This window comes from Thamnophis elegans, chromosome Z (genome assembly GCF_009769535.1).
Source record: "Thamnophis elegans isolate rThaEle1 chromosome Z, rThaEle1.pri, whole genome shotgun sequence".
Taxonomy (NCBI): Eukaryota; Metazoa; Chordata; class Lepidosauria; order Squamata; family Colubridae; genus Thamnophis; species Thamnophis elegans.
The window spans coordinates 114,926,388-114,998,476 of NC_045558.1; the positions used below are offsets into that span (position 1 = coordinate 114,926,388).

The 72,089-nt window shown below is 37.6% G+C and overlaps 2 protein-coding genes and 1 pseudogene across 2 annotated transcripts; all 3 read left to right on the forward strand.

The window, feature by feature from the left end:
* The first annotated feature begins 4,431 nt into the window (after positions 1-4,431).
* LOC116521579 lies at positions 4,432-28,573 on the forward strand (annotated as a pseudogene).
* An 8,113-nt stretch (positions 28,574-36,686) lies between these two features.
* LOC116521580 (vomeronasal type-2 receptor 26-like) lies at positions 36,687-48,247 on the forward strand. The gene is made up of 6 exons (XM_032236238.1): positions 36,687-36,877; positions 37,617-37,908; positions 40,241-41,101; positions 41,904-42,131; positions 44,035-44,161; positions 47,343-48,247. The coding sequence occupies exons 1-6, from the start codon at positions 36,687-36,689 to the stop codon at positions 48,245-48,247; spliced, it is 2,604 nt and encodes an 867-aa protein (XP_032092129.1).
* A 4,503-nt stretch (positions 48,248-52,750) lies between these two features.
* Positions 52,751-62,005, forward strand: LOC116521581 (vomeronasal type-2 receptor 26-like). The gene is made up of 6 exons (XM_032236239.1): positions 52,751-52,911; positions 53,625-53,916; positions 55,403-56,218; positions 56,598-56,825; positions 57,326-57,452; positions 61,101-62,005. Exons 1-6 carry the CDS (start codon positions 52,751-52,753, stop codon positions 62,003-62,005), a joined length of 2,529 nt encoding a protein of 842 aa, XP_032092130.1.
* Positions 62,006-72,089: the final 10,084 nt, after the last annotated feature.

Consider the following 72,089-nt stretch of genomic DNA (forward strand, 5'->3'; position numbering starts at 1 on the left):
CTATAGCTACCATGCAGTAATGGACTCACTGACCCAACTTATTAAGGGCCTACACATGTGAGAGCACACATACAATATGCAGGTTTTTCTGGGCCTATGTTTCATTGACTTTGGCATAGATATCACTTCTGACTTCTGGGAAATTTTGGGAACTTCTCTTCCTACTGGAAAAGCACCTATCAGCAAAGTTCACCTTCATGGATCCTGAGAATTTTCGGAGCAGCTGATTTTCCCAAGAGTCTGTGGACAGTTCATTCTGGCTGGAATGTTCTTTGAAGGACAATGTCTTGTTGAGAGTAACCACAAGATATTTGGGATATATGTTATGAACAAAAAGTATAGTCTCAAACTATATGTTTGTTTAAACAGAAATGCTTCTTATTTATATTATAATAAATCATTTGGTGATCCCCATTTACATAAAATGTACAAAAATGTACACAAAATGTACCAAAGTGTGCCAAAATGTACACAAACTTACAAAAACTGTACATAAAATTTATAAAAACTGTATATAAAATTTATAAAAAATGTACATAAAAATTATTTAAAAATGTACATAAAATTTATAAAAAATGTACATAAAATTTACAAAAAATATGTGTCCATGCAAAATTGGCAAATTAGAATAGTAAGCAAGAATAACACCTCAAACAACTGGTGAAAATCTAAAGCCCATATCTTAGTTTCATCAATTGCCCATTATCACCATTATCCCTCAAAATATGTATGTTGCTTTCAGTCATTCAGATATTCCCTATTCCTGATCTTGACCAATGTCCTAATAGTCCATATAACAATAGGAAAGAAAACAATAGTCCAATTCTGAAAAAAATAATTTCTTCAGGTCTTCCCTAAGGGATTCACACTTAATAATTACCTTCATTCTACATCTAGATTATTGTTATTAATTCTGTTGTTTCCTCAAATCCTTCTGAATTTCAGTGCCCATTAGGAAGACTAAAACAGTACTGACATAGGATTTGCTTCTCCCTCTTTCTCTTAAAATATCAGCTCCTTTTAGCGTGTAAGAGAAACAGGCTTAGGGCTCAATTAGCATCCCCAAATCTATCCTGGATAGACCAAGATTCAGTTACAACAAGTCAGGAGGTGTTAACTTTGGAACAGCTAATGGCTTTATCTTAGGGATAAAGGGGTTCTTTGTGACTTACCCTTGTAATGGGGAGACCATTTTTACTAATCTTAACGCTAGTGCTGAGTCCCCATGTTGTGTCCATGACTTACAGATGCAGCATCTTTCATCCCTATCCTCCATATCACAAATATCATCATCCAGGAGATCTTATGGTTGGTGGAATTTCATCTCAAGTTGGTCCAGTCTCTGAAAAACTCACCTTTCAAGTTCACCCCCCACCAGTATTGCCTGGAGAGTTTTTGTAAGTATTGGACTTACATTTGCTTATACTTTTCTGCGTGTATGATTGCCAGAATAATTAATTACAGCATTTCCAGCACAAAGCAATAGTTAATTGACTGGGTTGAAATTAGATGCTAAGAACAGTGTTCTCTTCTCAGCTGAGCAAAATATAGTGTAGAATATAATGAGATGTTAAAGGCAAATTTCCAAAACTGAATTATCTCCAAATAGCCGAGCTTCCATGCTTCTAAGTCTCAGTTATTGCTAATCTGCTTGAGTACTACTGTGGGGCAAGTAGCTTGGTCTGATTTGGTGCTTTTTTCCCATTTGTCCACATAGTCCTCCTATATAAAATAAATTAACTTGCTTTGTATCTACTGTCTTACTTTCAATGAAATACAGCAGTTTGTTTGCATGTACCAGATCGTAATCAGGGGCTCTATAACAAAGCAAGAAGAAAAATGTGGTGCTTAGGGGCAGCTTGTATAACTATGTATATATAAATAACATATGTGTATATAAATAACATGTATATAATATATCTTGCCTATATAATATTGGTTGTTTTATGTATTTTTCATTAGACATCATGAGTCTAAATTAATTAGCAGAAATGTAAATTCACCAAGATTCAAGTTGAGATTCAGTTCAATTAAAGATTTGGTATAGACACAGCTATATTTGTTTTATTTTCCAACACAATGGAGGGAAATGACAAGGATAAATAGATCTTTTAAAAAACAATAAGATTGCAATTTTTAATCAAGTATCCTAAATGGTTACATGGCAAAATATTTTGGGAACCATTTCCCCATTTTAAGACAGAAATAGTACAGATTAGGAAAGAAAAGCACAGCAGAAAATCTTCTCAAACTGAGAACCTAGATAAATAAGACTGTGTGGAAAAGTAAATTCTTATTAAACTTTGAACAAACTGCCATCCTCCAATCATTACCTGACATTGAGTATGGAAAGGCGGTTCTGAAATAATTCTTTACCTGCTTCTTGTGAATAGATTTAAAAAACGTTTGGAAGCTGATCCCAATCTGTATCTGTTGAAGGTATAAAGTTGACAAGTAGTGAATGTGGATCAAACATCACCACTCAAGCTCCATCCTCCACATACATATGTGTATGCTATATTTTGATACAATTAACAAATGGCAGGTCTTCTCTGTAATGTCCTGAAACAGTTATTTTTTTATTCTAGTGTTACCATATTTGGGAATTGTATGCTCCATTGTTTATATAATATGTAAAGAAGGACCCTGTGTTATTGGCAATTATAGCAAGCCCATAAGTTCAAAGCTGGTATTCAGAGGTGGTATTTTGCCGGTTCGTACCCTTTCAGGCGAACTTGTAGGGGTGGCAGCACAAGGCTCTGCACATGCCCAGATGTGCTCCCACTACCAAACAGGTAGTAAAGAAAAGAGGTTTTGAGCCACACACAGAATAATGAAGGCTCACTTGGGCCATGAGAAGGCAGGACAAATAACAGAAAGAACACATTTTTCTTTGAGAGGGAATCACAGAAAATGGGGAGCAATGCATCTACAGATTGGAAAGAGTCAACAGGACAAACTAAAGACCAAACAATAGACTGAGAAATAAAGATAAGAAATAAAAGGGTGTACATTTAAAGATGTGCTGACCATCCATGCAAAAGGATCAAATTTATTTATTTATTTAGAAAGGTGCCTGCTTTGAAAGCACATGTACTATTTTTGTCTGGAAAAAATGTTACAGGATAAATCTATATTTATTTCCCTTAAACAAATTCTATCAAACTAAGTGGCACCAAAAAGTATTTCCTGTATATTCTAAATACTGTATGGAAAGACATTGGGAATAATGCTTGAGCCATTAGGAACCTAGAAACCCCTTGAAGTTTCAAATCACATCCATGTCATGGCACTTGATTAACAGAATAACAGAGTTGGAATGGACCATGAAGGTCTCTAGTCCAATTCCCTCCTCAAGCAGGAGAACCAATATGATTTCTGAAAAGTTGCTGTCCAGTCTCTTCTTGAAAGCCTCCAGTGATGAAGCATCCACAACTTCTGAAGCAAGCTGTTCCATTAATTAATTGTTCTCACTGTCAGAAAATATCTCCTTACTTCTAGGCTGAATTTCTCCTTGATCAGTTTCCTTCTGTTGTTCCTTGTCTGGCCTTCGGAAAATCTCTTTCCTCTCTGTGACAGACCCTCATATTTTGGAATACTGCTATCATGTCACCGCTGTTCCTTCTCTTCACTAGCTATGCCCAGTTTTGACTGAATGCCCAGTATTTAATTTTAAGCAATTATTAAATCTAAGGCAATCTCCTTGATTTCACATAGAAATAGTAATATGTAATGTAGAGGATCTGCAAACATTATTTGTATTAGTAGTGTGGAAGATTGCCTTATATGACTGATGTAATTGTTATTATTATCATCTACATTATGTAGCTTGTTAGGACAATCTGAAAAAGGTGTACAGTTTTGACTATTATTTTCTCTTCCATGTCTCATCAGCTCATTTATGGCTCTGCTCCAATAGTCAGTTTTGACTATTATGGCATCGGACCTGGGTACCTGAGAGACCGCCTCCTGCCGGTTACCTCTCTCAGACCAATTAGATCGCACAGGTTAGGTCTCCTCCGGATTCCCTCCGCCAGCCAATGCCGGTTGGCGACCCCCACGGTGGAGAGCCTTCTCTGTTGCAGCTCCGGCCCTCTGGAACGAGCTCCCTGTCGAGATCCGGACCCTTGCTACCCTTCCGGCCTTCCGCAAAGCCACCAAGCTCTGGCTGTTCCAGCAGGCCGGGGTGTCCGATAAACATCTACCTCCACGGAAATTGTGAATGTTGGCTTGTTTTTAATATGTTGTCTTTGTCTTGTTTTCCCCTTTCCCCTGTCTTTTGTGAGCCGCCCGGAGTCCTCCGGGAGTGGGCGGCATACAAGACAAATCAAATCAAATCAAAATCAAATTTTCTCTTCCATGTCTCATCAGCTCATTTATGGCTCTGCTCCACTGATGAATGATAAAACTCCAGGCCTTTCTTTTTACCAGATGGTTCCACCAGAAGCCCTTCAACATGCAGGGATGGCATCACTGCTCCTGCATTTCAACTGGACCTGGATTGGTCTCCTTGCAGTGGATAGTGAGCATGCAGAAGAAATTATACGAAATGTGATTCCACTTTTTTTCAAAAAAGGAATATGTTGTTCTTTTATTGAAAAACTCCCAAAATATAGTGATGTAAGTGGATTGGAAGGTATGATTATTCAGGGAGCAAAAGTATATGAGCTTATGATGGACAATAAAAGGAATGTGATAATTGTCTTTGGAGAATCTACCACCATGGGGACATTGAGATGGTTCACATATCTACCAAATATCACAGATGTGACAAGTAAACCTAAAGGAATTGTATGGATACTGAATGCTCAGATAGAGTTTGCTTCATCAGCATTTCAACGCGATTGGACAACAGATATAATCAATGGTGCTCTTTCTTTCACAATGCAATCTGTTGATCTACCAGAGTTTAAATCATTTGTTAAGAAAAAAAATCCCTTCGTCGCCAAGGAAGATGGATTTATCTATCTGTTCTGGCAAAATGTTTTTGCCTGTGATATGCCTGATGCAGTTCTGGATGATGTGCCTGAGAAAATTTGTAATGGGGAAGAGAATCTTGAGACCATTGCTGGGCCCTTTTTTGAAATGAGAATGACTGGTCACAGCTACAGCATCTATAATGCTATTCATTCTTTAGCTCATGCTTTACATGCCATGTCCTCCTCAAAACATAAAAGAAGAGGTCTGACAGACAGAATAGGAGGGAAGATCCATAAAAAAGACTTCTGGCAGGTAATGGACCCAATGACCTTATTTGGTACAGGAGCAACAGTGTTTGCATGATGGCAAGGCTGATCTCCATTTCCTTAATTCCTGTCCCTCGCAAATCTCACGTGGATCTATATCTGTATGTGTAACTGTTTAACTCTGAACAGCATGCAGATTTTAATTTATTGGATCTAGCTGATTTTATATTAAGTAGCATTCAAATGATAAAAGAATGGTTAGCAAAATTAAGAGGTTACTGAAATCCATTATCTTCCATCTCTCCTATCATACATTTTCTAATTTTCTTCCAACAATCCTTATCAATTATACTCTTAACTCTTCTTTTAATTCTATTAAAAAGAGAAGTAATATACGTACATAGAATGCAACTATATATCCATTTGCCTCTTCTGAAAATTACCACAATGGAGAGGAATAATTTAACCCTTCCAATAATCTTGCATTTTTCTTTTGATTTAGTTCCATAACTTTCTGAGAACTGTATCTTTTAACAACAGTGCTGGAAAACTTGTTTCATTTGATCAGAATGGGGTTGTAAGAGGTGGATTTGATGTTACCAACTGGATTGTTTTCCCAAACCAATCATTTATTCGACTGAAAATTGGAAATATAGATCACTTACCTTCTCCAGATGAAATGTTGAACATCAATAATGAAAACATTACATGGCACAAATGGTTTAATCAGGTAAAACTGAATTTTATTTATTGGTTTAATGATTTTTCTCTATTCAAAAATTTGACTTCATTGTATTTGGCAAATATTAGGAAAGTTAAGCAATCTGGGTAAGTGAACTTTTCTTACAACTTGCGGTTGGCTGCATTTTAATTAATAATTCCATATTAAAATGAATTCTCCTATATTGGATCTTGTTGCAACCAAATCATCAATAGAAAAATTGGACAAGGTTACTTAATTTGGGTTTAATTCTATAGGTTCTATATTTATAGAATATAGCATTCAGATTATTTCATTCATGTAATAGCACAACAAAAAGATGGTTATGGTTATGGTTATGGTTTATTAAACTTGTATGCCGCCCTATTCCCCAAGGGGACTCAGGGCGGCTAACAAACTCATAGGGAAAGGGGATAATACAGAAAACAACAAGACAAAACAGTTACAAAAAACAGAGTAAAACTCCACAACAGCCTCGAGTGGGGCTGGGAACTCATCAGCCCCAGGCCTGCCGGAACAGCCAGGTCTTAACGGCTATATGGAAAGCCTGAAGGGTGGTGAGGGTCCGAATCTCCATGGGGAGATCGTTCCAAAGGGCCGGAGCAGCCACAGAGAAGACCCTCCCCTGGGTGGTCGACAGTCGACATTGGCTAGCTGATGGAACCCGGAGGAGACCTTGCGCATGTGCGAGACCAGAAGATGGCGCCCAGGCGTTTTGCTCCAGCTTGACGAGGCGAGCAAACGCTGAAAACAACCCAAAAAATCGAACAAATTGGTGCCCGAAGACGACCCTGGGGATGTCCGGAATTCAGAGGACCCGAGGAGCCCAGACCTTTGCGTGGGTCGCCGCTTTTGAGCGACCCCGGACGGCACAACTTCGGAGGTCTGTGTGCGAGCTGCCCGCATCATTCGGCAGTGGGGGGGGGCGGCACCGCGTCGGCATTTTTCGGCCTAGACGATTCCATCCTGCTTACTGAGCCACCTGCTTGGGGTCTTGTGAGACTGCTATCACCCCGGAGGGAGAGAGAACCTACTGAACCAGCCCAGACCTCTGCGGGGGCCGCCGTTCCCGGGCACCCCAGGACTGCACAACTTTGGGGGGTTGTGTGCCGCGAGCTGCCTGTACTATCTGGCAGTGGAAGAGGTGGCATCACACTGGCTGCAATGGTGGTGTTCTTTGACGCTTTTACTCGGCTTATTGAACCGCCTTATTGGGGCTCCGTAATATCATCATTACTCCGGAGGGAGAAGGAACGAATCGGAGCAGTGTGGGGACTGAGCAGAGTGGCAGGGCGATTGTTCCCGACGCTGCACCGGCCCCTCCGGATGGCCCCTCCTTCCATCCAGCCTCATTTCCCTCCCAGTATTCCCTCCCTCCCCCATCGTCCCTGCTTAATCAGGTGGCCTCCTGGACGCAGTTTACCTCTTGTCCCCCCCTTGCTGGGGTGAGGCTCTTCCTTGTGTTCTCCACTTACCATCTGACACCCCTTACTCTGGCACTCCAATCTTTGGCCACCTTTGGTTGGGGTTTTTGGACATTCAGGCCCGCTAGCTCAGTTCCATCTGTCTTTAGACCTGCTGGCTCAGTTCCACTTGGCTCCAGACCTGTTAGCTCAGTTACATCTGGCTTGGAATACTATCAACAATATTATTTGCCACTACCCTTGGGGCTTTATTTGGGACAGCACCTGTAGAAGAAAGCCTCCTCCCTCTCTTAATTGTTCCGGACTCTTTGGACTTATTCGAACCTGTAGAAGAGGGGGATACGAACTACGCCCTTGTATACCTTCTTTGGACTATAACTGGACGCTAATTATTGTAATTATTTTAACCATCCTGACCACTGAGAGCCATTTGGCTCTGCCTGGACTCGCACCTTAACAACTGCGCAAGTTATCTTTTTTCCTTCTTTTTCTACTTCTTTTTTTTCGTACTTTGTATGGGATATGCTAGGGGTATGTGTGTAATTGAATGAATGATCCCACTTTTATCACTATTATTGTTGTAATTTTTGTGTTTTTAATTGCCACGTGGGGATTGCCTGAGTGAGTGAATGAGTATGTATGATTTGGAGGACCTGCCAAGGAACGCGGGGGGCACTGAGGTGGTTGAGGGGACCAGGGACACGGGAGAGGGCCGGAGCATTACGGTCGTAACAGGGAGGGGCAGATATGGCGGGGACTTTAGGGCTGGCCATTACCGGGGAAGGAGGGTTCGCTACATTACAGAGATCCCTCCTTCTGGCCCTATGAGTCCCACTCCAAGGCCAGATGGCGCGAGTAATCAGGACCCTGGTCTCAGGCTGTTGTCGCTAAATGCCAGGTCTGTTGTTCACAAGGCTCCCCTCGTCCGGGACTTAATTTTAGACGAGAGGACAGACCTGGCATGTATTACTGAAACCTGGCTGGGCCCGGAGGGAGGAGTCCCCCTCGTAGAGATGTGCCCAGAAGGATTTCAGGTGCTGCATCAGCCGAGAGCCCAGGGAAGGGGTGGGGGTGTGGCTATTGTTATCCGGGAGTCGTTAGCACCTCGTAGGATCCCTGCTCCGGAGCTTGTCGGGTGTGAGTTTCTGCTGGTAAAGTTGGACCTCAAGGGTCAAGTGGGTTTGCTGTTAATGTACCTGCCTCCCAACAGCGTTGCAGCAGCCCTCCCCTCGCTCTTCAAGTCGGTAGCCGAGCTAGCAATTGAGTTCCCCAGACTCATGGTCTTGGGGGACTTCAATTTGCCTTCGCTCGGTGAACACTCTGATGGGGCGCAGGAGTTCATGGCTTCCATGATGGCCATGGGCTTGACCCAGGTAATCTGGGGCCCAACCCACTCAGCGGGTCACATGCTCGACCTCGTATTTCTCTCGGAGCAGTGGACTTGTGATCTTGGTCTGAGGGGTAATGAGATCATACCCCTGTCATGGTCAGACCACTGCCTACTGAGGCTCGACTTTCGGAGACCAAACCCCCACTGTAGGGAGGAGGAACCGACCAAGTGGTTCCGCCCCAGGCGACTTATGGAGCCTCTGAGGTTCCAGACGGAGCTTGGGGTTATTCCTGATACTCTCGCCCACAGTCCGGTGGAGACTCTGGTTGCTGCCTGGCACTCGGCAGCATCGGAGACCCTTGACCGGATTGCGCCACTACGGCCCCTCCGAGGCGGCGGATCCAGGAGGCCTCCTTGGTTCACCGAGGAGCTCCGGGAGATGAAGCGCCGGAGGAGACGCCTAGAGCACCTATGGAGGTCCGATAAATCTGAGTCGAACCGAGCAATCCTAACAACCAGCACCAAGGAGTACATCAGGGCACTTAGGGCAGCAAAAAGATCTCATATTGCCACCTTGGTTGCGTCCGCTGAGTCCCGCCCAGCCGCCCTGTTTAGGATAACCCGCTCCCTCCTAAATAGGAGGGATACGGGGGAACCCTTGCAGGGTAGAGCTGAGGACTATGCCCAATTCTTAGCGGACAAAATTGCTCGGTTTCGGTCGGATTTGGACTCCATTCCTGCAGTTCCAGTCGAGGCACAAGAGGATGAACTGGTAGACCACCTCTGGGTTGAGTTTCAGGATGTTGCCCCTGGGGATGTGGACAAGGCCATGAGAGCTGTGAGTGCCTCCACCTGCGTACTGGACCCGTGTCCCTCATGGCTGGTTGCCAACAGCAGTGAGGTGACACGAGGCTGGATCCAGGCGGTTGTTACCGCCTCTCTTCGGGAGGGGCACTTCCCCACCGCACTTAAAGTGGCGATGGTGAGACCCCTCCTGAAGAAGCCATCTTTGGATCCAGCTGCCCTTAACAATTACCGTCCAGTCTCCAACCTCCCTTTTGTAGGGAAGGTTGTCGAGAAGGTGGTGGCCTTCCAGCTTCAACGGTCCTTGGAGGAAGCAAGCTATCTCGACCCCTTCCAGTCGGGCTTCAGACCCGGTTACAGCACAGAAACCGCTTTGGTCGCATTGACCGATGATCTCTGGAGAGCCAGAGACAGAGGCCATCCCTCCATCCTGGTTCTCCTTGACCTCTCGGCGGCTTTCGATACCATCGACCATGGTATCCTTCTGCGACGACTGCGGGAGGTGGGGGTGGGAGGCACTGTTTTGCAGTGGTTCTCCTCCTACCTCTTGGACAGGTCACAGTCGGTGTTAGTGGGGGGGCAGAGATCGACCCCTAGGCCCCTAACATATGGGGTGCCGCAGGGTTCGGTCTTATCCCCCCTACTATTTAACATCTACATGAAACCACTGGGTGAGATCATTCAGAGGCACAGGATAAGATACCATCAATACGCGGACGATACTCAGTTGTATCTGTCCGCCCCGTGCCAACTCAATGAAGTGGTGGACGTGATGAACCGGGATCTTGAGGCCATTATGGACTGGATGAGGGCTAACAAGCTTGTACTCAACCCGGAGAAGACCGAGTGGCTGTTGTGTTTCCCTCCCAATAATTCGATCAGTGTTCCATCGCTCAGGCTGGGGGGTCAAATTTTATACCCCTCAGAGAGGGTTCGCAACTTGGGAGTCCTCCTGGATCCACAGCTGACTTTCGATCACCACCTTAAGGCTGTGACCAGGGGGGCATTTGCCCAGGTTCGCCTGGTGCGCCAGTTGCGACCCTACCTGAACCGGGAGGCCCTCACAACATTCACTCGGGCCCTTGTGACCTCTAGGCTGGAATACTGCAATGTGCTCTACATGGGGCTGCCCTTGAAGAGCATCTGGTGACTTCAGCTAGTCCAGAATGCGGCCGCGCGAGTGATTGTGGGTGCACCTCGGTTCGCCCACATAACACCTATCCTCCGCTACCTGTTGATCTCCGGGTGCGCTTCAAGGTGCTACTTGTCACTCATAAAGCCCTCCATGGTAGTGGATCTGCGTACTTGAGAGACCGCCTCCTGCCAATCACCTCCCTGCGGCCAATTAGATCGCATAGATTAGGCCTCCTCCGAGTTCCATCTGCCAGTCAGTGCCGACTGGCAACCACATGGAGGAGAGCCTTTTCAGTAGTAGCTCCGACCCTTTGGAACGATCTCCCCATGGAGATTCATACCCTCACCACCGTCCAGACCTTCCACACAGCCCTTAAGACCTGGCTAGCCCGTCAGGCCTGGGGATAAAGATAATCTGTCCCCACCCGAATGATGAATGAATGTTGCTTATTATTTTACTTCTATGTATTGTTTTGCGTCTATTGTCTGTACCCTCCCTTCCTTATTTTATGTAAGCCGCCCTGAGTCCCCTCAGGGAAAAGGGCGGCCTATAAATTCTAATAAAATCCTAAAAAAATCCTAAAATCTGTAGGGTCTAATTGGTCATAGGGAGGTAATTGGCAGGAGGCGGTCTCTCAAATACCCAGGTCCGATACCATGCAGGGCTTTAAAAGTGATGACTACCACCTTGAAATGCATCCGGAGTCCAATAGGCAGCCAGTGCAGCTCGCGGAGGATAGGTGTTACGTGGGTGTACCGAGGTGCACCCACTATCGCTCACGCGGCTGCATTCTGGACTAGCTGAAGTCTCTGAATGCTCTTTTTTTTTTTAATAAATGTTTTTTAATTTTAGTTTAAAACGGGTACAGCATCTTTCTTTACATCTATAGAAAATGTATCAATCAATTACAGATAAGTTTTGGTACATCTCCTCCACAGTCAACCAACATAACTCATATTAACTCAAGCATTATTATATATCCATTTTCATTTAACTGTAATTATTATTTAGAAATATTGGTAAGAGTAATAATCTTGAACAATACCTGCCCACACCGGTGGGAAAGGAAAAAGAATCAAAAAGAAAAAGAAAAAAGGACAAATAAAAAATAAAAATAAAAAAAAAATAGTAAATAATACAAAAAAAGACAAAAACGACAAGAGACAAGGCAGGAAAACAAAACAAAACACAGATGTCTATTATGAAAAAAAAGAAGTATATCAACTGGTTACAACATGTTTTGGTGCTTCTCTTCCGTTAATTCATATTAATTCAAATATCTTAACTCGAATATTTACCATATCAACATCATTATACCTCCAGTTTTAATTACCTATAGTTATTTAAACATCCTTCATCCTTAGCTATGCTAAAGAATTAATCCATAACACATGCTGACAATTCATTTACTTATTTGTAAAATCCTCTATTATCATCAAATCCTCATATCCTATTTTAGCTGAACATCCATAATATTTAATTATATCATATATCATAACATTTTCCCAGTATTGATTAACATTTGATTGTATGTATTTTATTTAGTTTTTTAATAGTGATAATTATTGTAGTTAATACTCTTTATGTATGATCTAAAGATGTTTTCTCATATCCAATTGTTAGTTATCATATCAACTCCACATTATATACATTACTATCAATATCAATTATTATTCAGCTATATCTGTTACAAGAAAAAGCAATTAGGTTTAACTAGTTTTCAATTGTATTCATCAATCTATCAGCCAGTTCCAAATTATATATATTGCTATCCATATCAGTCATTATTCAGCTATATCTATTACAAATTGAAGTAATCAGATTTAGCTAATTTTAAGTTGTATTCTCCCATCTGTTAGCCTGTGTCCCTCCAACAGCGAGATTTCCTCAGTCCAATAGCCATTCGTTGGATAAATTTACCAAATGTTTTCATAAGCAAATCCAGACAAAGATATTTTGGCACCTTTGGACTCTGAATGTCAGTGATGAAATAATAATGTTGTCCTGGGTTTATAAAATTTTCCAAATTAACTTTAATTCTCAAGGGTGGATTTTCCATTCCTCCTGCACTCTGTCTCTTTAAATGAGTCTTCTTTATAGCTCCCCCACTCCTTTCTTCCTCTGAGATAGACCAGACACCATTTCTCACATTTTCCATTTGTGTTTCAGGAACATTTAAACATTCAACGATCTCAGTTTTAACTTCATATTTTAAAATCAGTTGATCCAATTTTCTTTCCAGCCTTTGATAAGAATCAAAAAGTCCTCTACACGCAGAAAAAAGAATCTGAAATGAAATCTTAGAGGTATATAGGGACGCCATGGTGTGTCGCAGTTAAAAATTACAAGCTTTCTTTTTTTTTTTTCCACAGACTTCCAAACACTTTTCTTAGTCTCTTACAGGCTGTCAATCTTATCTAATTGTAAACAGAACCAAGTAATAAAGTAATAAAAATGTCGAATCGTGACGGGCTAATTAGTAGAAGATAAATTTTACGATCCACTTAGGGAGATTCAGAGGGGGGAGGATGTCGAGGAGTTTCTTGAAGCATTTAAGAAGTAAAGTAACCACCAGTCATAAATCCATTAGAAAAAGCCAATTCGCCGCTAAATATTCCTGTTCTTTGGTTTCAGTTAGCTTAATTTTTTAATGCGAACAGTCTCTCTTGGATAATAAAATCAGCTTACCAGATAACATCACTTCTACCATTCTTAGGGGCAACCTGCAGTTTCAGTTAGCACGCAGCTAATCCAAAAAGGAATTGGCACGAGGAGTTAATACCCCCCCCAGAGACTTGCGGGTGTCTCTGAGGTCCTGGGTCTCTCCCCACCTTCACTGTCGTCTCCGGGACAGCTAGGGTTCAAAGAACCCGTCCAAAAATCCTTCGGTATAGAGGAATTTCAGGAGTAGCCTGAAACTCCATCTTCTCACTGCTAAGCCCCGCCTTCTTCCCCAAGTCTCTGAATGCTCTTCAAGGGCTGCCCCATGTAGAGCGCATTACAGTAGTCCAGTCTTGAGGTCACAAGGGCGTGAGTGACTGTTCTGAGTGCCTCCCATTAATAAACAAAATAAACAAAACAATTAATAAACAAAAGAAAGAAGTACTGCATGCTACTAACTCTGCTCTCTTTGCTTGGAATTCAATTCCTTTGATCCTGACTTGCTCAAGGTTGAGTCAGCCTTCCATCCTTCCAAGGTCGGTAAAATGAGGGTCCAGATTGTTGGGACTCTGTAAAATGCTTAGAGAGTGCTATAAAGCACTGTGAAGCTGTATATGAGTCTAAGTTCTTTTTCTAGTGCTATCTAAATATGTATAGATTTTACAAATTTTATGAAGTAAACTAATAGATGTAATTCACCATATATCTTAAATTGAGAGATGCAGTGGCTCAGTGGCTAAGATGCTGCGCTTGTTGATCAGAAAGGTCGGCAGTTTGAATCCCTACAATGGAACATAATGGAGTGAGCTCCCATTACTTGTCCCAGCTTCTGCGAATCTAGCAGTTCTAAAGCATGTAAAAATGCAAGTAGAAAAATATGAACCACCTTTAGTGGGAAAGTAACAGTGTTCTGTGAGCCTTTGGCATTTACTCATGTCAGCCACATGACTACAGAGATGTTTTTGGACAGTGCTGGCTCTTCAGCTTTGAAACGGAGATTAGTACTGCCCCCTACATTTGGGATTGACTAGCACATATGTGCGAGGGGAATCTTTACCTTTACCTTTATATCTTAAACGAACCCATATAAACAAACTGGCTTGTAGCAAAAGAGGTTTGCTGTCTGATACTGTGTTTGGAAGAGAACACACCTCCCTAGAAAATAAACAACACTAAGCAAAGGTGATGGAGGTTATTTTGTCCCAAATGTGCAGGCAGGCAAGATCAAGGAACTAAGACTCACACATATTACTTTGCCTATATCTACACCAGCAGCACCATTACAGACTTCAACAAGTACATATAAAAGATTAGATTGTTTCTCCTAATGTGATTATTGTTGTTAGTTGTGAAGTCGTGTCCCACCCATCACGACCCCATGGACAGCATGGTTCCACCACAAAACCGTGGTAGACTAAAGCGTGCTCGACGAAAGCGCGTACCTGACGTCATCACAGCGTGACGAAAACATCACGCTGTGAGCGGTAAAGTTAAAATTAACGTGAAAACGTTACCCTAACCCCCCCAAACCTAACCCTAAACCTAACCCTAAACCTAACCCTTAACCTAACTCTAAACCTAACCCTAAACCTAACCCTTAACCTAACCCTAAACCTAACCCTAACGCTTAACGTAACCCTAAACCTAACTCTAACTCTTAACCTAACCCTAACCCTAACCCTAAACCTAACCCTTACCTTTACGTGAATCGGCTTGCTTTAAAAGCGCTTTTTAAAGCGCCCTTTTTTCTCCGCGGTCGTATTTGTCGCGCTGCTGATGATGTCAGGTACGCGCTTTAATCGGGCGCGCTTTAGTGGACCGCGGTTTTGTCATGCCATGGGACAGCATTCCTCCAGGCCTTTTTGCCTTTTGGTTTTCATGGCAAAGATACTGAAGTGGGTTGCCATTTCCTTCCTCCCTCCCTTTTTTCTTTCCTTCATTCTTTCTTCACTTTCTTTCACACTCATTTCTTTAAAACTTATTTACTTCCTTCCCCCCTTTTTTCCCAGCAGAAAGATAAGTGGTTGTTGTTGGGTGGAGGAAGGAGTGAAGGATTGCAAGACTGGCTGAGAAACTGTCATGGAGCATTTAAAATAAAAATCTCATAACTGTAGCAACAACTCAGCAGCAGTCAGTAGCAATGTATTAACCACAGCATCCCCAAATTTCATTCCCTTGGGAGTAATGGGCACAGAATTTGGACACATTCTATACTTTAGCCCATTTGAGTGATGATGTCAGGTACGGGCTTTCGTCGAGCGCGCTTTAGTCTACCGCGGTTTTGTGGTGGAACCACCACAGCATCCCCAAATTTCATTCCCTTGGGAGTAATGGGCACAGAATTTGGACACATTCTATATTTTAGCCCATTTGAGGTATCTTGGTTTCAAAAATTGTTGCACTATGATAGCCCATTTCACCCAGTTAATGTCATGTCTGTGAGATTTTTAGCTTTTATTCATGCTATGTTCATATCTGACCACACTATATGTTTCGAGAATGGCTACTGCATGATAATCTCAACCATCATTTGCAGGATCAGTTCCCTCATTGTCACCGTAAAGCTGATCCCAAATTATGGGATTTCATTCACCGAAAGTTTCATTATTACAAATATAAGCCCAAATGTCATTTTCTATTTGAGAAAAAAAAAAGTTCAACTCAGGAAAACATTGCTCCTCCAGCAGTTCCCAAAGGAATCAAATTTTAGTTTGGCATTATTCATCTTAATGACTGTTTTTAATTCTGCTTATTTTCCAAATCCCTGTGGATTTCAGTGAACCTTATAATGAAGACTGATGAAGAGTCTTATTTTCCCATGCCATTTCCAAAGTCCAAGATTCAGACTTTAGCACCCACCATTCAAGACCAGATACTATTAATCACAGAAATGCTGTAGAAGTGAGAGAGATATTTGATATCGGAGCATGGATTTCATTTTACTCATATTGCTGCTAGTGCTGCTTCCTCAGATAGTCTGCAAATCTCGTAGGTGCAGCATCACCCATCCATATTCTTCATATCATAAATACCAATAACCAGGAGATATCATTGTTGGTGGCATAGCTTCTCAAACTGGCATCCTACCAAAAGAAGTCCTTTTCACTGAAACCCCTTCACCAGTATTGCCAGGAGAGTTTGTGTAAGAAACTGGATAATTGCTTCATTTTTAATCATTTTGGCACACTTGTCTAAGAAAAATGAGTGATATCATCTCAATACAATACTTTGCTTGGGTGATAGTAAGATGCTGAGGAAGGATCATCTGAGGTAGATATTCAGAATTTTAAAGCAGCATTCCTCAAATTCAGGAAATTCCCCACACCCACTCCAACATATAGCCTTTGACTGTCATAATTTTTTGAAATATCTAACCAGCTGAGAAACCCTGGGAATTGGACCCATTCCTGCAGGGAACCCAGAATGGAGAAACTGGTTTGAAGACTAGCTTCTTTCTATTTTGCTTTCACGATCTTCCTTTCAGTGTTGTTGTTGTTGTTTTTTGCCTGCCAAATCTCTTCATTAAACCAGTTTCATCCTTGACAACCTTCCTTACTCTTTATGCATGGTCTTGATCATGCTTGGTCTGTTATGCTTTTATTTTGCAGATTTTGTGATAATTCCTTTATTACAATGTAACATTGAAACATTGTAACTTCCCTGTTTCAAACAATAATCAATAAATTTATCTGTTTCATTGCTCAAATGTTAGAAATCTCCACTATTTTATCTAAGTCACACTTTTTAAAATTGCTTTCAATTCTACAGAAATGCAAAGCTACCGTATTATTTTACAAAATAAATGAACTCACCATATAAAATCTCATTTCTATCATTTTGTAAACCAAGAATAATCCAGACATTTGTATTAGGGATATCTGTATTTGTCTAACACTAAGATAAACATGAATGAGAATGTACATATTATTTTCAAAATTATGTACGTTGGGAAAATTTGCAAATATTTGTAAGTAAAAATTATTTAGACAAATGTATATAAAAACACTACAAAAAATTCTAAGGTTATTTTCAATGTAAAACCTCAATATAGTTTGGAATTGGATATCATAACTTAGAAGAAAAGCCTCTTGAAGTACCTAACATTTATATATTTCTTTCCTAATATGCATGGTGGAAAATTTGACATAAGCATATTTTAATTCTTTAAAAAATCCAAATATAGTATGCAAGTTTTTTGCAATAATATAAATCATCTCCATCCATGTTAACAGTATATGCAGGTGGCTATGAGTTTACAATGTCAGAGAAATGATTCAGTCAGCCTGCTGAATTCTTGATTAAAACAAAAAAGCTGTTCAATGCAGAATGGCCTTCTGATATGGAATGCAACTCTCATTGTAGCTTAATTCCTAAGAATTACCAGCACATTCTGGCTATGGCGTTTGCAGTGAAGGAGGTCAATGAAAGCCCACAGATCTTACCCAATCTCACCTTAGGTGTCTGCATCTATGATAGTTATGATAATGCCCAGAAAACCTACCAGGCCACCTTACGACTTCTATCATCAATGGAGAAATTGGTCCCCAACTATGTATATAACATCCAGAATGACGTAGTAGCTGTTATTGGAGGACTGGATGCGCAAATTTCTCTTCATGTGGCAACTATTTTAGATACTTATAAGAAACCACAGGTAAGATTTATTTATCTATCTGGTATGCTAAGTTAATACAATTTTTATTTTTTTTAAATTATTTTAATTATTGTATTACATTCCAGTCCTACACTGCACTACAAAGTCCTGGGATGGAGAAAGGGATTTATCCCTGCAATTCCAGGAGTCACATTCTTGTAAATATCACAGTTTAATTTCAATCCTCCATCCATTTACAATGTATTATGTAAGTGGAATTTATAACTTTGAAGACATCCAAAGAATGGTGATATGTATTTTCAGGTACTGCATAACTTTTGTTTTTGTTTATATATCGTATGTGTTATAGTAAAACTATTTCATTTTACTTCTAATTAATTAAAGAAGAAATTGTTGCATCAAAGATAATGTATTGCATTTGACAATTGTATTCTATGTTTAAGTCTATCATAATTACCATCTTCTCAGAGCAAATCTATTGATTGGGAGTCTGATAAATAAATAATATATAGCCCTGTTGAATTCAGATTCAGCCCCATATTTCGTGAGTCTGCTTTAATTAAGGTGTCAGGTTTCTGACTAACTATAAAATAAAGAGCTAATATTACTTAGTACGACATTGTAAATCTGTCAGCTTCAATTCAAAGTTCAAGAATTACTGATTGCTAGTATAAATTTAAATTTGCAACATGAATAAGAGATATGTTGCATCTCTTATACTATTGGAAAATATGTATAGCTATAAACTGAGTTTGGGGAAGAATTGGGCTTTTGAATATTATTTGGAGTCCTTCCTACCTACCCACCACCATCACACACACACCAACAAAAAGTCTGGGAAAGGAATTAGAGGAATGGACATCTTGGGTTTGTTCAGCATAATTTCAACTTTTTATTCAAACCTGAGATTTATTCATGAAGTTGAAAAACTGTCCTATAAGAATATTTTTAAAACCATTCCAATATCTTTTCATGGAACAGACATTTGTAAGGGTGTTGGGTTTTTTTTTTTTTGTCTAATTCCTTTGCAGCTTCACTGTTCCATGATCTGAACTGTACTGTATTTTTAATGTTATATGTGTTCATATTATAATTAAGAAGAGAGTTAAGATTTTAGCTTTTTTTATGAAGAATTATTTTATTCCACTTGTGACATTTATTATCTTCCAAAAAGGGGCTGAAATCTCTTCATGAGGTTTCTCTACAGGGTATGGACAGGAGATTACACCACTGGAATTACTTTTAACTTTTTTTTTTTAATAGCAATAGCAGTAGACTTATATACCGCTTCATAGGCCTTTCAGGCCTCTCTAAGCGGTTTACAGAGAGTCAGCATATTGCCCCCAACAATCTGGGTCCTCATTTTACCCACCTCGGAAGGATGGAAGGCTGAGTCAACCCTGAGCCGGTGAGATTTGAACCGCTGACCTGCTGATCTAGCAGTAGCCTGCAGTGCTGCATTTAACCACTGCACCACCTTGGCTCCTAACTTTTGTGTTTTGAATTTTTAATTGTCAGAAAAGAAGCACAATAATAATGTAATAGGTAATCCGCGTCAAATAGCAGGGTTAGGGGATGGTCAACAGATAATGTTTTCCCTGGAAGATAGATACTTTTACAAAAAAGTAAATTATATATAGTGGACAATTACTTATGCATGTGTTCTAATCTATAAAATATCTAAAATGCAACAAAATCAGGAAATTTAAGGAATACACCCCACCCCTCCTAATCCCCCCAAACACACAGAAAACCCACATTTGGAATCTCTTCAAATCACTCCAACTGGATTTTATACATTAAAGCACTTCAGTGATTCAACACTCAGTTTAAAGGAATGGTTGAAATAACCCGTAGGATTTATGTAGAAATGGAGTATATAACAAATTTAGTAAAACCACAAACATAATTTCAAGTAATAATGTTGAAAGCTATTTTATATGAATGAAGCCCAACATAACCCCAACTGGAAAGTGATTATATATTCAATAAACAAATAGTATGTTTATTGAATATTTGTTTACAAATAGTAAAAAAATAGGTTTTTTAATTTAATCTATGCAGATTGTGAAAATAATTGAAAATATTATATACTTGTGTCCATTATTTTTTACCCACTTCTCTGTAGCTGATTTATGGATTCTCTCCCCTCATGAATGATAAAACTCCTGGCCTTTCTTTCTACCAGATGGTTCCCCCAGAATCTCTTCAATATGCAGGAATTGTCTCACTGCTGCTGCATTTCAAATGGACCTGGATAGGGTTTCTCATCATGGACAATGATCATGGAGAAAAAATGGCACAAACTATGATTCCATTTCTTTCAAAAAAGGGGATTTGTTTTTCTTTTATTGAAAGAATCCCAAAATTTAGTGATATTACTAAACTTGAAGGTATGATTCAGCAGGGGGTAAAAGTATATGATAGTATCATGGGTAGTAAAGCTAATGCATTAGTAATTTATGGAGAATCTTTCTCTATGATGTTCTTGAGATGGTTTCAGTATATTCCAAATCTGGAATCAGTGAGAAGTAAACCCAAAGGTATTGTGTGGATAATGACAGCCCAGATGGAATTCACTTCATCAGCTTTTCAACTCCATTGGGATACAGATATAATCCATGGTGCCCTCTCCTTGTCAATGAAATCTGCTGATATACCAGAATTCAAATCATTTATTCAGGAAAAAAAGCCCTTCAGTGCAAAAGAAGATGGGTTTATCAGTCTATTCTGGCAAGAAGCTTTCAACTGTGTCTTTCCTAATATGGCAATGAGTGATGTGCCTGACAATATTTGCAGTGGAACAGAGGATCTGAAGAGCCTTCCTGGATCTCTTTTCGAAATGAAAATGACTGGTCACAGTTACAGCAGTTATAATGCTCTTTATGCTATAGCTAATGCTTTACACGCTCTGTCCTCTTTTAAACATAAACACAAAGTTATGGCAGAGAGAGAAGGAGAGATGATACCTAATCAAGGCCTCTGGCAGGTAATGGCACCAACATTCTCATCTGATGGAGCATCATGTACATAGGTGTGATGGCAAACTAGGTCTGAATTTCAGCAGTTTTCCTATCTCTTAGCAATGTAACAAAAGCTCAGATTTTATCAGAATTCCTTTTAATTATTATTGAGCATACTATATAAATGCAGTATTGTACACTTATTTGTGCTGGACACTTTTCCATATTTAGGACAACTATGAATACGATTATAATAAACATATATTTGACTCTAGAATTTAGTTTTTGGATATTTTTAGTTTCTAATCTTTGATTCTGTTAATTAACCATTGGTAAAACAAGTCCCATATCAAAAAGTATTCTGTTTCTTCCTTTTATTTTATTTTAAGTGTTAATCTGTTCATCTCAGCATGTTCTAATATTTTTATAACACTTTCATCTTTTCATTTTTCCTTTATTTTCAATTTTCCATTATTGTACAATTCTTGCTGTCATTAATACACATAAAATTCAAAGGCAAAACATATTTAATTGTACATGTATTAATGGTAATATCAATACATGTAAAATGAATATTACCACTTTTTATTATTACATATAATATTAATATTACCAGAACAGGATGACAAAGGTAAAATATATTTATTTTCCCTTTGTCATACTTTTCTGGTAATATTCCAAACAAGAATATCTCTGGTTTCAAATCTATATGTTGTCTTATCATTTTTTCTAGCCAAATATGTATTTTAGTCCAATATTTCTTCACCTTTGAGCATGTCCACCACATATGATAGTATGTTGTTGTTGTTGTTGTTGTTGTTGTTGTTGTTTAGTTTTTTATGCCACCCACTCCCAAAAGACTCCGGGCGGCTCACAATAAATAGGGAAAGGGAAATAAATAAGACAATACAAAGAATTTAAAAATGCACAACATTCACAATTGAGGCGGGGCTGGATATTTCAACAGCCCCCAGCCTGTCGGAACAGCCAGGACTTGGTAACTTTACAGAAGGCCGGGAGGGTTGTAAGTACCTTGATCTGATTGCACTTCCAACATTTAGCTGATAGATTTTCATACATGTTTGCTAATCTCGCTGTTGGTAGTGTAATTCTTTTTCTTCTTCCCTAATGCACACCAATCTGACTTCTCCCACTAAGCCTTATAAATGAGAGAGAGAGAAAGAGACAGACAGACAGACCACTGCTACCATCATGATTAGGAAAATGTTCTCAAAATTGGTCTTTAATTTTTTTTGCTGTAGCTCCATTATTTTCTGAGGGGTGTTTCTTTTAACAACAGTGCTGGAGATCTGGTTTCTTTTGATCAGAATGGAATAGTAGCAGCTGGATTTGATATCATCAACTGGATTGCTTTTCCAAACAAATCATTTCTTCGGGTGAAAGTTGGGAAAATTAATCACTTAGCTTCTCCAGATGAACTTTTAACTATTAATGAAGAGATCATTACATGGCATAATTGGTTTAACCAGGTAGGATCTAATAATAATTATAAGCCTAGTAATCAAATCTAATTATTTTATTTTAAATTATGTGTGTCTATTATGACATGGAAATTCCTCATGTTTAATAATCTTTTGAAAAAATAGGTGAATTAATTTCAGTATATGAATTTATATAATAAGTGCACTTCTGAGTTACAAATGTCTACCCTAATTGCCATGATAGACATTTTGCAATTGATATTATCACCCATTGGGGGTGATATAGTGATATAGAGATATAACCTTGATATTTTTCTTATAAATCAGATATTCCTGTAAACTATTTCTCTTTAAATCTACTAAAAATGTAATTAATGCTTATGCTAAAATTTTAACTAAGAAGTTGATGAATGGGACATTTTTAGAAGACATATTTAGGCTAATGTTTAAAGTGAATCCATACTTCAAATATTATTAATGCAACATCACTGGTTAAAAAATTATGTTACAAACTTAGAAAGCAATGTGTTCAATGGTGGGTTCCTACTGGTTCAGACCGGTTCAGTAGAATCGGTAGCTCTGACTGCAAGCCGAGAGTGAACCGGTTCTATGTTTCTGTGAAGGTGGGCTTGTCCGCCCATCCCTGGTTTATACTGACCTTTATTTCTTTCTCTGAAGCCCAGCTAATAGGTGGCAGCAGACTGAATTGCCTCCCTATAGCTGTATTCCTTGCTTCTTTCTTGTTTGCAATGTGGAAGTTAAATTTTTTCTAAACTGTGAAGTTTGTGTGGAGTGAACCTGTTGTTCAGCTGGTAGGAACCCACCCCTGAATGTGTTGTATTTCTTAATATAAAAAGCACATTTGATTTAATTTCTAGTGAGAAGTTTGGGCATAAATTTATTTGCTCCATCCAGTGGTTTCTGTCTTTTTTATTAATACACATAATGAAATAAAATCCCAATTTAAATTGAAATGTAGAATATCAAATTATACAAAATACATTTAGAAGTTAAAATTTGGGAGAAAATAATTCACAATTTACAATTTCAAGGCATCTTTTCACCTTAGAGTGCCGAGTGAAGATATGCAAAAGTGATACAGCTACTGAAATAGAGCAATTTATCCATCTGTAGCAACAATTTCTAGCATAACCATTTTGAACTGGTCTTTTGAATTTAAATACGCATCAAATTGCAGACTTTCTTTTATCTTTCTATATTGCAACACATTCCTCTTTAATTTCCAGGTGATACCCATCTCTGTTTGCAGTGATAGTTGCTATCCTGGTTTCAGCAAAAAAGTGAAGGAAGGAGAGCCATTTTGCTGCTATGATTGCATCCCCTGCCCAGAAGGGAGAATTTCAACTGAGAATGGTAATCATGTCCTTCCTTATTCAAAATAAATTCAGGCAATAAAAAGAATAATGTAATGTTAACAAGTAGATTTTTAAAAAAAACATTTTTAGATGTGAAGATTAAAAACTTATATTCACCAGAATGTTGAACTGTCTCAATGCATTAACAACAAAGATTATCTAATTTTGTATGTACTGTATGTATTGTATGTATATACTGTAGATCAATATGTAGAAGTTGTCAGGTTTTCTTATAGATCTAACAGCTGCCATCAAAGCATCTATGAAATATTATTGCTAACTTATCTCTAAACACTTTTTTGATCTGTTTTCTCCAACTTTTCTCATCTGTAGTCTTCAACAACACTGAAGTAAATTTGAAGGGTATAGAAGATCCCTTAGATCAAAGGGCATCTAGGAATCAGATTACAAAATGACAAGATCAGAACATAATTATTGATTGTATTTGACTGGAAAAGTTAGTTCATAGTTTATTTAATAAAAGAGCTTCCTGATAAATAGTCAAATAAAATCATCATTTATATATGAAGCTATCCATTGGGAACTGTAATAATATTTTGTCCTATAGGTTGACTTTACATTATGATTCACTTTTTCTGTATTAAATTTGAATCTCAAAATTATAAAGTTTGCTAAACATAAATAGTTTTTAGAAATGTAAGATAATATGATGAGACATCTTTTAACATGATAAATGTTTTATTAATTGATTTATTAAACAGATTTATATGGTACAAGATGAACTTCCTTAATAGATGGAACCTGTAACATAAGTTGCCTTCCAATCTTGGTGTGCAGATAGATAGATATTGTATAAAAATGTACTCCTCGAGTTATGACCGAAATTGAGATAGCCATTAAGTGAACTGTCTCAATTAACAACCCCATCCCTGCTGTCAATACAATTGTTAAAAACACATGTATGGATTATTAAGTGGAACATGGAGGGGAGGTTCAAGAATGGGAGAAACCATAGGGAGCCTAATAGAGGCACAAGTTAACACAGAAATGCTAATGTTAGTGTTAACAAGGGAAAGCAAACACAGTATGATTTGCTTTTCCTTTCTAATGCTGACAAAGTTAATAGCCATAGCAATAGCACTTAGATTTATATACCACTTCATAGTGCTTTTACAGCCCTCTCTAAGCAGTTTACAGAGTCAGCCTATTGCCCACATAAGATCCTCATTTCACCCACCTTGGAAGGATGAAAGGCTGAGTCAACCTTGAGCCAGTAAGATTTGAACTGTCAGCCTAAGTAACCCGCTGTACTGCACTCTAACCACTGCACCACCTCAGCTCTCTAATATTAGTGTTACTAAGGAAAACAAACTGTTCCATTGCTTGCATCCCATAAGCAGCTGTCATTTTCCAAGCTTGTGCTTCTGCAATCATGCTGCACATGGCTTCATTGCCATGTTGAATGGGTTGCTGGGTTTAAGCAATTTGTGGCTGTATTCAGAAAAAAAAAAGATGGTCACGTGTGAGATTGTGCTGTGTGGCCCAACAACAAACCAACCTGTTCTCTTTCCATATTCTTGCCTCCTGAACATGTGAAATCTTCAAAAGGTAATTGAGTGATTGACGAAGTGTGTGAAACCCAGTGGGGTGACAAAATAAGACCAGCATCTGCGAGGATCTAGCAGGGAGGATGGAGAGCTAGACAATCAGGGAGACATACTGCAGCATGTCTGCAGTTTGTCATAAGGATGAATAACTGCAGGGACACTGTATCAGATTCAACTTTGAAACTGGGTCATATGTACTCTCTTTTTTGGGGAGGGGGGGCTGTTGTAACTTCAAAAATCCAAATACTGTTAATTGTTTTAAAGTGACAAAATGATTAAAGCAGTTATCTTTATCACACCTTTTGTCTCTCATATACCAAGGTTCTAATCTTAATATTAAATACAATCTGCAAAAGTTAGAAGGTTATATTGCATATCAGACAAAGCATGACTACTTGACATCTGCAGGCCTTCCTATATATCCATTAATAAAAGTAGCTGCCTAATAGTATAGGCAATAATATGATCACATACTAGTCAGATTTATGATATGCATGAAGTACTAATGTTACACAACTTCTTCTATTTCAGACAAAAATGAATGTTTGAGGTGCCAAGACAAATACTATCCAAACAAGAAAAAGGATTTCTGTATTCCCAAGGTTATAAGTTTCTTGTCTTATGAAGAACCTTTAGGGATCAGTTTAGCATCTCTTGCACTTACCTTTTCTTTAACTACAATCCTTATATTAGGAACATTTATGAGGAACCATAACACTCCCATTGTCAAAGCTAACAACCAGAGCCTGACCTACACACTCCTTATCTCCCTCCTGCTCTGCTTCATTTCAGCATTGCTATTCATTGGTAAACCAGGGAAAGTGGCCTGTCTTCTCCGACAAACAACTTTTGGCATCATCTTTTCAGTGGCCGTTTCTTCTGTCTTGGCAAAAACTATCACAGTTGTTCTTGCTTTTATGGTCACCAAACCAGGATCCAGAATGAGGAAGTGGGTGTGAAAAAAGTTAACCAATTCCGTTGTTGCCTCTTGTTCTCTGATCCAAGGAAGCATCTGTATTTTGTGGCTAGCAATGACTCCCCCATTCCCAGATGTTGATATGTTCTCAGTGATTGAAGAAATTATCCTGCAATGTAATGAAGGCTCTGTGGCCTTGTTTTATTGTGTTCTTGGATATATGGGTTTCTTGGCTCTTGTCAGCTTAATCACAGCTTTTCTTGCCAGGAAATTACCTGACAGTTTCAATGAAGCCAAGTTCATCACCTTCAGCATGTTGGTCTTTTGTAGTGTTTGGTTGTCCTTTGTTACAGCATACCTGAGCTCCAAAGGGAAATACATGGTGGCTGTGGAGATCTTTTCCATCTTAGCCTCTGGTGCTGGGCTTTTGGGTTGCATCTTCTCCCCCAAATGTTATATCATTGTATTCAGGCCTGACCTAAACATCAGAGGACAATTAATAAGACAAAAATAAGCCTTTCCCTCTTTCTCAATGTTTTTAATTTAGACTTCTTTCTCTGTATGCAATGTTGAATATTTATGGAAAGTTATCCAATTTTGACAAAATGAAATGAAACTGCATGCATCTCATCTCTTCTGATCATTTCTTGAAACTAGTCCTTTTTTTTTCCAGAATCTTTTTTCCGAAGCACATTTAAAACAACAACAAAACAACAAAACCATAGAAATATCCTGTAGTGCAAACTGGAACTTTGTTTTTATTCTCCATTTTGGGTCCAACATGGTTTTAACAATAGCAATAACAATAGTTAGACTTATATACCGCTTCATAGGGCTTTCAGCCCTCTCTAAGCTGTTGAGTCAGCATATTGCCCCCAACAACAATCCGGGTCCTCATTTTACCCACCTCGGAAGGATGGAAGGCTGAGTCAACCTTGAGCCTGGTGGGGTTTGAACAGCCAAACTGCTGAACTGCAGTCAGCTGAAGTAGCCTGCAGTGCTGCATTTAACCACTGTGCCACCTTGGCTCTAAGTGAGGTAGACCTCATTTAATGACTATTCAAATTTATCATGTACCTTAAAAAAGGTACTTATAGCCCAGGGGTGAAATGCTACCAGTCACATGAACTGTAGTAAAAAAAAAAAAAGCTACTAGTTTGCCCGAAACCCTAGTAAAAAAAAAGGCTACCAGTTCAGGTGAACTGGTATTTCTGATGATCTGCTGTGATGCACAGCAGATTTTCCCATTGCTGTTCTACTTACCTTTGCAGGGACGCTCAATAGTAGGCTCTGCTCACCTGCCCAGATGTCATCATGTCCATTTTTGACCCTCTGTGCATGCACAGAAGGTCCTGCGAACATTTACAAACTGGTAGTGAAGTTAAGTAGATTTCATCCCTGCTATAATCTCTCCTTGAAGTTCCACGTTGACCCTAGGTTATGTGATTTCATTTTACCATAGGCATTTGGCAACCACTTTGCATTTATAACTGGTTGCAGCATCTCATTGTTACATGGACATATATGCATGCCAAATGTACTGTAAGATTAGCTGTCACTTTAATAAAAATATGGGCATGTCTAGTATAGCTAGCCTGCTGAATTTACTTACTTCTATTATTCCTGATTAAAACAAGAGCATTAAATGTGGAATATTGTTTAATACAGAATGTCATTTTTGTTGTTGTCTAGTATCTAAGAAATACCAGCACATCCTGGCTTTGGCAGTAAAGGAGATAAATGAAAACCCAAAAACTTTACTTAATCTTACCTTGGATTTCCACATCTATCACAGCTTTGACAATGCCCAGAAGACTTTTCAAGCCACCATGTTACTTTTATCATCAATGGAGAAATTGATTTTAATTACCAATGCAATACCCACAATTACACAGTAGCTGTTGTAGATGGACTAGATTCTAAAATTTCATTCCATGTAGCAACTATTTTGGACTTTTATAAGATTTTGCAGATAGGGTTATCCTTTATCTATTGACATACAAAACACTACTTTCAATTTCTTCCTTCCCCTTGATTTTGTACTGCATTGTAAACTTTAGACTTAACTAGGCTAAGACAAATCATTAAGAGAAAATATCACAACCAAATTAAGGTTTTACTTGTAATGGGATGACATAAAATAAAAGGGCAATGAAAAGAACTGTGAACAAAGATACATGGTTTAAAAAAAGATGAGAGTGATATGAAAATATCAGAAGTGAAATTATCAGATAAGAAAGAGAGAAACAGACAGCTCTTTGAAATAAACCTGTCTAAGTAGAATTCAGAAGACAAGTAAGCTTTAAGCAGCAGAGACACATTTCTTTCTGGTTTCTGATACATGCAGGAAAATTGCAAACACATTTCATTCCCTTCAAAGCCATAAATTCCACTTAAATCTGCAATTCTTTCAAATCTCCAAGATATTTTAAAAGAGATTCAGTTCCCTCCTACTTCTGATTTCTCAGATTAAATTCAAAGATTCTATTCAAAGCAGCATTATCTCTTAGGTTTTAGATAGAAATAAAAGACATGGAAAATTTATTAACATCTCAAGCATCATGTTAATTAACTTTGTCTTTAAAGGAAAACAAACATCTTATAAATCTTGTTTAAGGTTAAGGAATTTAGGGGCATAACAGAATTCCTGGCTAATGCTTGTCTTAGTCTGCTCTTTTGTTTCTGTTTATGGATTCATATAAGGCTTACCAATGCTATATATGCACATTCCTATGAATACTTAAAAGAGAAATGGCTTTTACTATCTTTCTTAAGCTTAAAAATAAAAAAAATGATTATTTATTTAATTATAGCAGCCAAAATAATAATTGTGCAACTCTGGAAAACTTAGATAATACAACAGCTAAATTGGGAATTAGCGAAGCCTCCACAATTGGCACATCAGGAAAAAAATACAGAAAATGTTAAAGAATTTCAGAAACAGGAACCACAGTTTGATCAAACATGGTGGATTTTGTGATTTATTTTAATAACAATAAATTATAATCTGGCATAATTGTTATATATGATAATTTTTCACATGTAAAGCACCTGATTTTGTATTTAAATGCTAATAGATATCTTTGAGTAGCTTTTTAAATATTTTTTCTATATAAGTAGTCCTCGACTTTTTCTAAGCAAGATAGTTGTTAAATGAATTTTGCTCCATTTTACAATCTATCTTGCCATACTTGTTAAGTGAATTATCGCAGTTGTTGGGCTAGTAACATGGTTGTTAAGTGAATCTGCCTTCCCCATTGATTTTGCTTGTCATAAGGTTGACAAAGATGATAATATGATTCGTGGACACTATGAATATATTACAAAGAATTTTGGTCACATGACGATGGGAATGCTGCAAAAGTCATCAGTGCAAAAAATGGTCATGCCACATGTTTCAGTACCTTTGCAACTTTGAATGGACATTAGATGAACTATTATATTTGGAGACTACCTGTATATTGCATTTATACTAATGCAGATACCTGATATTTTAAAAGAAACAATAGATAAACCATTTCTCATTTTAAAAACAAGAAAGATTGAAGTAGGTGGGAATTTCTTTTGTTTTTTAAAAATTTTAACGGCTAAAAGTCTGAGTTATAAAATCATTCAAAAATTCCTCATCATTGGTTGCAGAAAATAACAGGACTTAGATGGGGAAGAAGGCGGGGCTTAGCAGTGAGAAGACGGACTTTCAGGCAGCTCCTGAGAGACCATCTATGCCGGGTTATTTGGATGATTCGTTTCGAATCTATGCTGTCCCGGAGACACAGTGAAAGGTGGAGGGGACTCCAGTGGTCCCAGAGATGTTCGCAAAATCTCTGGGAACCTAAGGAAAGCCCTCCTAATCCAGTGACTTCTGGATCAGCCGATGCTGACTACAACTGCAAAAGCCCAGAGAGAGAGGGGATATAAGCATGTCGTTTGGTGTGAGTTTTAAATCTTTTTTTCTTGTTGGAAAGAGAATGAAGAGAACACTCTAAATGTTGCTAGACAAAACAGCAGAGCTGAGAGTGACCTTGGAAAGACTTTTATCTTAGGGGGGGGAAAGAGTCAGAAAAAAATCATTTGTTTCACCTTGTTGGCATTCTTTCATCTCTCAACACCATTTTCACACCATCTGCTGTGGAGACATCGACATTGATTTTTTCTTTTTTGATCATCCCCATTGACTTTTTGATCTTTTACACTTTTTTTCTGTTTTGATTATTCTTTCACAATGACCTTTGGATCATTCTTTTTTACCCCTTGACTATTTACATTTTTTCTGCTTTTTCTTTTTCCCACTTGTAGCTGAAGCACCTCTCCTTCCCTTTTTGGAGGGGGGGGGGGTTCTCATATATATATTCTTTTGTATTCTTACTGCATTTATTTCTTCTCTGAAGAAATTGGGACATCAACAGATGATCTAATTTAAATTTTGAACAAAATAGTTGGAAAAGTTCCTTTCTCTTCCTTTCCCTTTCTCTCCCTTCTCCCTTTTCTTTTTTCTCTTTCTCCCTTGTCTCATCTCCCCCCCTTTCCTCTGTGTACTTTACGTATTTCATCCACTATACTTATAACCCCCCACTCTCTAATACTAATTGGCTATGAGTAGAAAAGCAGCTGCTTTTGGCTCTACATCAACCTCTGCCTCCTCACCTGCGGGAGGCCAGAGGACAACACAGACGATGTCCCAGCATGAAAAAGAGAAGGAAGCAAACTTTGAAACACTTATGCAAATGATGCAGAAAATGCAAGCAGGAATTGACAGAAAAGATAGCAAGTTAGACACCCTTGTAAAAAAAATGGAGGTAATGGAACAACAAAATCAAAGCATAGTGCAAAAAGTTGATAATATGGAAGGGAAAGTTGAAAGTATGCACAACTGGATGCTGAAATACAAAGACAGAATTCAAAAAATTGAAAATAAAATTCAAGAAGGAGAGAAGAAAACCGAGAAGCTAGAGATCAGACTAAGTGATGTAGAAAGAGAGAGCAGTGGAATATTAAGATGGGAGATGGATAGGTCTGAATTTTTCTTAAGATTTCAAAACATAGAAGAAGAAAAAGGAGAGGACTTAGTTCAGATAATTTCAAATATTTTGATAGATGTTCTGGGGATGTCCCAGGACAAAATAATAGAAATTATTGACAAGAATTTTAGAGTATACACAAGATATGCAATGAGAAATGCTCTCCCAAGGGAAGTGCATGTAAGATTTACTAAGAAAACAATTAAATCACAAATTTTACAGAAATTGAGAGATAGAAAATTAGAATATAAAGGTAAGGAGATTGTAGTTCTCAAACAAATTCTGAGAGAGGTGAGAGAGAGGAGAAGAGAATATCAATTTCTGACTAAAGTATTGATAAAAAAAGGTGTTAACTACAGATGGCTCATACTAGAAGGTTTACTTTGTACTTGGCAAGGACATAGGATAAATACAATTGAGAAGGCAGAAGCTTTCTACGAAGAATACTTTAGAGAAATGGCTGAGAAAGCTGGGAAGGACGATTCAGCGGTACAAATACTGGAACCACCTGCAACCGTGACCGAAAAAATAGAAGGAGCAGTAGGTGGAAGTGAGAAAGAAGGGGCGACAGGGAATGGAAGCCGTAAAAAAAAAAACGAGAACCCAGATCTACTAGAACGATAAATCCTGTATATAAAGTATAAACATGGAAGAAAGAAAAATGATTACAATTAACATTAATGGACTTAATTCGGCAATTAAAAGGAAGAAAATATTCCATAAATTAGAGAAATTACAACTTGACATAATTTGTCTGCAAGAAGTACATATCCAAAAGAACATTTATTAACTCAACCAAAGCTTGGGAAAATGTTTTCATCATTGGCAAACTGCAAGAAAAGAGGAGTGGTCTTTTATATTAAAGGCAACATCCCAGCAAAAGTAGTCTATGCAGAGGAAGAGGGAAGAATTTTGATGGTGGAAATTATGGATACCAAAAAGACACTCCTAATTGGAATCTACGCCCCCAATGAAAAACAAGATGAATTTTACAAAAAATTACACAAAAAAGTTTTGGAACTAGACTATGCTGATATTTGTATGATGGGAGATTTTAATGGCATTGTGAATCAAAATATGGACTATAAAACACATAAAACAAAAAAATTAAATAGGAAGCCTCTGCCGAAATCCTTTTTTAGGATGACAGATGAAGTAAATCTAAAAGATATATGAAGAGAAAGAAATGCTAAAAAAGAACAATATACTTTCTACTCAAACAGACATTCTTCATTCTCTAGAATAGATATGATATGGGTCTCAGCGGAGTTGAGCTCCAACATAAAAGAAATTGAGATTGAAGCAAGTACCTGGGCGGACCACAATCCAATTTTAATTAAATGGAAAGGCCAAAGGGCAAGACCTAGATGGACACTAAATAACACTATATTGAAAGAAAAAGAGTTTGTACAAAAAATGGAAAAAGAGCTAGTCCTTTTCCTTAAAGAAAATAGGAAAGAAGATATGTCGTTGCAGAATCTCTGGGATACAATGAAGGCTGTTATCAGAGGTTTGACAATAGACTACACAAGGAAGAGAAACTCAAAGAAAAGACAAATGCATAAAGCTCTAGACAATGACTATAAAATACTTGAAAGAGAACTACAGAGAGCACCACAAAAAAAAGATGTCAAAATAAAAATGGACATAATTAAACACAAAATGGACCTATTAGAAAAGGAAGAACTGGCACAAAAAATTAGAGGTGCCAAACAGAATTATTTTGAAAATGCGAACAAGCCAGGCAGGTGGTTGGCATATAAGATGAAAAAGGAGAGAGTAACAAAGAAAATACTTCAACTAATAGATAAACAAGGAGAAATTCAGTATGGAAATACTGAAAAAAAATATATTATACAAGACTATTATGCTAAACTCTATGAACGGAGGAGGGACGAGTTAAAAAGTACCTACAAGATGCCAATCTCCCCCAGGTACCAGACGAAACTAGAATAATGTTAGAAAGTAAAATAACAATGATGGAGCTAACAGAGGTACTTAAAAAACAAAACAATGGGTAAGCTCCAGGATCAGATAGACTACCTGTGAAATTCTACAGAACATTTGAAGAAATATTGACCCTCCCACTCCTACAAGTCATGAATGAAGTGATGTCTGAGAGCAAAATACCGAAGTCATGGTCAGAAGCGTATATCACACTACTACCCAAGGAAGAGACTGATTTAACACAAATCAAGAATTATAGACCAATCTCTTTATTAAATTCAGACTACAAGCTATTTGCATCTATACTAGCTGAGAGACTTAAAAAATATTTAAATGGCTTCATCCACTCAGATCAAAATGGCTTTTTACCTAAAAGACAAATTAAAGACAATATGAGAATGATTTTGAATACCTTGGAATACTATGAGGCCCATCCTGAAAAACAATTGGCACTGATGTTCCTTGATGCGCAGAAGGCCTTTGACAATGTGAATTGGCAATTTATGTTTTTGCAACTGGAGCAGATGAATTTTGGCAAGAAATTCACTCAAACTATACGAATGATATACCAGAAACAAGCAGCAAAGATAATGGTAAATGGAGAACTAAGAGATCCAATTGAAATAAAGAGAGGCACAAGACAAGGCTGCCCACTATCACCACTACTCTTTGTCCTAACACTAGAGGTCTTAAACAGAAAGATCAGAGAAGAAGAAGAAATAAGAGGAATGAAAATTAAGAGAGAAGAGTATAAATTGCAAGCATTCACAGACGACTTAGTTTTTATTCTTGAAGATCCATTAGAAACAGCATCCAAATTGCTGGAAAGAATAGAGGAATATGGAGAAGTAGCAGGCTTGAAAATAAACAAAGATAAAACAAAGATCATGACAAAGAATATCCCAGCAACACAAAAGGAAGAGTTTTCAGAAATGTTGCAGATTCAAAACACAAGTAAGGTTAAATATTTGGGGATATATTTATCACCTAGATGTAGCACTCTTAAAGAGGATAACTATACCAGATTAAAATGACAAATAGCAATTGACTTGGAGAAATGAGAAAATTTGCATTTATCAATGATGGGAAGAATCTCTACAATTAAAATGAACATTCTACCTAGAATTCTATATCTGTTTCAGACAATCCCAATCAGATTGGGTAAGGATTTTTTTCAAGATTTAAATAAAATAGTTTTGAAATTTATTTGGCAAGGGAAAAAAGCTAGAATAAAACTTAAATTACTACAAGATTTTAGATCGAGAGGAGGATTTGGGTTACCTGATTGGGAGCTATACTATCAGGCAACAAACTTGATGTGGATTAAGGAATGGATATTATTAAAAAACTCTAGATTATTGAATGTAGAAGGTCACGATTTGCTGTTGGGATGGCATGCTTTCCTATGGTATAAGGGTACTAAATCACATGGTTACTTTAGAAGACATTATATAAGGGAGGCGTGGTTGTTAAATTGGGGAAAGGTTAAAAGACTACATTATTTAAAAATTCCAGTCTGGATATCAACAATTGAAGCATTTTCATATCCGATAATATATAAAAAGGAACAAACAGTTAGATACACAGAATTATTGAATACAGAGGGTGAGCTCAAATCTAGTCAAGAGTTGAAACAAGAAGGGATGGAAATGAACTGGTATTCATATGTACAGATACAATCTAGATATAATGAAGATAGAAAAACTAAAGGTCTTTATAATAAAATGACTGAGTTAGACAAAATTCTAACAGGTACTGATGAAAAAGTAATTAAAAAACTATATGGATATTTATTGGAGTTTAAATTGCATGAAGAACAAGTTAAAGAAACTATGATAGCTTGGGGAAAAAACTTTAGGTATGGGATTGATTTAGAGAATTGGCAGAAATTGTGGTCTCAAAATTACAAAATGACAATGTCTACTGCATATAGAGAAAACTTGTATAAAATGATTTACAGGTGGCACCTACCCCCGACCAGAATCGCAAGAATGTTCAAGAATAAATCAGAAAAATGTTGGAAATGTCACCAGATACCTGGCTCATACTACCACATGTGGTGGACTTGCACTGAAGCTAAAAGATACTGGACTAAAATCCACATGTGGTTGGAGAAAATGACACACAAACAAATAGACTTTAAACCAGAGGTCTTTTTATTGGGGATCATACCAGAAACCTATAACAAAGACTTAAAATATCTGATTGTAAATGTGCTAACAGCAGCCAGAACAGTTTTTGCAAAAAACTGGAAAAACGAAACAATACCAAAACAGGAATAAGTTATCCGAAAAATAATGGACTGTGCTGAAATGAGTAAATTGACATTTGAAATTAGAGAGCAAGAGGATGAACAATTTTGGGATTTGTTTTATCGGTGGCTAGGGGAAAAAAAAAAAACTTTGGAAATGAAAAATGATATACTTATGCCTTAATTGAAAAAAGTAAATGATGATATAATTATGCTGTGAAATAATCTAATAATGACACAATGAAGTATTAATATAAGGTCTGGGGATATAATGTATAAGGTTAAGAACTTATTATAATGATATGTCGCTGCTGATAAAGCAATTCTAATAGGGGAACAAATGAAAACTGGTATATATAGGCAGCGATGCTTTGTTGAACAATGAAGGAATAAGATCTCTTTTGAAGGTATGAAATGCAAGGTTAACAATAAATAGAAGTATACTCTCTGGGGGAAAATAATGCTAATGTTAACTAAATATATATTGTAGAATGAAAATAAGGCCTTTAGTTATATTAGATGAAATATCTGAGACGGTAAATATTATTTGAAGACGCAGAGGTTAAAACAACTGTAACCAAACGACATGCTGCATGTGATGATGGTTTTTTTTTGTCTTTTTGTCTTCTTTGTCTTCCCCCTCCCCCCCCCCTTTTTTTAAACCCTAGGTTATTGTGGTGTTTATTAAATATACAACAGAGAGATACAGGATGTATAAACGTAGTAGGGATGCACCTGTGATCAAATGACATATTGTATGTGATGATGGGGTGTTTTTTTTCTTCCCCCTTTTTTTTCCTCTCCTTTTCCCATTGTTTTTTTTTCTATTGTTATGTGATGTTGTCTATGTAATAAAAAATAAAATTATATATAAAAATAATAATAAAAATTCCTCATCATTCATCCTTGCTAAATGTCCTAGTTCTTTTAAGAATTCAAGTGAAAACAATAATTGAACTCTAAAAAAGCATGATTTCTTCAGGTCTTCCCAAAGGAACTGAAGCCTGACTTAAAAATTACCTTCTTGTTTGTGCATCTAAATTACTATCTATCAAAATCCCATGGAAATTCAGTGCCCAACATCAACAAAAAAAGACTAATGTAAACTTTTGCTTCTCTTTCTTTCTCTTAAAATAGCCATACTATTTAGAGATCAAGAGAAACAAGGCTGGCTTCTGGACTCCCAGGTTTGATCCTAGATAGATCGAGATTCAGACTTAAGATGTCAAGATGTGTAAGTTGCAGAAATGTTAATGGCTTTGTTCTTGGAATAAGAGGGATTTTTTGAGCTTTGCCCTTGTAATGGGGATGGAAATTTTATTTATCTTAATGCTAGTGTTGAGTGCCCATGTGGTGTGCCTGACCTATAGGTGCAGCATCTTTCATCCATCTAGTCCATATCACAAGTACCATTATCCAGGAGACCTTATGGTAGGTGGAATTTCATCTCAAGTTGGTCCAGTCTCTGAAGACATAACCTTTAAAGATCGTCCCTCATCAGTATTGCCTGGACAGTTTATGTAAGGAAAGTTATTGTTATTTGTTTCTATTTTACTACATTTGTATTTGCTGAAACAATAGACTATAGCATTGCTATCACAAAATAATAATTAATTGATTTAGTTGAAGTTAAGGAGATCCTCAGAACAGCATTCTTTCCTCAACCAGACAAAATAGAGTATGGAATATAATCAGATGTTTAAAGCAAACTTCCAAAAATGAATACCTCAAAATAGGTGAGATTCCACACATATAATCCTCAGCCATTGGTACACCTTCTGGGCAATATTGTGGGACAGACAGCTTGTGAGAGGATGATTTGAGGCTCTTTTGCATTTTTCTATATAATCCTCTTAAAATATGTACATCAATTAGTCTTGTACTAAATAACTCCTTCAAACACACTACAAGATCTTCAGCCAACAATACAAAAGTGTCTGCAAGAGGACTTGATGTATTATTTTTTTTTACAAAGTGACATTATATATGCGGATTCCAGACATTCCCTGTGTTTTTGTCTGAAATCATTTGCATATTTTTTCTGCAGAATTATCTGAATAAATTATCTGAAGTCAATAAATGTTGTCTCCTTTTTCAATGTACACTTGTACATATATTAATTCTATATCCTGATTGCTGTTAATATACTATATCAGAAAGACAAAATTACTTGATGGGCTTTGGCTGCTATAGTATAAATACTGATGAAAATATAAGGACACAATATCCTTCTGATGTGCAATACTACTCTAATTGTAGTGGCATTCCAAAGAATTACCAACACATCCTGGCTTTGGCTTATGCAATAAAGGAGATCAATGAAAACCCGCAAATCTTACCCAATCTCACCCTGGGCTTCTATATTTATGATAGCTATGACAATGCTCAAATGACCTATCAGGCCACCATGTTACTTCTAGCAGCAACTGAGAGACTGGTCCCCAACTACCTATGTAACATCCATAATAAAGTCACAGCTGTTATTGGAGGACTGGATGCTGAAATCTCTCTCTATGTGGCAACTCTCTTGGATATGTATAAGATTCCACAGGTAGGCTGGACAACCTTGCATGCAAATGTCATGCTGCTTATAGTGATCTACTTTCACAATGTAATTTTGTTTTGCAGCATTAAGTATTTTCAAGTAAATAGTTCAGGAGTTGGAAAATTTGACTTAAAACCAGATTTGTTTTTGTTCTAGGTTTGGGCTTACATTGTTCAATTATTTCATTTATTTCTAATTATTGAAAAAAGGTTGGCTTTTCTTTTTCTAAATAACCTCATGGATATTTAGACTACAATGATATGCAATTTTTTGTGATTCATTTTCTTAGCAAAGTGGGTGAACCATACCATAAACAGTTGACTTATTTATTTTGATGCCCTATATTTCACAAACAGTATAACAATCTTTTTAGCCTGGGTTTAGTGTTAAGGCTTTAAGTTTCAATAAGATTCAATCAAAATAAATCTCATAAATTAATATCTAATAAATTAAGATCTATTGTTACCATAGGGACCAACATTCAAGTGATTAATATAACATGCAATGTTTTCAGTGATAATTTAAAGAGAAATTTCTTTCAAACAAGATGAATCAAGCTCTGCATATAGAAATATTTTTGTCATGTTCAATAATACTTTTGAAATTAATATGGTTAAAGACAAATATTTTGGAAAACTATCAATGTTTTCATCATCTGTAAAATTTAATTCCATACTAATAAATAATTATTGTCTCCAATTAACTACAAAATATCCAAAAAAGGTCAAAGTTTTTGTTGGTGGATATGATTCCCAATCCGAAATATCCATTATGTGACAATTAAGGGAGGATAACTGATCTGCCATGATTCAGTTCAGACTTTTTTGTATTTTCTCAACTGATGATTTCATTGTTTAATCTACAATCTATTATATTTAGCTAAGATGTTACAATGTGAAAGCGTTTTCTAAACTATTATTCTTATTCTTAAATTTGAAAAATCCTATGATATACTCTCATTCTTTCAAATGTGGTTCTTGGACCAAAGAGGTTTAAAAACACTTTTGAAAAACCATTTTCCTCTAATTTCTGAATGATGCCTGTTCCTATGTGCAGCAAGAGCCAACATCCTCATTTCAGTAATTCAAGCATGCACATACATTAACTTGCAGAGACAACAATCAATGTATTGATATGAAGGGAGAGTTAGTGGATATTTATATATAGCAGTTTGACATATCAGTTTTTGGTATAGATTGTTCTTGCTCATCTTTATTGCTTATCTGGATGTTGATTAATAGGAACAAAAGAAGAAAAGATTCTTAAAGCTGATTTTCTGTCTTTAACTTTCCATTTTTGTTTTTGAATGATATATAAGTAGAATTTGTTTTTCATATTTATTTATCAATAATTTCTTCTAGAAGCTTTCTTGCTTTCTTACACTTGGCATAATATAAAATGTATACTACTTTCCTATCTCTGTTGTGAAATTAAAAGAATTTCATGTCTTTTGACTGCCAGCTGACAATCATGAATACGTTCTATAAACATTATACTTTGTCAAACATGGTCAAGTCAAATCAATCAGATAAAATCTTTATTACATACATTAATAGGCTAGTCCTTACATTACATGCTGTGAAAAGATGCTTTGTCTTCTCAGCTAAAGAAACTTTGGGAATGCCTAGGAGGCCTTGAAAATATACTGTTATTTTGTGTGCTACAGAGATGCCCGAAGGTTTTAGTAAATATTTGATGGTTTCTTAAATGTTTACAATGTATGACAGAGCTTTTTTCCCCCCTGTGGATTGTAGTTACTGTACTCTTATTGGTTGTGGCTAGACATTTCCTTATGATTTTTTTTATTCTTATATAGCAAAATATATTTTAAAAACCCTTCTCTAACTTGAATTGCTTTGATTCATCGTCAGTTATAGAAATTTATACTTTTAAAAAATGCATATCAATATACAAATCCCTTTGTCCATCTGCATGTAGAAAAAACTACCAGAAATACCTGTGCATGTGTATAAACGAGTATTATGACAGTATATCTTCTTTTGCCATTTTGAAAATGTGGAACAGCAATTATCCATCACCTACAAATCTACTACTTGGTTTTAGATATATTCAGATCAGTAATTCCTCCAGATCTGGAGCATCACTGAATGGCAATCAACAGACTTCCAACACCTTCCATGCAGTTATGCCTTCCACACCTACAATTTCCAGGAATAGAAATTCAGGGAATTTTCATCTCAATGAAACAGGCAAAGTTCTTTGAAAGGGTTGGTATGAGGATTATTAATTCAATATACTATATGTTGATTGTTTTGAAAATGATATTGGAAATGATCTGTAAGTGCTGCTCTTATCTCCTTGTCCTGTTTCTCTCTAGTTCATTTATGGCTCTGCTCCAATAATGAATGATAAAACCCCAGGCCTTTCCTTTTATCAGATGGTTCCTCCAGAAGAACTTCAGTATAACGGGATTGTCTCTCTGCTGCTGCATTTTAACTGGACATGGATTGGGATTTTTATCATGGACAATGACCAGGGAGAAAAATTTATAGAAACAATGATTTCTCTTTTTTCCAAAAATGGGGTTTGTGTTCCTTTCATTTGCCGATTCCCCAAATTAACTGATTTCAGTAGAATTGATGTTTTGCTTCAACAGGCAGCCAAAATCTATGATGTTATCATGGATAGTAAGGCGAATGCAGTGGTGTATAATGGAGAATCTTTTGCAATGGGAAATTTGTTATGGCTTCAGTATATTTCAAATATAGAAGAGGTGAAAAGTAAACCAAAAGGTATTGTTTGGATTATGACAGCACAGATGGAGTTCAGTTTAATCCCTCTTCAACGTTCTTGGGATCTCAAAATAATTGATGGTGCCCTTTCCTTTACCATGCATTCCACTGCTCTACCAGAGTTCAAATCGTTTGCTAAGAAACAAAACCCCTTCAGCCCAAATAAAGATACATTTATTAAACAGTTCTGGCAAGAAGCCTTTGACTGTGTATTCCCAGATACAACTATGAGTGATATAGAGGAGAATATTTGCAATGGTAAAGAGAATTTGGAGAGCCTTCCTGGGACTCTTTTTGAAATGGAGATGACTGGCCACAGCTACAGCATCTACAATATAGTTCATGCAATAGCTCATGCTTTACACGCTCTGTCCTCCTCTAGAAATACTGAGAGATCAATGATTGGTAGAGTAGGAAGGAAGATTCATATTCAAGACATCTGGAAGGTAAGAGCCTCATTAGGAAAAATTCTATGATTGATGGGAACCCGGAAATTCTCTTTTGACTATTTTTCCCATGTTTTATAATTAAAAAATAAAATAAAATTATGCTTCCTTCATCATGCTGAACTTTATTTATTTCCTCTATCTTTAGTGTTGATTACTATATGACTATTTTAGACTGAATTATTTTGGGATTATTCTTCTTTTATATATCTCATAATTCTATCAGATTTTAGAAAGCTTATTTTCCAACTCCCAAATCTGTTTTTCTATGTGTCTTTATAATTCTCTGATCTAGAAGAATCACTCTAATATGGTAAACATTTTTTTCTGCTAAGCAAAATATCAGGGGAGAATCAGGGAGACATTAATCATAATCCTTAGATATGTCTCATTTTTGAACAAAAAAATAATTTCGGCTCTCCTGTTGATCCTTTTAATTAATATCCTTAATTCTAATTTGTCTTCAATTTCAATGTAATGAGAAGGGGGAAAGGAATACTATTAAATCTATTGTGAAAAGTATCAACATGGAGACTGGTAAGATAATTTAGTCTTTCCAAATAGCAATAGCACTTAGACTTACATACCACTCCATAGTGCTTTTATAGCCCTCTCTAGGCAGTTTATTGCCCCCAACAATCTGGTCTTCATTTTACCCACCTCGGAAGGATGGAAGGATGAGTCAACTTTGAGCCATTGAGATTTGAACTGCCAAACTGCAGCTAGCAGTCAGCTGAAGTACCCTGCAATACTGCACTCTGTGCCACCTAGACTCTTATTTGCATTTTTCCTTTCAATTTAGTTCCACTATTTTTTGAGAAATGTTGCTTTTAACAATGGTGCTGGGGAACCAGTATCCTTTGATCAGAATGGGATTGTAGCAACTGGATTTGATATTCTAAACTTGATAGCTTTCCCAAATAATTCATTTCTTCACATGAAAGTTGGAAATGTCGATCATTCAGCATCTCCAGATAAAATATTAACCATCAATGATGACATGATTACATGGCACAGCTGGTTTAACCAGGTAGGATTTAATTATTGTATTTGATTCTGAATAAACATGCTTTTTTTTACTTTGATATGCAAATTCATATTATTGCACAAAAGGAAATTCTTATATAAATCTTTCAGAAAAGCAACTTCTAGGTCTCATTATCATATGTGAATATCTGTTAAATAAAGATTTAATAGTTTAAGTTTTTGGTTTTCCTATTTCTTTATGTAATAATAAGTAATAATAAGACAATAATATTTCATTCCCAGCCCATTTTTGCCATAGGGTAGGAATCCAGGGTTTTTTGTCTTTGCCCAACTCACGGTTGCACTTATTTAATCTAGAAATAAGTATATATCATTGAGCTTGTACAATGTAAAAATGTGTTCCAAATGATTACTCTTATCCATGATTCCCATGACATGATTTCATCATTTCAAATGTGGACATTGGAATAAAAAGCCTCCAGACCAGGGACGTGCAGTCACTAGAGGCAAGGGAGGCGGGGCCTCACCAATCTCCTGAGGGAAAGGAAAGAATTTTAAATAATTTTTTTAAAATAATTAAAGCCAGGGTAGTTGCTACCAGATTTCAAGTCACAGTGGCTTGGTGTCTGCTCTCAGTATTAACTAGGAGGAGGCCAGAGAACTCAGGGCCTCCTTTGCATAAGGAATTTTTCACCTTTTAAAAGTTAAGAAGGGGTTAAAAAGCAAAAACTTTCATATGCAAAGGAGGCACTGATTCTCCCATCTCCTGATCGGCGAGCAGCAAATCATGCCTTATGAGCACGCTTACGTTGAGCATGCTTACGTTGGGCGGACAAGAGGAGAGTTGAGAGAGTTTCCACAGCTGGAAAAGGTATGTGGATCAGACGGAGGGAAGGGGGGGATTCTAATTTATTGTAATTAAATATGTAATTTTTTATTGTGGAGTGTGTGTGTGTGTGTGTGTGTTTCTTTCTTCACAGCAGTCCGGTGGGGTCGGAGGAGGTGGGGGTGAGGCGGCGGAGCGTGGAGGCGGCAGGGACATTCTCGCCGCTGTGTCCCAACAGGCAAGGTGTCTCGCGTTTATGTCCGCCATAAACATGAGACACCTGGCCTGTTGGGCTGGGTGGGCTCTCTGGCTGGGGAGGGGGGAGCCCTTTAAAGCCCTACTGCTGCGTCTTCCCAGCAAGACTTCCTTTCGGTTCGTGGTTTCCCTTGACTGCCTTAACTAACTTTAGAGTGCTGGCAGGCAGGGCTCGCCCACCATTCAGCGAAACATGTTTCGCTGAATGGCGGCCGAGCCCATGCCTTTAAAGTGCCAGCTTGCCTTCTGGGCTGGCCGGTGCGGAAGGCAAGCTGGCACTTAAAGGCATGCCGACATTTTAGAGCTCGGCCGCTATTCAGCGAAACATGTTTCGCTGAATGGCGGCCGAGCTCTAAAGTGCCGGCATGCCTTTAAAGTGCTGGCTTGCCTTCCGGGTGTCCCAGGTCCATCTGAGATGCTTCTCGCCACTGTCGCACTCCACCGCCTTGCCCCCCCCCGCCTCCTCCAATGAACAATCCTGCTCCCCCGGCCTGCAGCCAGCCCAGCACCGAACGGGGAGGACGAGGAGGAGGAGGAGAAGAGCGGTGAGTCCTTGTGCCGGCTGGCCAGGCAGAGAGCAGGTTGGGTGGGGGGTGGGTGGGCTGGCTGCAGGCTGGGGCAGCAGGATTGTTCATTGGAGGAGGCGGGGGGGCAAGGCGGTGGAGCACGACGGCGGCAAGAAGCAATACCCCTGCCGCTGTGTCTGACAGCATCTCGTGTTTATGTCCGCCATAAACGCGAGACGCCTATCGGACACAGCGGCGGGGATGTTGCTTCTCGCCGCTGCTGTGGTCTTGCCTCACCAATGGTAACCCTCACTGCATGTCACTGCTCCAGACATATACATTTCCTCTTTAATTTCCAGGTAATACCCATCTCTGTTTGCAGTGAGAGCTGTTATCCTGGTTCTAGCAAAAAGGTGAAGGAAGGAGAGGCATTTTGCTGTTATGACTGTCAGCCATGCCCAGATGGGAGGGTTTCAATTGAGAATGGTAAGAGATATTCATCATCTCCTGATTTTATTTCCTAAAGAAAGAAAGGAATACATTTTGATAAAATTGAACATGGCATGAGCCTCTATAGTACACACAAGATATTTTCTAAATCTGTGGGTTCATTTTTTCAGTTCTTAGGAATATTCAATTAAAAAATGATCATTAAGGATGATGATAATCATGACTAAATTAGGTTACCAGCTTTTCATTTACAAATTATGAAACATCACTGCAATTGTGAACCCATTTTAGATCATTTTTCCACATCTTCTACAGCCCTGGTCTCCTGGACTTTAATTATAGATATATCGTATTTTTCGGAGTATAAGATGCACCTTTTTTCTTCAAAAAAGAGACTGAAAATCTGGGTGCGTCTTATACATCGAATACAGAATTTTTTGCTTCCCGAACCCCCACCCATTCACCAAAATGGCCAGCATACCCTTGTGGAGGCTTTCAAAAAGCTCCTGGGGGCTGGGGAGGGCAGAAATGAGCAAAAAACAGGCCGTTTTTTGCCTCCCCCCACCCAGCCCCCAGCAGCACTCTGTAAGCCTCCATAAGGCTATGCATGCAAATTTATTGACAAAAAACGGACCTGTTTTTGCAAAAAAATGGCCATTTTTGCTCTTGGGGGGGGCAGGAGCACTCTGCAAGCCCCCCCCCCCCCAAAGGCTATTCATGCCTTTTTATAAAACAGGCCCATTTTCGTGAAAAACAGGCCATTTTTGGGAGGTTTGCAGAGTGCAAAAACTTTTTTTTCCTTTTGGAAAGCTCTTTAACTGATTGATGAGAATTACATTGATCAAGTGCTGTGCCAGCAGAAACAAAGTCTTAGGTGCTGCAAATTGTCAGTGATTTCCTTCTCCAGCACATGGATAAATACAGCTGGAAACATCTACCTACCTACCTACTCTCTCTCTCCCTACCTACCTACTGTATTTCTCTCTGTGTCTCTCTCCCTCTCTCTCCCTCTCTCCCTCTATCTATCTATCTATCTATCTATCTATCTATCTATCTATCTATCTATCTACCTACCTACCTACCTACCTACCTACCTACCTACCTACCTACCTACCTACCTACTTTTTCCTTTAATTTGCCTCTTCAAAACCTTGGTGCTCTGGAAAATATGGTACATAATTAATATAATATAAATAATAATTGAAGTCCAGTAGAAAGAGAAGTGTGCAGTTATATATTAGCAATCATAAAATAAATCAAATATGGTGTGCTCTAAACCATTTACTACACTATTACCCTTATTAATCTAATGCTCATAAAACCAATAGAATACAACTAATTAAAATATATGTTCTCTAGAAATAATTATAAAATAACTAAGCAACGCATTTGTATTCTAAAAAAACTACAAACAATCCTAATATACTGTATTTTTCAAACAGATAAATAAACATAAGACACATAACTCATAACCCTTGGATTATGCTAGACCTTTCATGAAACATGCATTCATTTTCACCAATGCTTCACTTCAATCATACATTGTTGTTCTCACACTTAGCAATCAAACTTTAAATCCAAATTTTTATAAATGTTCCATTATTCAACCTTTTTATTATGTACTGTATTTTTCAGAGTATAAAATGCACTGGAGTATAAGACGCACCAAGATTTTGAAGAGGCAAATTAAAAAAATAATTGCACTCTGCAGACCTCCCAAAAAGGCCTCTTTTTTTCAAAAACAGGCCTTTTTTCAAAAAGAAAAGGGAATGCTTAGCCTTTAGGAGGCTTATAGAGTGCTCCTGGAGGCTGAGGGGGGGCAAAAACAAGAAAACAAATGGCCCGTTTTTCACTCATTTTTGCCCTCCCCAGTGCCCAGGAGCACTCTGAAAGACTTCTAAAGGCTCTGCACAACCATTTTTGCAAAGGGGTGGGGTTTCGGCAAAAAAAAAATATTGTATTCAGTGTATAAGATGCCCCTTTTTTGAGGGAAAGGGTGCATCTTATACTCTGAAAAATATGGTACTTCTTTTTTATCAACAAAGTTACGATAAACCCTCTTGTTCACATACTGTCAAACCCTTAGAAGCCAAGAGTATCAGAAGACTAAAACCACTTGAACTTCTGATTGATTTTTATCATTAATAGATTAAAGGAATAAAATCTTGAAAGCCTAACGTCATGATTCTCCATATTAATTTATAACTACTGTAATTAGGTATAAGGGACGCGGTGGCTCAGCGGCTAAGATGCTGAGTTTGTTCATCAGAAATTTTGGCAGTTCAGCAGTTCGAATCCTACCTCTACGTACTGGAGTGAGCTCCCATTATTTGTCCCAGCTTCTGCCAACCTAGCAGTTCAAAAGCATGTAAAATTGCAATAGAAAAATAGGGACCACCTTTGGTGGAAAGATAACAGCATTCCATGCACCTTTGGCATTTAGTCATGCAAGCCACATGACCATGGAGACATCTTCAGACAGCCCTGGCTCTTTGGTTTTGAAACGGAAATGTGCACTGCCCCCTAGAGTTGGGAACGACTAACACGCATGTGCAAGGGGAAACTTTTCTTTTGCCTAACTAGGTATAAACTGAAATCTTTTATTAAATGGACTGTCACCCCTCCTCCTTTTGTACTCCTGGTCTGTTAGACATTCTACCATACTACTTCTCTCGTTAGACTCACTCTCTATTTCCATTATGAATTTTATGATCCCTACATTGTCACAGCACAGAGGAGAGGTAGATGTATGTCCTTAAGGACAGCAGAAAGTCTGAAAGAGAACAAACTGTTCTACCTGACTCTGAAACAGCAACTTAAAAGAAGGATATGGCAATAAATGAAGTGACCTGTTCTCCCTGGTGATCAAAATCTGTCAAGGCAAGGGGCAGTTAAAGAAAATTTCAGATGGAACTTTGGAATCATTTTCTACAGTATATGAGACACAGGATACTACAGGCCTTCAAGAAAGTGGTAAAGATCTGGCTTATCCCCAGACACTGAACCAGAATGATTAGAATCACTATTTTATGAGAATATGACAAAACTAGCGTGACAATTACATTTAAAGGCTATTTTGATCATCTTAATATTATATAGATTACTGAACATAAAGATTATATAATTATAATTATAGTTATAAATTAACTTTATTATTATGCAATCTTGGATACAGAATATGTATGAGAAAAAATCACATATTTTTTTTCTTTTTCAGACAAAAATGAATGTTCAAGATGTGAAGACAACTTCTATCCAAACAAGAAACACAGTTATTGTATTCCCAAAAGTATTAGTTTCTTAACCTACAAAGAACCATTGGGAATCAGTTTAGCGTGTATTGCACAGTCTTTATCTTTGACTACTGTTCTTGTTCTTGGAGCATTTATAAGGCACCATGATACTCCCATTGTGGTAGCCAACAACCGGGACCTGACTTACACTCTCCTGATCACCCTCCTGCTCTGCTTCCTTTCAGCGCTGCTATTCATTGGCAAACCAGGAAAGTTTACCTGTCTCCTAAGACAAACAACTTTTGGAATGGTTTTCTCAGTGGCTGTTTCTTCTGTTTTGGCAAAAACCATCACAGTAGTTCTGGCTTTTATGGCCACCAAACCAGGATCCAGGATGAGACAATGGGTTGGGAAAAAATTAACTAATTGCATTATTGTTTCCTGCTCCCTGATCCAAGCAGGCATTTGTACTCTGTGGTTGTCAATGAACCCCCCATTCCCAGATGTTGATAGGACCTCAATGACTGAAGAAATTATCCTGCAGTGTAATGAAGGCTCTGCAACCATGTTTTATTGTGTCCTTGGCTATATGGGTTTCTTGGCTCTTGTCAGCTTCACTACAGCTTTTCTTGCCAGGAAGTTACCAGATAGTTTCAATGAAGCCAAGTTCATCACCTTCAGCATGTTGGTCTTTTGCAGTGTTTGGTTGTCCTTTGTCCCAGCATACCTGAGCTCCAAAGGGAAATACATGGTAGCTGTGGAGATTTTTTCCATCTTGACTTCTAGTGCTGGGCTTTTGGGTTGCATCTTTTTCCCCAAATGTTATATCATTGTGTTTCGGCCTGAGTTGAACAAAAGGGAGCAATTAATGAGAAAGAAGATTGATTAATAAGCATCTTATTCTTCTCCTGTCAACATTTTTAGTTTCAATGTATTGGTTATTACTTTAAAGCTCTACATGGCATAGTCCAGAAACTGTCTCATCCAGTTAGTACTGGCTTGTCCAACCAGTTCCAGCAGAGGAACTGCAGTGTGCTGCAGGTCCCATCAGTCAAGGAATTTTGGCAGGTGTGATCCAGAAGAAATCCCTTCTCTGTCAGGGCTCTTGCCCTTTGCAACATCCTACCCTCAGAAGTGAGATTGGCTCTCACTCTTTTGATCAGGAGCCTAAAGACCTGGCTCTGGAGATGGCTATGGGCCCTAATGGGGAAGAATCACACTGGAGGTGGTTGTTGAATTAAAATTCAACCTCAACACCCCATGCATCCATGCATTGTGTTTCGACCTGACCTGAACAACAGGGAGCAACTAATGAGAAAAAGGACTGATTAATATAATCACAATTTTATTCTCTTTCAAATTTTAATATAAATGCTTCATTCTTATACAATTAAAATATTCATAAACTGTGGCTATCAGATAGTGATTTAAATATTTTTTCTGCATTTTCTAAATATTCTAATATTTACTTAAAGAAGAATGATGCATCCAATGATTTTATCTGTTTTTGATACTTTATTTTGTTTTCAATATTTTTTCTGAAGAACAATAACTTTTTGTCCCATTATTAATTATTTACTGATGATAAGGAATTTCAGTAACTGTATTGTTAGTATAGAATTATGTATCACCTTTCTAGAATTTGTCAGAAGTCAATTGCTGATGTGCAAAGGAGTTGCAAATAGTTTAAATTCTGGATCTAAAGTCTAACATATCATTTTTACTAACTCTGTAACTATCAACTATGAAGTACAGCAACATGCCTATTGCCTAGAGTATAATCAATTCAAGATTCTCTCTGTATCAGTGACAGCTGGACAGCTGGATAATTTCTCAGCAACAACAGTGGACTTAAGGACTTAACATCTTGATCTCAGTTTCAAAGAGGCTACCAATTATTATTAATTACTTAATTACTGCTTTATTGGAATGTGGAAAGACAGATGTGGCCAAGACATGCTGCCTAAAGATGATCAAATAAGAGACAGCATAGCTCATAGTTGCATAGTGGGCAGAGCAAGAGGCTCGGAAGGGACCTTCCTTAAATGATGGTGGAAGAATTGTATTTTCAGACTTGCAAAGTTCTGTTAATGTAGTCTTATAATAAAATAGAATTAGTTTATCTAGTTGTGTTTTCTTCTCATCTGAGTTCACCCTTCAGAAATAAACACAAATTCAGATGTATTTCTTGCCTTAAACTGCATATCACCTAGCTGTACCAACAAAACAGAGTCATTTACCTACACAGTTCCACTCCTGCCTCCCCATGCTCTCAGTAGGAGAACAAGCTTTATATGAAAGCATTGTAGCCACAATCTGGAACATTAGCCACTGTAGCCTATGAACTCTCTGTTAACCTTTAGATTGTTAATTGCTTAAGGCATCCACATTAACTTGTAAACTCATTGTAGGTATTGAACAGCAAAAGCTTATTTGGTTGTCATTTATATCAGCAACCTCAGTGTTTATTTAATAAATTCTATTGATTGAATGTTGATTGAAGTTTCATTTTGGACTCCCCAAAAGAATGTCTTCTTAAAAATCCATAGCACTTGATGTTATTTGTACTGTCACTCTAAAGTCCTTAGTTCATGGCAATGGACACAATACATTTGGTTGCAATATGTGTGTCCATTCATTCTTGAAGTTGGGAATTGGCAGACAAGAGTTGCTATGTTCTAGAGCTGCAAGCAAGGTTAAGGAGAGCATTATCCTACAATAACTGAAAAGCTGCTTGTTTGTAGGTAACATTGGACCAATAAATAAATGTATTCTATACAAAATGTAACCTAACCCAAAGATGTTTTTGTTGAAATTGGCATATAGAATAAGAAAAGGCAACACTCCAGACATAGGGTGCTGCTGGTTCGGCCTGGATCAGATGAACCGGTAGTGGCAGTGGTATGAGGCTCCACCCATCCACCAGTAAGCTTCTGCACATGTGTTGCATGTGAGCGTGCGTGTACACGTGCATGAGCAAACCAGTAGTAAAACAAATAGCAACCTATCACAGCAACACTCCATTGAAATACCACTTTACTTTTTTTAATGAACATTTGCAGTAGAGGGGAAATGAGTGAATGAATGAATGAGAGAATCTCTGTTTCAGTTTCCTAACAGGAAAATTAAATATAGACAAGAATAGCAAGGACTGGAGTATGATGAGAAGCTCTTATCATACTCATGAGTCTTAGAGGTTCCCAGGTCCTTCATGGCTATTCTTTGTTTCAAGTCCAAACTGGGGAAATAAATGAGGAAGTCTGAATCCTGGGGCTTACAATGATTGCTCTGTTCAGGCTAGAAAGTCAAGCTCATTGCAGGTACATATAAGTTAGGCCTAAGGAAATTGTCAAAATACAAAGAAAATGGCCTGGAAACACTGTTTAATACAACAAGGGACCAGCATTAAAGCGATATTCCCTCTTCCACAAATGAGGATGCTCCATATATGTCACAAATCAGCAATATCAGCAAATCAGTCAAAGTCGCCATCAGCAAGAAAAAGGAGCTCTAAAGGAAAGATATTCATGTCTCTTGGCTCACATCTAAAGAAATGCAAAAGTTTGGCATCAGCTCTAGCAGTGTTCTAGGCAGAGGTAGGCTAGTTGCTGCCTATTCAATGATTAAAGGAATCTCACTTATATTTTGTTAAAGTTAGCTTGCAGTTATAAAAGAGATTACATTTCAACTTGACAAATATAGAGAACACTCTCCAGCATTGCAACTGAGGCAAGATATTCCACGTGATGTACTTAGATAACTTTTGTAAGTTGCTCTTGAGAATTTCATACTTCCTTTGCTCTGATGAACACTCATAATATTAAGAACATTGTCTAAAAGCAAGGGCCAAAAAGTAGGCTCAGACTCCTTCTCATCTTTCCTACTCCCTGGATTAAGGAATTTCTTTGTAATTCTTTCTCTCTCATCCATATTGTTGACATCACCTGCACTGCTAGTACACAGGCAAAAAGATACAGATTTTCATTGTATAGCTAAGTCAAAAGGGGCTACTTTTGAAGTCAAAGGGGACTGCTCATTTTGCTACTTCTATATCATTACTATACTTTCCCACCAATTTGCTGGCTGCTGGTGATATTCCACCATTTTGTTAAATTGGAAAAATTCAACTTTCCATTGTTGAGTGGATTGGATTGGTCCAGGATTCTATGGCTACCATGCAGCAGTGGACTCACTGACCCAACTTATTAAGGGCCTACACATATGAGAGCACACATACAATATGCAGGGTTTTTCTTGGGCCTATGTTTCATGAACTTTGGCATGGATATCACTTCTGACTTCTGGGGAATTTTGGGATGTGACTTCTCTTCCTAGTGGAAAAGCACCTATTAGCAAAGTTCACCTTTATGGATCCTGAGCATTTTCAGAGCAGCAGATTTTCCTGAGAGTCTGTGAACAGTTCATTCTGCGTGGAATGTTCTTTGAAGGACAATGTTGAGAGTAAGCACTAGGTATTTGGGATATTTGTTATGAGCAAGAAGTGTAGTATCAAACTGTATGTTTGTTTAAACAGAAATGCTTCTTATTTATATTTCAATAAATCATTTGGTGATCCCCATTTACATAAAATGTACAAAACTGTACACAAAATGTACCAAAGTGTGCCCAAATGTACACAAAGTTACAAAAACTGTACATAAAATTTATAAAAACTGTACATAAAATTTATAAAAAATGTACATAAAAATTTATAAAAAATGTACATAAAATTTACAAAAAAAATGTGTCCATGCAAAATTGGCTCATATTATTAGCAAATTAGAATAGTAAGCAAGAATAACACCTCAAACAACTGATGAAAATCTAAAGCCCATATCTTAGTTTCATCAATTGCTCATTATCACCATTATCCCTCAAAATATGTATGTTGCTTTCAGTCATTCAGATATTCCCTATTCCTGATCTTGACCAATGTCCTAGTAGTCCATATAACAATAGCAAAGAAAGCAATAGTCCAATTCTGAAAAACATAATTTCTTCATGTCTTCCCTAAGGGATTCACACTTAATAATTACCTTCATTCTACATCTAGATTATTGTTATTAATTCTGTTGTTTCCTCAAATCCTTCTGAATTTCAGTGCCCATTAGAAAGACTAAAACAGTACTGACATAGGATTTGCTTCTCCCTCTTTCTCTTAAAATATTAGCTCCTTTTAGCATGTAAGAGAAACAGGCTTAAGGCTCGATTAGCATCCCCAAATCTATCCTAGACAGACCAAGATTCAGTTACAACAAGCCAGGAGGTGTTAACTTTGGAACAGCTAATGGCTTTATCTTAGGGATAAAGGGGTTCTTTGTGACTTACCCTTGTAATGGGGAGACCATTTTTACTAATCTTAACGCTAGTGCTGAGTCCCCATGTTGTGTCCATGACTTACAGATGCAGCATCTTTCATCCATATCCTCCATATCACAAATATCATCATCCAGGAGATCTTATGGTTGGTGGAATTTCATCTCAAGTTGGTCCAGTCTCTGAAAAACTCACCTTTCAAGTTCATCCACCACCAGTATTGCCTGGAGAGTTTTTGTAAGTATTGTACTTACATTTGCTTATACTTTTCTGCATGTATGAATGCCAGAATAATTAATTATAGCATTTTCAGCACAAAGCAATAGTTAATTGCCTGGGTTGAAATTAGATGCTAAGAACAGTGTTCTCTTCTCAGCTGGGCAAAAAATAGTGTAGAATATAATGAGATATTAAAAGCAAATTTCCAAAACCGAATTATCTCCAAATAGCCGAGCTTCCATGCTTCTAAGTCTCAGTTATTGCTAATCTGCTTGAGCACTACTGTGGGGCAGGTAGCTTGTTCTGATTTGGTGCTTTTTTCCCATTTTTCCACATAGTCCTCCTATATAAAATAAATTAACTTGCTTTTTATCTAATAAAATTACCCCTTCAAAAAAAACTGCAAGATCTTCTACTCCTATTAACAATGCAAGAGTATCTGCTGCCCTGGCTCTGTGCCAGTCTTCCTTTTTTCATTTTTTTAAATCCACATATGTGGATTCCACATTCCCCCCGTGTTTTATACCTGACATTATTTGCACAATTTTCCTGAAGAAATGTCTGTATTCTGGAATTCTTTGTTCACATACACTTGTATATTCTAATGAGTGTTGATTTATCAAATCAGCAAGATATGCTTGATGGAGCTGGCATGTTATTTTGTAACTACTGACTATAATGAAAAAGCTAGTAGAATATACTTCTGATGTTTAATGCAACTCTCATTATAGTGGAGTTCCTAAGAATTACCAGCACATCCTGGCTTTTGCATTTGCAGTAAAGGAGATCAATGAAAACCCACAAATCTTACCTAATCTCACCCTGGGCTTCTACATTTATGATAGCTATGACAATGCTCAAAGAACTTATCAAGCCACCATGCTACTTCTATCGACAGCTGAGAGACTGGTTCCCAATTACTTATGTAACTTCCAGAATAAAGTTACAGCTGTTATTGGAGGATTGGATGCTGAAATTTCACTCCATGTGGCAACTCTCTTGGATATCTTTAAGATTCCACAGGTAGGTTGGACAACCTTACATGCAAATGTCATCCTACCTGTAGAGTCCTACATTCACAATACAATTTTGTTTGGCAACATTAGGTATATTTTAGTAAATGATTCAGGAATTGAAAAATGTCTCCCCTCAAATTTGACTTTTTTCAATTAAAAACTGATGTGATTGTTTTTGTGCCTTGAATCACATTGGCCAACTATTAAATTTATTGCAAATTATTGAAAGAAGCTGGCTTTCCTCCTTTCTGGGCCCTAATTTGGTTTTGTCTTACATTCCATAATTAGGTGGCTCATTAATCTGAATGTATCATATTTCACAAATGCTTTAAATTATTTGTAGATTTCTACAGCATGGCTAATTTGTCAGTGCCAGTCTTCTGAAAATTATCTTAGTTTATTAAACCTGGTATAATTTAAAATGTGTATTACTTACCAGTTAAAACCTGTCTGTTATGAAATTAAGAAAGTTTCATCATGTCTTTTGAGTACCCCTTGACATTGGGTGTGTTCTATAAATCTTACACTTCTTTGTCCTACATCTTCAACTCAAATCAAAACTTTATTACTGTCATAGAAAAATCCTTAAGCTATGTTTTGTAAATTAAAGCTTTGTGTTCTGAACCTAAAGAGTCTTTGATTATGTTTATGAACTCTGAATTTATAAACTTTGAATCAGTTTGTTGCCTTATACATTATTGAGATGGCAGTAAATTATGCTAAGCTTCAAGTTGTGTCCTAAATGTTTTGATGTATGATGTCCTTGACATATTTGAGCTTGCTTGTTTTCTTACAGACATTTTATTACTCAAACCAGGTAACATCAGCAATGCTAGTGTATGGCAGAGATGTTTCCCCCATGGTTATGATGACAAGATTATGATTAGTTGTGCAGCTAGACATTTCTTTATAAAATTGTTATATGGAAAAGGGTTTTGCAAGAATATGAATTTAGGTGAAATCTGCAATTGTGATTATTGCTGATGTAACTGTTTTATCTCACCTTCAGCTGTAGAAATTTAATCATTTGAAATTTGACATCAAGATACAAATCCCTTTGTCTACCTCTGTGCATGTAGTCAAAACTACTATGTATACCCATGCATGAAGACAAACAGGGATGGCATATCCCCTTTTGAAATTTAAAAGATATGAAACAGCAATTATCCATCACTTACAAATCTGCAGCTTGGTTTTAGATACATCCATATCAGTAATTCCTTCAGATCTGGAGATATCACTAATGACAATCAACACACTTCCAATCCCTTCCATGCAGTTATGCTTTCCAGAACTACCATCTCAATGGAATTCCCATGTCAACGAGGCAAAAAAATTGCTTTCTGGAATTCCCATCTCAATGCGTCAACTAAGACAGTTTTGAAGGGTTGGTATAAGAATTATTCATTCAATATACTGTACGTTGATTATTTTGAGCACTTGAAAATGTTTTCTAGGTGCTACTCTTATCTCCTTTTCCTGTTTCTCTCTAGCTCATTTATGGATCTCCTCCAATAATGAATGATAAAACTCCAGGCCTTTCATTTTATCAGATGGTTCCCCCAGAAGAACTTCAGCAAAAAGGGATTCTCTCACTGCTCCTGCATTTCAATTGGACGTGGATTGGGATACTTATCATGGACAATGACCAGGGAGAAAAATTTGTAGAAACAGTGATTTCTCTTTTTCCCAAAAATGGGGTTTGTGTTTCTTTCATTCACCGATTCCCCAAATTTACTGTTTTCAGTGGATTTGAGGGCATGCTTCAAGAGGGGGTAAAAACCTATGATCATGTCATGAGTAGTAAGGTTAATGCATTGGTGTACAATGGAGAATTCCTTGCTATGAGCTTTTTGTTATGGTTCCAGTATATTCCAAAGATAGAAGAGGTAAGAAGTAAACCAAAAGGTATTGTGTGGATAATAACATCACAGGTAGAGTTCGGTTTAGTCCCTTTTCAACGTGCTTGGGATATCAAAATAATTGATGGTGCCCTTTTCCTCACAATGCACTCCACTGCTCTACCAGAGTTCAGATCATTTGCTGGGAAGCAAAACCCCTTCACCACAAAGGGAGATGGATTTATCAGACAGTTCTGGCAAGAAGCCTTTGACTGCGTATTCCCAAATGTTGTTATGAGTGATGTTCCTGAGAATATTTGCAGTGGAACAGAGGATTTGGAAAGCCTTCCTGGGGCTCTTTTTGAAATGGACATGACTGGCCACAGTTACAGTGTCTACAATGCTGTTCATGCCATAGCTCATGCTTTACATGCATTGTCATCTTCAAGAGATACTGAGAGATCTATGGTGGGTAGAGTAGGGAGGAAGATTCATAGTCAACACTTATGGAAGGTAATATCCTTATTAGGCAAAATACTTTTACAGTAAGCTTAATGCAAACTTTGAAACTGTACTGATTTCCAATGCCCTAGATTTGGGGGGGGGGGGTTTCATGCTTCAATTAGAATGCTGTGTATCTATTAATTTCTTATCTATCTTAAGTATTGATTACTATATGACTATTGCCTATTGATTTCTGTTGGGACTCCACCTATGCTACTTAACTTATAACTTCAGAAAGCTTATTTAACAGCCTACATGAATATCATTTGGAAATATATCTGTTTTTCTATGCCTTTATGGTTGTCTGGTAATCCCAAATTATTATATTTTCTTTTCAATTTAGTTCCACTATTTTTTGAGAAATGTTGCTTTTAACAATACTGTTGGGGAGCTGGTCACTTTTGATCAGAATGGGATTGTGGCAGCTGGATTTGATATTATCAACTTGATTGCTTTCCAAAACAAGTCATTTCTTCATGTGAAAGTTGGAAATGTGGACCATTCAGCTCCTCCAGATAAACTGTTAACCATCAATGATGAGCTGATTACATGGCATAGCTGGTTTAACCAGGTAGGGTTTAATTATTGTCCTTTATTCTAAACAAACAGAATTTGATACATCAATTCATATTATTGGACAAAAGGAAATTCTTACATAATATTATCACTCTATAACTAATTTGTACAACACAATTATCATATTTCATTATTTGTAAAGATGACCCATTAACAAGTTTTAGATTAAAGTGGGGCATCATGTCTTCATGATACAGTACCATTATATAATATAATAAAGAAACAATAATTTGTTTCAGGCCACTGTGGACCTATGCTACACGTCTTAGCAGTCCAGGGTTATTGTTTTTTTCTTTACAGAATTCATGATTGCACTTATTTAATCTTAAAACAAGTATAACTGAGATTTATATTGCTTTTACAACGGAAACATTTTTTTCAAACTATTATTCCTATACCTTAACCAGATATGCTCATGACATGCTTTCATCATCTTGAATGAGGACAATAGACTAAAGAGATTCCAGGCATATAAGTTTCCTCTTTAATTTCCAGGTGATACCCATCTCTGTCTGCAGTGAGAGCTGTTATCCTGGTTCCAGCAAAAAAGTGAAGGAAGGAGAGCCATTTTGCTGTTATGACTGCATCCCCTGTCCAGAAGGGAGGGTTTCAACTGAGAATGGTAAGAGATGTTCATCACCACCTGAAGATTTAGCAATAAATACATTGTGAAATTTTGAAGAAATGATCAGATAAGAGATAGCATAGTCTGCAGCTGGATACTGGGTGGGACAAGCCACTCAGAAGAAATCCTCCCCAGTTTCTCGAGTTTCAAGATTCTGTCAATGTAGATTTACAATAAAGTAGAAATAATTCATCTAGGTTCCTATCTGGTTTATCCTGGACAGACATCACTACCATCCTCATTAGATTCACTTTCCCTCTCCACTATGAAATTACAGAGAATAATGATTCCCTACCTCTCCCTGGCAAAGGAAGACTGTCAGGCAGTGGGGGGGGGTGTTGCCAATTTTTTTACTACCGGTTCGGGTGCTTCTGCATGCACAGAAGAGTCCAGGCAGGTGGCTGGAGCCTCCTGCCACCGCTACTATTGTTTCGCCAGATCTAGCCAAACTGGGAGCAAACCACCACAGCAGTCGGGTATGTCAAGGACAACAAATAAAGCTAAAATGGAAACAACTGAAAGTACTTATTTCCCTCTTCTACCTGAGTTGAAAAAGCAACATAAAATGAGCATGATGGAAAGTAAGGTGTTCTCTAGTGAACAAATCTGACAAGCAAGAGTTTGAAGAAGAACAAAGCTTAGTTAGACAAAAAAAATAAGAAAAAAAATCATCTTTTGTTACATCTTGTTGAAAGCGTATCGATTGGTTACAAATATATTCCGTGCAGTTCTTCCACAGCCCTTACATATATTTCATTCAAATCATGTTGTACATTTTAAGTTAAGAAAGAAAAGTTATGTATTTTACTATCCCTGTACCATAATTCTCATTTGGTTATCATTGTTTAAACATGTTTTTATCTAGCATCATTATATTAGAAGACACAACCACTTACATTTGCAATTTCAATAGATCTCCAATACCATTGCACCTTTATGACATGTTCTAAAATTAATTCGCTTAAGATATCTAAGCATTTCCCCCCCGCCCGTAACACACCTGTATGTATCATTAAATATTGTCCATTAACATTTCATTGTTTTTATTGTAGTTAACTAAAGATTATTTACTGATTATCTCACCTCTCCTCTCCAGGCTCACACAATATTATAACTTTATAACTGTCTTTAAAAAATGATTTATTAATAAGATTTATAAGACTTTTCCGTCAATCCCAAATTAGTTAATTACGTGCTAAGAAAATAAACTTTAGACATCTAAGACAATTTAAGAGATATTAACATTTCTACTTGACAATCACCCAGAATGTACATTAGCATTTCTATGGCCTGGTTATTTATCCTAACTAGGGTTATTATTTCTCTGTTAGTATCATAGTAAATTTATGTTAATGGATAAACATTCAATGGTAATCTAAAACAGTCTATAAGGTATTAAAATCTCTACTTAATAATCATCAAAAATTAACTAGCTTTTTTCCATCAATTGGCATTATTAACCAGTATCTTTCCAGTAACAAAATGGTTTTTCATCTCTTGCCAGTTGTTGTGTCATTTCTGTATCCAGAAGCTTTCCAGGGTTTAAGACTTCTTTCCAGACTTTGAAGCTTAAACGATGTCTCATGTGGTTTTGTTGCCCTTGAGTTGCTTTTAATGTAAGCTTAACTTTGGTTGTCAGGTTTGTTTCTGAATAGATTTGTCTTATTAACTCCATCTTTTTCACGCTTTCTTTTTCTACTACATCTTGGAGTTTGGGGTAGAGCACCAAATTATCAAAGTCACTTTTCTAGCTTCCCTTCTTTCCACTTTCACTCATGGTTACTCCATTTATAAGTTCACCTGAGTCCTTGTCTTTGTTTTCTGCATTTTGATTCCCTTCTTTAATTTCTGGGGCTGTAACCCCATCATCATTTTTTGTAATAGCCCATAGTCTGTCCCATTTCTTGTCAAATCTCTCAAGTCCTTCTGAGATGTTTTCAAGTCCAGCCAAAATGTTTTGAATTAACAAGTTTTCTTCATCTGAGTATTGCTCCATTTTTTAGAGTAAGGAAAAATATAAATAAAAAGCAAGAAGAAGAATTTGATACTATCTGCCACTCTAGCCTGTCACAGATTTTGAAGAATATATCTATTTTTATTTTAGACAAATGTTCTTTTATGGTTTTCAAAGAAGAAGGGTTCTAAAGTTTTTCTTTCCTTTTCCAATTCTTGTCAAAATATTTTCCACACACCACTATTTGTGACCTTGGTTCTTTATCAGGTTTTAAAGAGACCTTCCAAACCCTTCTGTTGCACAGTCAGTATAGTCAGATAGGAGTGAACAAAGGAAACATTGTTACAACAACAAAGGAAAAAAAGCTTCAGACTTGGGCTTCCAAGTGGCAGATTCAACTCTTTTAAAACCTCTTTCCTTAAGTATCATTAATATAATATTGTAACAAGTAGTAGAAGAAATTTATTAAAGTAAAAAGAGTTTAAATTTAAGCCAAAAAAGTTAAAGTAGTAAAGGAAAATAGAGGAAAAAAGATCCCTTCACTCAAGCAGAAAAAACAGAAGTGTTGCAATCACTCAATCCACAAAAGATTACAGGCAAGAGCAAAAAACTTTCTAAGGCAGTCCAATAGGGATTAAATATGCCACTTTGTTCTTGCTTAATGGACTAATTAAGCTTAAGAAAAGAGTTTCTTTGCCCTAAGAAAAGAAAAAAACCTCACCAGGTGGAAACACTTTCATTTCTCTCTTCCTGGTGCCATCTCCAACTATGTCAGCTGGGGGAGAGGTTGCCTGTTGGCTGCCAGTTGGAAGCGCTTCCCTTGGGTCGATCAGGGACTTTGCGATCTCTCTGCGACCAGCAAGGTCTTGTCTTCCTGGTCACCATCTCTTCAAGACGGTTTAGGTCCTGTCCAATGGCAAAAGTGTCATCAGTGGATTCGGACAGTCGAATCTGCACAATGTAACATTGCGACGCTGGCTCCTCCTTCCTCTCCATCTACAATTTTTTTCAATTATCATTCTCTCATATTTTCAAAGGACAAGGTCAAACATTTATGTGACACTCTGTGAAATGTTTTCTTCCTTCCACATCCCATTAATTGTCTTGGAAAATAACAAGACAATCCTCTCAGTTTGATATATACAGTAGTGTTTGTATTAATCATTCTTCAGTTGTTCTAATTTTACTTTTATTTTTAATCTTTCTCTACTAAATCTATTTTTCTCCAATATCTACCTGACATTACTAAAAACAATCTGTCATAAATTCAGTACCCTTCACTAATTTTGCAACAAATCTAACCCCCTTCTAGCACTGAGGATGTTTAGTAATCAAATATCTGCAAGAAAACAACCAAATTCAAAGAACACCAAGGAACACACAGTTCAACCTTGAATTGCAAATATTATCTTCTATTTGTACTAAATTTCTCAATCATTTATCCTATGATTTCACCAGGACTATAGATCTTTAATTCCTTTTGGCAGATGACAGATGAGAAAGAGAGTGAGATAATGTTAATTAAAACAAATAAAAATTGTGTGCCAATTAAACTTAGCAGAAATATTGATAATCATATTTTATAAAAAATATAAAGATTAAATACTTACAAAATAGCCTTACTACTAAAATATGATTGTGCCATACAGAATATGTGACATCATAATATTACATTATTTCTTCTTTTTCAGATAGAAATGAATGTTCCAGATGCAAAGACAAATACTATCCAAACAAGAAACACACTTTTTGTATTCCCAAAAGTATTAGTGTCTTAACTTATGAAGAACCTTTAGGGATCAGTTTAGCCTGTATTACACTTTCTTTTTCAATGACTACTGCTCTTGTGCTTGGAGCATTTCTGAGTCACAACAAGACTCCCATAGTAGTAGCCAACAACCGGGACCTGACCTACACTCTGCTCATTGCCCTCCTGCTCTGCTTCCTTTCAGCACTGCTATTTATTGGCCAACCAGGAAAATTTACCTGCCTACTCCGACAAACAACATTTGGTGTGGTCTTTTCGGTGGCTGTTTCTTCAATCTTGGCAAAGACCATCACAGTGGTTCTGGCTTTTATGGTCACTAAACCAGGATCCAAAATGAGAAAATGGGTTGGGAAAAAAATAACCAATTCTATTGTTGTTTCCTGCTCTCTGATTCAAGCAGGCATTTGTACTCTCTGGTTGTCAATTAACCCTCCATTCCCAGATGTTGATATGACCTCAATGACTGAAGAAATTATTCTGCAGTGTAATGAAGGCTCTGCGACCATGTTTTATTGTGTCCTTGGCTATATGGGTTTCTTGGCTCTTGTCAGCTTCACTACAGCTTTTCTTGCCAGGAAGTTACCAGATAGTTTCAATGAAGCCAAATTCATCACCTTCAGCATGTTGGTCTTTTGTAGTGTTTGGTTGTCCTTTGTTCCAGCATACCTGAGCTCCAAAGGGAAATACATGGTAGCTGTGGAGATCTTCTCTATCTTGACCTCTAGTGCTGGGCTTTTGGGTTGCATCTTTTTCCCCAAATGTTATATCATTGTATTTCGGCCTGAGTTGAACAAAAGGGAACAATTAATGAGAAAGAAGATTGATTAATAATCATCTTATTCTTCTCCTGTCAACATTTTTAGTTTCAATGTATTGGTTATTACTTTAAAGCTCTACATGGCATAGTCCAGAAACTGTCTCATCCAGTTAGTACTGGCTTGTCCAACCAGTTCCAGCAGAGGAACTGCCATGTTCTGCAGGTCCCATCAGTCAAGGAATTTTGGCAGGTGTGATCCAGAAGAAATCCCTTCTCTGTCAGGGCTCTTGCCCTTTGCAACATCCTACCCCCAGAAGTGAGATTGGCTCTCACTCTTTTGATCAGGAGCCTAAAGGCCTGGCTCTGGAAATGGATATGGGCCCTAATGGGGAAGGATCACACTGGAGGTGGTTGTTGAATTAAAATTCAACCTTAACACCCCATGTATCCAGTTCCCACCCTCTCCATCATTTAACTGTGGTTATTTGTGTGTATGTCAGTGGTGGGTGCAGGCGGTATGCCCCGATACGGGCTTACCAGTGCCTGCCAGGAGCACAGGGTACCATTCCACCCCCCCCCCCACCATCCCTACCTGAATTTGAGCTCTTCGGTGCTCAGAGCGTATGGTGCTGCACAATGCTCCACCGAGCAGCTGGAGCATTGCCATGTCGCAGGAGGTATGGTTCATGTGGTGGATACCGGGCCCCCTTGCACTGTACTGGTTGCAACAGGATCCAACTGGTGTGTGTGTGTGTGTGTGTGTGTGTGTGTGTGTATACACACACACATACAAACATACACACACATACAGTATGTATGTGTATATGTACACGTGTGTGTGCATGCACACATGCATTTTCTAAACTTTTTAAGGTTTCACTAAAGGATCATGATGCATCCTACACTTTCTTATCAGTTCTTGATATTTTATCCTCTTTTTCAGCATATTTTCTGAAGCATATTCATTGCTGTTCCATTATTACTTACTTTCTGATGAGAAGGAATCTCAGTGACTACATTGTTAATCTAGGATTGTGTATCTCATTTCTGGAGTTTGTCATAAATTAATTGGTGAGAATGATACATGAGTAAGTAAATCTTGAATGAGACTAGTGGATAAATGCTCTAATATTTTCAGCAGTCAGTTTGTTGGAAGGATCATTATTTGAACATGAGTGCAAGGATTTAAGAATATGAAAAAATATATCTCTTCAATAGATTCCAGGAGACTTAGCAAAAATTTGAAGGAATGAGAAAGGTTTTATATCTGGATTTAAATTCTAAAGTACTGTATATACTCGAGTATAAGCCTAGTTTTTCAGCCCACTTTTTGGGCTGAAAAAAGCCGCCTCGGCTTATACTCGAGTCAGTGAAAAATTTGCCCGAAATGGAGGAGAAAAAGGGGCGGGGCCATGCCGCTGGGTGACACTCGTGAATGGCCCAGTGCCCCTGTGAGTTTCCCCTCCCTCTGTGTCAGTTTGCCGCGCAGCGCGCACCGCACCATCCCCCCTCCTCACGTTCTAATGTAATGCAGGGCTGTCTTACGATTCCCCTTCCTCCCCCTCCTGCCGCTCTGCAACGATGTCCCACCTCCTCCTTGTTATGGCAAGCAGCCACATAGCGATGTCCCACCTCCTCTGGTACAGTGATCCAATGATAGGAATCACTGTGCCGTGTGTCATAGGAGGCGGGACATCGCTCCCGCGGCTGCACGGGACATCATCATCACAGCGGGACATCAGCATCATGAGGTGAGTGAAGTATTTCATTGAATACACCGCTAGTTTACTGTTTTTCTTTGAAATAAATATTCAAAAACATTATTGGTATCTATTTTTATTTTTGAAATTTACCGGTAGCTGCTGCATTTCCCACCCTAGGCTTACACTCGAGTCAATAACTTTTCCAGTTTTTTGTGGTAAAATTAGGTGCCTCGGCTTATATTCGGGTCGGCCTATACTCGAGTATATACGGTATTCTTTCTACTCATTCTGCAGGTACCAACTATGAAATACATCTATTGTACCTAGAATGTAATCAAGATGGATGATCTTATCATGTTTGTCCTTGTATCCATGCGATCTGCCAGTTTGATAATTGTTCAGTACCAATAAAATCTTTCCATTTACCATAGACAGGAGGATCTAGCATGTTTGTCTATCATTCAAAATGGCTGCCAATCATTATCAGTTATTTGGTTACTTCCTACCATTTCAGAAAGAAATATAAATGGATCTATACAATAGCAGAGTTGGAAGAGACCTTGGAGATCTTCTAGTTCAACCCCCTGCCTAGGCAGGAAACCCTATACCATTCCAGACAAATGGCTATCCAACATCTTCTTAAAGACTTCCAGTGTTGGAGCATTCACAACTTCTGGAGGCAAGCTGTTCCACTGATTAATTGTTCTAACTGTCCGGAAATTTCTTCTCAGTTTTAAGTTGCTTATCTCCTTGATTAGTTTCCACACATTGCTTCTTGTTCTACTCTCGGGTGCCTTGGAGAATAGTTTGACTCCCTCTTCTTTGTGGCCACCCCTGAGATATTGGAACACTGCTATCATGTCTCCCCTAGTCCGTCTTTTCATTGAACTAGTCATATCCACTTCTTGCAACCGTTCTTCATATGTTTTAGCCTCTAGTCCCCTAATGCTCTTTGTTGCTCTTCTCTGCACTCTTTCCAGAGTCTCCACATCTTTTCTACATCGTGGCAACCAAAACTGGATGCCGTACTCCAAGTGTGGCCTTACCAAGGCCTTATAAAGTGGTATTAACACTTCACATGATCTTGATTCTATCCCTCTGTTTATGCAACCTAGAACTGTGTTGTCTTTTTTGGCAGCTGCTGCACACAGATGGCTCATATTTAAATGGTTGTCCACTAGAATTCCAAGATCCCTCTCATAGTTACTACTATTGAGCAAGGTACCACCTATACTGTATCTGTGCATTTCGTTTTTCTTGCCTAAATGTAGAACCTTACTCTTTTCACCATTGAATTTCATTTTATTAGATAGTGCCCAATGTTCAAGTTTGTCAAGATCCTTCTGTATCTTAAGCCTGTCTTCTGGAGTGTTGGCTATTCCTGCCAGTTAAGTGTCATCTGCAAATTTGATGATTTCCCCATTTATTTTCTCATCCAAATCATTGATGAAGATGTTGAAGAGTACTGGGCCTAAAACAGAGCCTTGGGGTACTCCACTGCATACTTCCCTTCATGTAGAGGCAGTTCCATTGATGACTACACATTGATGTGGTTGGTCAGCTAGTTACGAATCCATCTGGTGGTCATCCTGTCCAACCCACATTCTTCTACTTTATCTAGTAGGTTATCAAATGCCTTACTGAAGTCCAAGTAAACTGTGTTGACAGGATTCCTCTGGTCCACTAATTTTGTCACTTTGTCAAAAAATGCAATAAGATTAGTCTGGCATGATCTGTTTTTGACAAAGCCATGTTGGGTTTTGGCTACTACTTTGTTTACTTCTAGATGTTTGCTAATTTGTTGCTTGATTATCTTTTCCAGAATCTTTCCTGGTATTGAGGTCAGGCTGACAGGTCTATAGTTTCCTGGATCTATTTTTTCCCTTTTTTGAAGATGGGAACCACATCAGCTCTTTTCCAGTCCTCTGGCAGTTCCCCGGTGCTCCAGGATCTCTGAAAGATATAGTTCAGTGGTTCTGAGATCTCATCTGCCAGTTTCTTCAGAACCCTGGGGTGTAATCCGTCTGGTCCTGGTGGTTTGAACTCCTCTAGGGTAGACAAGTGTTCACTTACCCTTTTCTTTCCTATTTCAATTTGTGTTCCTAATCTGATGTATGTGATGCTGTTTTTGATAGGTTGGACTATTTTATCCCTTTGCGTAAAGACAGATGCAAGCTGCCTAGCTGTATAGATGAGACAAAATCATCCACCTGTAGTGTTTCTACCCCCACACCACCCCCACTCCACTAGCAGAGCCAGCTGCACTGGAAGCTGCAATCTGGGGCATTGGTCACTGTAATCTAGAAAATCTGTGTTAACATCTTAGATTGTTAACTGCTTAATTTGTGTTAGTGGAATTCCAGGGGAAATATGGGAAAGTGAAGGACACCAATGACTGCAGCAACCTGTGAGTAGACCAATTCTTTGTAATAAGGAGATAGGGAGAGTGCTCCAGATGGCTACATGAGGAGGTCGCAAGATACGGGAAGGTTTTGCAGGTTTTAATGCCTAGAAAAAAGTGGATTAGCCACCTTACTTGCAAACACGGCAGATATTTTTAATGGACACTACTTATACAAACATCACTTTCTAATCCCTTTCGAAAATTGCTCATTGTTTCTCAACTATAAGACTCTTCTGAAATGACAAGTGCTGCAGTGACTCTGCCTTCAATTCCAAATGAGATAAATGTTAATCAGAAGCTGTTATTTGCAATAAAGAAGATCAACTTACAGATCCAATATCACATTGGATTTCTATATCTATGATAGCTATGACACTTCTCCAAAAACCTATCAGGCTACAGTAATATTTTTTTTCAGCAAAAGAGACATTGACTCTCAAACACATAATGCAATCGTTGTTGTTGGGGAACTAGATTTCCAAATTTCTTTACATGTGGCAGCTGTCTATAAAATTCCATAGGTACAATAGTATCCTTTTGTCTCTCTGGTTTGCATAACAATTAAAGAGAAAGTTAGTGCAGGAAAGTGATTGACTTGTACGCTTTCAGTGATCGCTAGTACAGCACTACTACTGTATGGACCTAATGGCCTACAAATCTTATGATGCCTGTCTGGAAAGTTACTCATTGTGAGAGCATCTGACCAGAAGTGTGCATCTGATTGTAGTTTCAAAAACATCAGCAGAAAAGCTAAGTTGGAAGTGTTTCTGATTTCTCTAGCTTAACTCTGTATTGCTGTAATAGCTGGGTTGTTGATAGTTGTTCCACAATAATTGTTTATTGTTTAGGGTTGGGTTTAACATTAGCATGAGTTATTAGGTGTGTTATATCCTAATTAGTAAGGTACATAAAAGTCATAGGAACTCTGTGAAGTTACACATTGTGAGAACTATATTTTTCAAGGATAATGAGCAGGAATAATAATTGGTAAAAGTTATACTTCTTTTTTCTAAAAGTAGAATTTGTCTAACATTCATCAGAAGAATCTGTAAAAAAAAAGTATTTATGCTGAAATTAAGGATACATTTCAAGGAAGTATGGGAGAAGCAATGGTCAGTTGAAGAAGACCCCAAAAGAATGGTGCTCATGTTACAGCTGAAAGACGAGCTAGGGAAATTGATTAGCTCCTTGAATTCCTTTCAAGATCAAGGAGAGGATTAGGATCACTCACAAGATTGCTTCATAGAAAGGCTCCTGCAAAGATATTTAAAAAATAACAATTTCTATTGGGGTTTTCAGCGCTCAGAGTTTGATGCCTTTATTTGGACAGTGGGTTTGCTTATTTCCTTTCATAATATACTTGGGACATTGCTTATTATTTATTAAAAGTGTTATGAAGGACAACATTTCTGAAACCAGGAGTGTCCTGATTTTGGTCACAACCCTACAAAAAAGATGTTTAGATTCTGGAAAGAGTACAGATAGTAACAAAGATGATTAGGGGACTGGAGGATAACATATGAAGAACAGTAACAGGAACTGGACATGGCTGGTCTGGTGAAGAGAAAGACCAGAGGAGTCATGATAGCAGTGTTCCAATACTTTGGGGTTATTACACAGAGGAGGGGGTCAAACTATTTTCCCAAAGCACCTGAAGGCCAGGCAAGGAATAATGGATGGAAACTGATCAAGGAGAGATTCAACCTGGAAATAAGGAGAAATGTTTTGACAGTGAGAACAATCAACCAGTGGAACAGCTTGTCTTCAGAAGTTGTGGGAGCTTCATCACTGGAAGCTTTCAAGAGGAGACTGGACTCTCATCTGTCAAAAATGGTGTTGGGTCTCCTGCTTGGGTGTTTGGTTGGAGTAGATGATCTACAAGGTCCATGCTATTCTGTTTCCTTGGTTTGAGGATGCAAGACATTTCATGTAATTTTAATGTTTACATAGACAAATTTTATTTTTTGCAAAGCAGCAAAAGTGGGACTTAGAACATTCATTTTACAATTAAAGGAGAAGAGGCCCATTAATATAGTGGAGCTTTATTCTTTGACAATAGAAGATATTAAGTATTTAGGAACAATGTACTCCGAAATTACTTTTATGATTGCCTGCCACTGCATAAATGAATATAACAGAGGTTATAGAATAGAGTTGGGGATGATGGCCCTTTTATGACTTGTGGACTTCAACTCCCAGAATTCCTGAGCCAGCCAATTCTGGGAGTTGAAACCTACAAGTGATAAAAGCACCATTGTTTCCCACCCATGTTGTACAAGAACAAAAAACCTCAGGCAAAATAGAGACTGGGACTGAAGTAGGTTTGAAAATGGATTTTAAAATGCCAGACTACACAAATAATATGGAAAAAGATTCCAAATTGATTTACAAATGAAACCAACTGATGTCATAATTAAAGGGGTTACACAAAAGATAAATCAGAAGAGAGACTTAGAAAAAACATTATCTTGGATTTACAAGATAATTAAACTACTAGTTAATTAGTTTAACTTTTGTTAAACTACTGAAGCTGTTCCTGAGAGGAGAGAAACAGGCTTAGTTATAAAATTATAGCCCACATTTCATGTTTAAAGCAGTGCTGTATTAATAAAATATTAAATGATGCTGATAAAATTTAAGAAAAATCTTCATTAAAAAGTGGTGTATCAAAATACTCTATCACAAATCTATTTCTTTTGGGTTCTTCTCTGTGTCTGTGTGTACAGTATGTTTAGAGCTGACTGTGTTTTATGACTTTACATCTTTTATTAGTTTTAACAGAAATGTTTCCTATTTATCCTTTAGTAAATTGTATGGTTGTCCCCCATTTATGTAAAGTTGGAGTCTTGCTATTCCAAGAGTCATCATTAGCAAACTAGCTTCAGAATACTGCTACAAAATGATTAAAATCTCAAGCACATCTCTTGGCTTGATTACTGTGCCCAATGTCTTTTCCAAAATATGGCTGTCTTTCAATTGCTGAAATATTCGCCATTAAGGTTCCTTACCAAATATCCTAGTTCCTACCAGAATAGTAGAGAAAATGATAGTTCAACTCTGAAAAAGATACTTTCTTCAGGATTTCCCTAAGGAACTGAACTCTGATTTAATAATCATCTTTTTTAAAGTACATATTAACACATCTGCTAACCATAACTAGAATAGCATTTGCCCAATGCTAGAAACAAAATAATACCCCCTCAGATAGCAATAGCAGTTAGACTTATATACCACTTCATAGGGCTTTCAGCCCTCTCTAAGCGGTTTACAGAGTCAGCATATCGCCCCCACAGTCTGGGTCCTCATTTCACCCACCTCGAAAGGATGGAAAGCTGAGTCAACCTTGAGCCAGTGAGATTAGAACCACTGAACTGCAGATAACAGTCAGCTGAAGTGGCCTGCAGTACTGGACACTAACTACTGCGCCACCTCAGCTCATTTGATGAATTAGTGATACAAAAAACTTTGTGCAGAGATGGACAAATTAACATTGAAATTAAAAGATAAAGAAGAGTTGGAACAATTGGTACAAATGGATACAAAACAAGAATAAAATTAATTAAGCTGAAAAACAATAAATATAAATATATATAGGTGTACAAAGGTGTGTAAATATAGAAGCAAAATATTATATACATATACAGGTATGATGACATAATAATGTTGATATAATGACTTGTAAGGTGTTGTAGAAGAGAAAAAATAATTAAAAATCTGCTAATAATAATAATAATAATAACAGGTACATTAAAGAAAGAAACAGAGTCACTAATCCTGGCTGCGCAAGAACAAGCTATCCGCACAAATGCCATTAAGGCCAAAATCGAAAAATCCTCTGATGATGCCAAATGCAGACTTTGCAAAGAAGCTAATGAAACTGTTGATCACATACTCAGCTGCTGTAAAAAAAATCGCGCAGACTGATTATAAATTGCGGCACAATTCAGTAGCACAAATGATCCATTGGAATTTGTGCAAAATTTATAATATTAAAACAGCAACAAACTGGTGGGAACATCAGCCTGAAAAAGTCACCGAAAATCAGATGGTCAAGATCTTGTGGGATTTCCATATACAAACTGACAAAATACTGGTGCATAATACACCAGACATCACACTGGTTGAGAAAAATAAGGTCACAATCATAGACATCGCAATACCAGGTGATAGCAGGGTCGCCGAGAAGGAAATGAAAAAATCGCAAGATACCAGGACTTAAAAATCGAAATTCAACGACTATGGCACAAACCAGCAGTGGTAATTCCAGTGGTAATTGGCACACTGGGTGCTATTCCAAAAGCACTGGAATTACATTTAAAACAGTTAAAATTGACAAAATCACCATCAGTCAAATGCAAAAAGCCGCACTGCTTGGATCTGCACGCATATTACGAAAATACGTTACGACGTCCTAGGCCCCTGGGTGGGGCCCGACTAGTAACCAATGCCAAATCCGGTGAAACAACTGGCTGCTGTGATACAATTGTATAATAATAATCACCTTCTTGCTTGTGCATCTAAATTACTATTATTAATTCTACTGTTTAGCAAAATTGCAGCGCATTTAGTGTCAATTTACTATTAGCTAAAAAGACAAATGTGGGAAATTTATTCCCCCTGTTTCTCTTGAAATATTAATACCATTTAGATCTGGAGAGAAAAAGGCTTATGGATGGGTAAGGAACCCCAGGTTTGATCCTGAGTACTCCAAAATTTGGACTTAAAAGAGTCAGGATCTGTTAATTGTAGAAGTACATATGGCTTTATCCTAAGGAATAAGACAGGTTCTTTGAAATTTGTCCTTCTAATGGGGAGGACAATTTTACTGGTCTTAATGCTAATGCTGTGTCCCCATGTGGTGTGCATAACCCATAGGTGCAGCAACTTTCATCCATATCCTCCATATCACAAGTACCATCATCAAGGAGATCTAACAGTTGGTGGAATTTCATCTCAAGTTGGTCCAGTCTCTGAAAAAGTCATCTTTCAAGTTCATCCCTCACCAGTATTGTCATGACAGATTGCTTAAGTAAATAATTATGTATTGTTTTATCTATATTTTCCTGCATTTATGATTGCCAAAATAATTAATTATAGAATTTCCATCAAAAAATAATAGCAGATTGATTGGGTTGAAATTCAAGAGATGCTAAGAACAGCATTATTTTCTCAATCAGGCAACATGCAGTGTGGAATAGAATAAAATGTTTAAAGCAAATTTCCTAAAACAGAATATCTCCAAAGAGCTGGACTTGATCATCTATTATTCTCAACCATTACTATGTTGCTTGAGTGATACTGTGGGGAGTAGTTGATTTAGAATTTTTCTGCATTTTTCTACATAATTCTCCTAAATAAAAGTTGCCTTGTATTTAATAAAAAAAATGTCCTCCTTCAAACACACTGCAATATCTTCTACGCCAATTAAGAACACAGGAGTGTCTGCCAGCCTGGCTCTATGCCAGAAGACAGTCTACCTTTTTGAAAGCCACATTATATATGTGGATTCCAGACACTCCTTGTATTCTGTGTGACATTATTTACACTTTTTTTCTGCATAAACTCTGTGTTCTGACAGTGAATATTGAATTCTTTATCCATATATACATCTGATATCTATTAATTCACCATGTCAGAAAAGTGTGTGTGTGTGTGTGTGTGTGTGTGTGTGTGTGTGTGTGTGTATGCTGGTCTTGTTGTATTCAGGTCTTTTCCTGTGTAAGATTGAGATTGTCTTGGCAACGTTTCAGCAAGGTATCACTCGCCATCTTCAGGCTGGTGTTTAAGCCCAAAACACCAGCCTGAAGATGGCAAGTGTGACCTCGCTGAAACGTTGCCAAGGCAATCTCAATCTAACATGGGAAAAGACCCAAATACAACAAGACCAGCATACCTACACCTGTGAAAATCTACGAAAACATATATATCAATCATCTCCAGAACAAAACTCCTAACCGACAAAGACCACCTGAAAACTGAATTACACACTCTCACAAACATATTAATCTCCAACAGATTCCTAAGAAAAATAATTACCAACCTAATCTA

Coding starts and splice junctions, on each gene's coding strand:
- LOC116521580 (XM_032236238.1), top strand. CDS start 36,687: ATGCTAGTGTTGAGTGCCCATGTGGTGTGCCTGACCTATAGGTGCAGC. Junction 37,909..40,240: donor ATATGTATAAGATTCCACAG/GTAGGCTGGACA, acceptor GTTTCTCTCTAG/TTCATTTATGGCTCTGCTCC. Junction 44,162..47,342: donor GAGGGTTTCAATTGAGAATG/GTAAGAGATATT, acceptor TTTCTTTTTCAG/ACAAAAATGAATGTTCAAGA.
- LOC116521581 (XM_032236239.1), top strand. CDS start 52,751: ATGACTTACAGATGCAGCATCTTTCATCCATATCCTCCATATCACAAA. Junction 56,826..57,325: donor GGCATAGCTGGTTTAACCAG/GTAGGGTTTAAT, acceptor TTTAATTTCCAG/GTGATACCCATCTCTGTCTG. Junction 57,453..61,100: donor GAGGGTTTCAACTGAGAATG/GTAAGAGATGTT, acceptor CTTCTTTTTCAG/ATAGAAATGAATGTTCCAGA.